This window comes from Schistocerca cancellata, chromosome 5, assembly GCF_023864275.1.
Source record: "Schistocerca cancellata isolate TAMUIC-IGC-003103 chromosome 5, iqSchCanc2.1, whole genome shotgun sequence".
NCBI lineage: Eukaryota > Metazoa > Arthropoda > Insecta > Orthoptera > Acrididae > Schistocerca > Schistocerca cancellata.
The window spans coordinates 333,544,659-333,616,747 of record NC_064630.1 but is presented as its reverse complement, the minus strand read 5'-3'; the positions used below and the strand labels follow the sequence as shown (position 1 = coordinate 333,616,747).

The following is a 72,089-nucleotide window of genomic DNA, read 5'->3' as shown; positions in this document are numbered from 1 at the left end:
TGTCAGTCGGGACGGAAGTACAGAGGCAAAGATGATGTTGAAAGACAGGTGAGGTATGAGCGGCGGCAGATTGAAATTAGGAATTAGCAGAGATTGAGGCCTGGCGGATAGCGAGAAGAGAGGATATGCTGAAGGGCAAGTTCCCATCTCCGGAGTTCTGACAGGTTGGTGTTAGTGGGAAGTATCCAGATAACCCGGACGGTGTAACACTGTGCCAAGATGTGCTGGCCGTGCACCAAGGCATGTTTAGCCACAGGGTGATCCTCATTACCAACAAACACTGTCTGCCTGTGTCCATTCATGCGAATGGACAGTTTGTTGCTGGTCATTCCCACATAGAACGCTTCACAGTGTAGGCAGGTCAGTTGGTAAATCACGTGGGTGCTTTCACACGTGGCTCTGCCTTTGATCGTGTACACCTTCCGGGTTACAGGACTGGAATAGGTGGTGGTGGGAGGGTGCATGGGACAGGTTTTACACCGGGGACGGTTACAGGGGTAGGAGCCAGAGGGTAGGGAAGGTGGTTTGGGGATTTCATAGGGATGAACTAAGAGGTTACGAAGGTTGGGTGGACGGCGGAAAGACACTCTTGGTGGAGTGGGGAGGATTTCATGAAGGATGGATCTCATTTCAGGGCAGGATTTGAGGAAGTCGTATCCCTGCTGGAGAGCCACATTCAGAATCTGATCCAGTCCCGGAAAGTATCCTGTCACAAGTGGGGCACTTTTGGGGTTCTTCTGTGGAGGGTTCCGGGTTTGAGGAGATGAGGAAGTGGCACTGGTTATTTGCTTCTGTACCAGGTCGGGAGGGTAGTTACGGGATGCAAAAGCTGTTTTCAGGTTTTTGGTGTAATGGTTCAAGGATTCCGGACTGGAGCAGATTCGTTTGCCACGAAGACCTAGGCTGTAGGGAAGGGACCGTTTGATGTGGAATGGGTGGCAGCTGTCATAATGGAGGTACTGTTGCTTGTTGGTGGGTTTGATGTGGACGGACGTGTGAAGCTGGCCATTGGACAGGTGGAGGTCAACGTCAAGGAAAGTGGCATGGGATTTAGAGTAGGACCAGGTGAATCCGATGGAACCAAAGGAGTTGAGGTTGGAGAGAAAATTCTGGAGTTCTTCTTCACTGTGAGACCAGATCATGAAAATGTCATCAATAAATCTGTACCAAACTTTGGGTTGGCAGGCCTGGGTAACCAAGAAGGCTTCCTCTAAGCGACCCATGAATAGGTTGGCGTACGAGGGGGCCATCCTGGTACCCATGGCTGTTCCCTTTAATTGTTGGTATGTCTGGCCTTCAAAAGTGAAGAAGTTGTGGGTCAGGATGAAGCTGGCTAAGGTAATGAGGAAAGAGGTTTTAGGTAGGGCGGCAGGTGATCGGCGTGAAAGGAAGTGCTCCATCGCAGCGAGGCCCTGGACATGCGGAATATTTGTGTATAAGGAAGTGGCATCAATGGTTACAAGGATGGTTTCCGGGGGTAACAGACTGGGTAGGGATTCCAGGCGTTCGAGAAAGTGGTTGGTGTCTTTGATGAAGGATGGGAGACTGCATGTAATGGGTTGAAGGTGTTGATCTACGTAGGCAGAGATGCGTTCTGTGGGGGCTTGGTAACCAGCTACAATGGGACGGCCGAGATGATTGGGTTTGTGAATTTTGGGAAGAAGGTAGAAGGTAGGGGTGCGGGGTGTTGGTGGGGTCAGGAGGTTGATGGAGTCAGGTGAAAGGTTTTGTAAGGGGCCTAAGGTTCTGAGGATTCCTTGAAGCTCCGCCTGGACATCAGGAATGGGATTACCATGGCAAACTTTGTAAGTGGTGTTGTCTGAAAGCTGATGCAGTCCCTCAGCCACATACTCCCGACGATCAAGTTCCACAGTCATGGAACCCTTGTCCGCCGGAAGAATGACGATGGATTGGTCAGCCTTCAGATCACGCATAGCTTGGGCTTCAGCAGTGGTGATGTTGGGAGTAGGATTAAGGTTTTTTAAGAAGGATTGAGAGGCAAGGCTGGAAGTCAGAAATTCCTGGATCAGATTCTGAATGTGGCTCTCCAGCAGGGATACGACTTCCTCAAATCCTGCCCTGAAATGAGATCCTTCCTTCATGAAATCCTCCCCACTCCACCAAGAGTGTCTTTCCGCCGTCCACCCAACCTTCGTAACCTCTTAGTTCATCCCTATGAAATCCCCAAACCACCTTCCCTACCCTCTGGCTCCTACCCCTGTAACCGTCCCCGGTGTAAAACCTGTCCCATGCACCCTCCCACCACCACCTATTCCAGTCCTGTAACCCGGAAGGTGTACATGATCAAAGGCAGAGCCACGTGTGAAAGCACCCACGTGATTTACCAACTGACCTGCCTACACTGTGAAGCGTTCTATGTGGGAATGACCAGCAACAAACTGTCCATTCGCATGAATGGACACAGGCAGACAGTGTTTGTTGGTAATGAGGATCACTCTGTGGCTAAACATGCCTTGGTGCACGGCCAGCACATCTTGGCACAGTGTTACACCGTCCGGGTTATCTGGATACTTCCCACTAACACCAACCTGTCAGAACTCCGGAGATGGGAACTTGCCCTTCAGCATATCCTCTCTTCTCGCTATCCGCCAGGCCTCAATCTCCGCTAATTCCTAATTTCAATCTGCCGCCGCTCATACCTCACCTGTCTTTCAACATCATCTTTGCCTCTGTACTTCCGTCCCGACTGACATCTCTGCTCAAACTCTTTGCCTTTACAAATGTCTGCTTGTGTCTTGTATGTGTGGATGGATATGTGTGTGTGTGCGAGTGTATACCTGTCCTTTTTTCCCCCTAAGGTAAGTCTTTCCGCTCCCGGGATTGGAATGACTCCTTACCCTCTCCCTTAAAACCCATATCCTTTTGTCTTTCCTTCTCCTTCCCTCTTTCCTGACGAGGCAACCGTTGGTTGCGAAAGCTAGATTTTGTGTGTATGTTTGTGTTTGTTTGTGTGTCTATCGACCTGCTATATATATATATATATATATATATATATATATATATATATATATATATATATATATATATATATATATATATATATATATATATATAATTATAATAGAAGGAAACATTCCACGAAGGAAAAATATACCTAAAAACAAAGATGATGTGACTTACCAAATGAAAGTGCTGGCAGGTCGACAGACACACAAACAAACACAAACATACACACAAAATTCAAGCTTTCGCAACAAACTTTTGCCTCATCAGGAAAGAGGGAAGGAGAGGGAAAGACGAAAGGATGTGGGTTTTAAGGGAGAGGGTAAGGAGTCATTCCAGTCCCGGGAGCGGAAAGACTTATCTTAGGGGGAAAAAACGACGGGTATACACTCGCACACACACACATATCCATCCACACATATACAGACACAAGCAGACATATATATATATGGTTATAATAGCAGGAAACATTCCACGAAGGAAAAATATATCTAAAAACAAAGATGATGTGACTTACCAAATGAAAGTGCTGGCAGGTCGACAGACACACAAACGAACACAAACATACACACAAAATTCAAGCTTTCGCAACAAACTGTTGCCTCATCAGGAAAGAGGGAAGGAGAGGGAAAGACGAAAGGATGTGGGTTTTAAGGAAGAGGGTAAGGAGTCATTCCAGTCCCGGGAGCGGAAAGACCTTAGGGGGAAAAAAGGACGGGTACACACTCGCACACTCACACATATCCATCCACACATATACAGACACAAGCAGACCTTAAGTGCAGAGGCAAAGATGTTGTTGAATGACAGGTGAGGTATGAGTGGCGGCAACTTGAAATTAGTGGAGATTGAGGCCTGGTGGATAACGGGAAGAGAGGATATATTGAAGAGCAAGTTCCCATCTCTGGAGTTCGGATAGGTTGGTGTTAGTAGGAAGTATCCAGATAACACGGACGGTGTAACACTGCGCCAAGATGTGCTGGTCGTCACCAAGGCATGTTTAGCCACAGGGTGATCCTCATTACCAACAAACACTGTCTGCCTGTGTCCATTCATGCGAATGGACAGTTTGTTGCTGTTCATTCCCACATAGAATGCATCACAGTGTAGGCAGGTCAGTTGGTAGATCACGTGGGTGCTTTCACACGTGGCTCTGCATTTGATTGTATACACCTTCCGGGTTACAGGACTGGAGTAGGTGGTGGTGGGAGGGTGCATGGGACAGGTTTTACACCAGGGGCGGTTACAAGGGTAGGAGCCAGAGGGTAGGGAAGGTGGTTTGGGGATTTCATAGGGATGAACTAAGAGGTTACGAAGGTTAGGTGAACGGCGGAAAGACACTCTTGGTGGAGTGGGGAGGATTTCATGAAGGATGGATCTCATTTCAGGGCAGGATTTGAGGAAGTCATATCCCTGCTGGAGAGCCACATTCAGAATCTGATCCAGTCCCGGAAAGTATCCTGTCACAAGTGGGGCACTTTTGTGGTTCTTCTGTGGGAGGTTCTGGGTTTGAGAGGATGAGGAAGTGGCTCTGGTTATTTGCTTCTGTATCAGGTCGGGAGGGTAGTTGCGGGATGCGAAAGCTGTTGTCAGGTTGTTGGTGTAAAGCTTCAGGGATTCCGGACTGGAGCAGATTCGTTTGCCACGAAGACCTAGGCTGTAGGGAAGGGACCGTTTGATGTGGAATGGGTGGCAGCTGTCGTAATGGAGGTACTGTTGCTTGTTGGTGGGTTTGATGTGGACGGACGTGTGAAGCTGGCCATTGGACAGGTGAAGGTCAACATCAAGGAAAGTGGCATGGGATTTGGAGTAGGACCAGGTGAATCTGATGGAACCAAAGGAGTTGAGGTTGGAGAGGAAATTCTGGAGTTCTTCTTCACTGTGAGTCCAGATCATGAAGATGTCATCAATAAATCTGTACCAAACTTTGGGTTGGCAGGCCTGGGTAACCAAGAAGGCTTCCTCTAAGCGACCCATGAATAGGTTGGCATACGAGGGGGCCATCCTGGTACCCATGGCTGTTCCCTTTAATTGTTGGTATGTCTGGTTTTCAAAAGTGAAGAAGTTGTGGGTCAGGATGAAGCTGGCTAAGGTAATGAGGAAAGAGGTTTTAGGTAGGGTGGCAGGTGATCGGCGTGAAAGGAAGTGCTCCATCGCAGCGAGGCCCTGGACGTGCGGGATATTTGTGTATAAGGAAGTGGCATCAATGGTTACAAGGATGGTTTCTGGGGGTAACGGGTTGGGTAAGGATTCCAGGCGTTCGAGAAAGTGGTTGGTGTCTTTGATGAAGGATGGGAGACTGCATGTAATGGGTTGAAGGTGTTGATCCACGTAGGCAGAGATACGTTCTGTGAGGGCTTGGTAACCAGCTACAATGGGGCGGCCGAGATGATTGGGTTTGTGAATTTTAGGAAGAAGGTAGAAGGTAGGGGTGCGGGGTGTCTGTGGGGTCTGGAGGTTGATGGAGTCAGGTGAAAGGTTTTGTAGGGGGCCTAAGGTTCTGAGGGTTCCTTGAAGCTCCACCTGGACATCAGGAATGGGATTACCTTGGCAAACTTTGTATGTGGTGTTGTCTGAAAGCTGACACAGTCCCTCAGCCACATACTCCCGACGATCAAGTACCACGGTCGTGGAACCCTTGTCCGCCGGAAGAATGACGATGGACCGGTCAGCCTTCAGATCATGGATAGCCTGGGCTTCAGCAGTGGTGATGTTGGGAGTAGGATTAAGGTTTTTTAAGAAGGATTGAGAGGCAAGGCTGGAAGTCAGAAATTCCTGGAAGGTTTGGAGAGGGTGATTTTGAGGAAGAGGAGGTGGGTCCCGCTGTGACGGAGGACGGAACTGTTCCAGGCAGGGTTCGATTTGGATAGTGTCTTGGGGAGTTGGATCATTAGGGGTAGGATTAGGATCATTTTTCTTCGTGGCAAAGTGATACTTCCAGCAGAGAGTACGAGTGTAGGACAGTAAATCTTTGACGAGGGCTGTTTGGTTGAATCTGGGAGTAGGGCTGAAGGTGAGGCCTTTGGAAAGGACAGAGGTTTCGGATTGGGAGAGAGGTTTGGAGGAAAGGTTAACTACTGAATTAGGGTGTTGTGGTGCCAGATTGTGTTGATCGGAATTTTGAGGATTTGGAGGGAGTGGAGCTGGAAGTGGGAGATTGAGTAGATGGGAGAGACTGGGTTTGTGTGCAATGAGAGTTGGTTGAGGTTTGCTGGAAAGGTTGTGAAGGGTGAGTGAGTTGCCTTTCCGGAGGTGGGAAACCAGGAGATTGGATAGTTTTTTGAGGTGAAGGGTGGCATGCTGTTCTAATTGGCGGTTGGCCTGTAGGAGGATGCTCTGAATAGCCGGTGTGGATGTGGGAGAGGAAAGATTGAGGACTTTTATTAAGGATAGGAGTTGACGGGTGTGTTCATTGGCTGAGTTGATGTGTAGGTGAAGGATTAGGTGGGTGAGAGCAATGGATTGTTCAGTTTGGAACTGGTATAGGGACTGATGGAAAGAAGGATTGCAGCCAGAGACGGGAACTTTAAGTGTGAGGCCTTTGGGGGTGATGCCAAATGTCAGACAAGCCTGAGAAAATAAAATATGTGAGCGTAATCTGGCTAGGGTGAAGGCATGTTTGCGGAGGGAATGTAAATAAAACTTAATGGGGTCGTTGTGGGGGTGTTGTGAGGGTGACATGGTATTAGAAGGTGGAAAGTTTAACATGAGGTTGAAATGAAAAAGAAAGATAGAAATATATGGGGAGAGATAAAGGTGAACTAGAAAGCAATTGGAGATCTGGTATGAAAAAAGGCGAAAAAGTGTTGGTTAAGTTGATCTTGTATTGAACTTGGGTTGGTAGACAGCGATGTGCAAAAAGGTTAGGTGGTTGTGTTGCCGCTAAATCACGTTAAAGGACGGAGGAATTCGGGAAAATTTCGAGAAAATTTCGAAAAAACGTATTAAAGGAGTGGTGTTGTGGTGAAAGATTACGAAAATGGGGCTAACAATTGTAGAAAAAATGACGTTAAAACCTGTGGGGAGCGGCTAAAATGACGTTAAAGGACGGAGAAATTCGAGAAAATTTCGAAAAAACCTATTAAAGGAGTGGTGTTGTGGTGAAAGATTCCAAAAGTGGGGCTAACAATTGTAGAAAAAATGACGTTAAAACCTGTGGGGAGCGGCTAAAATGATCAGTGATGTGCGAAAAACGGAAGTGGAAATAAAGTTAAAGTTATTAGAACTAGCCGAAATGGTTGTTAAATACGTGAAAGCAGCTGTTATTGAACTAGAAACGGTGGATTTTATAGCAGCGGTAGTGTTGAAAGCGGAAAATAAAATCTTTTGGTTATGGTTGGGAAGTGGGTTACGTATTGTTGGTCTGCTTGTGTCTGTATATGTGTGGATGGATATGTGTGTGTGTGCGAGTGTGTACCCGTCCTTTTTTCCCCCTAAGGTCTTTCCGCTCCTGGGACTGGAATGACTCCTTACCCTCTCCCTTAAAACCCACATCCTTTCGTCTTTCCCTCTCCTTCCCTCTTTCCTGATGAGGCAACAGTTTGTTGCGAAAGCTTGAATTTTGTGTGTATGTTTGTGTTCGTTTGTGTGTTTGTCGACCTGCCAGCACTTTCATTTGGTAAGTCACATCATCTTTGTTTATATATATATATATATATATATATAGAGTTATAATAGAGGGAAACATTCCACGTAGGAAAAATATATCTAAAAACAAAGATGATGTGACTTACCAAATGAAAGTGCTGGCAGGTCGACAGACAAACAAACGAACACAAACATACACACAAAATTCAAGCTTTCGCAACAAACTGTTGCCTCATCAGGAAAGAGGGAAGGATAGGGAAAGACGAAAGGATGTGGGTTTTAAGGGAGAGTGTAAGGAGTCATTCCAGTCCCGGGAGCGGAAAGACTTACCTTAGGGGGAAAAAGGGATGGGTATACACTCGCACACACACACATATCCATCCACACATACACAGACACAAGCAGAAATATTTAAAGACAAAGAGTTTGGGCAGAGATGTCAGCCGAGGCAGAAGTGCAGAGGCAAAGATGTTGTTGAATGACAGGTGAGGTATGAGTGGCGGCAACTTGAAATTAGCGGAGATTGAGGCCTGGTGGATAACGGGAAGAGAGGATATATTGAAGAGCAAGTTCCCATCTCCGGAGTTCGGATAGGTTGGTGTTGGGGGGAAGTATCCAGATAACCCGGATGGTGTAACACTGCGCCAAGATGTGCTGGCCGTGCACCAAGGCATGTTTAGCCACAGGGTGATCCTCATTACCAACAAACACTGTCTGCCTGTGTCCATTCATGCGAATGGACAGTTTGTTGCTGGTCATTCCCACATAGGCAGGTCAGTTGGTAGATCACGTGGGTGCTTTCACACGTGGCTCTGCATTTGATTGTGTACACCTTCCGGGTTACATGACTGGAGTAGGTGGTGGTGGGAGGGTGCATGGGACAGGTTTTACACCGGGGGCAGTTACAAGGGTAGGAGCCAGAGGGTAGGGAAGGTGGTTTGGGGATTTCATAGGGATGAACTAAGAGGTTACGAAGGTTAGGTGGACGGCAGAAAGACACTCTTGGTGGAGTGGGGAGGATTTCATGAAGGATGAATCTCATTTCAGGGCAGGATTTGAGGAAGTCATATCCCTGCTGGAGAGCCACATTCAGAATCTGATCCAGTCCCAGAAAGTATCCTGTCACAAGTGGGGCACTTTTGTGGTTCTTCTGTGGGAGGTTCTGGGTTTGAGAGGATGAGGAAGTGGCTCTGGTTATTTGCTTCTGTACCAGGTTGGGAGGGTAGTTGCGAGATGCGAAAGCTGTTTTCAGGTTGTTGGTGTAATGCTTCAGGGATTCCAGACTGGAGCAGATTCGATTGCCACGAAGACCTGGGCTGTAGGGAAGGGACCGTTTGATGTGGAATGGGTGGCAGCTGTCGTAATGGAGGTACTGTTGCTTGTTGGTGGGTTTGATATGGACGGACGTGTGAAGCTGGCCATTGGACAGGTGAAGGTCAACATCAAGGAAAGTGGCATGGGATTTGGAGTAGGACCAGGTGAATCTGATGGAACCAAAGGAGTTGTGGTTGGAGAGGAAATTCTGGAGTTCTTCTTCACTGTGAGTCCAGATCATGAAGATGTCATCAATAAATCTGTACCAAACTTTGGGTTGGCAGGCCTGGGTAACCAAGAAGGCTTCCTCTAAGCGACCCATGAATAGGTTGGCGTACGAAGGGGCCATCCTGGTACCCATGGCTGTTCCCTTTAATTGTTGGTATGTCTGGTCTTCGAAAGTGAAGAAGTTGTGGGTCAGGAAGGTGTACACGATCAAAGGCAGAGCCACAAGTGAAAGCACCCACGTGATTTACCAACTGACCTGCCTACACTGTGAAGAGTTCTATGTGGGAATGACCAGCAACAAACTGTCCATTCGCATGAATGGACACAGGCAGACAGTGTCTGTTGGTAATGAGGATCACCCTGTGGCTAAACATGCCTTGGTGCACGGCCAGCACATCTTGGCACAGTGTTACACCGTCCCAGTTATCTGGATACTTCCTACTAACACCAACCTGTCAGAACTCTGGAGATGGGAACTCTCCCTTCAGCATATCTTCTCTTCTCGCTATCTGCCAGGCCTCAATCTCCGCTAATTTCTAATTTCAATTAGCTGCCCCTCATACCTCACCTGTCTTTCAACAACATCTTTGCCTCTGTACTTCCGCCTCGACTGACATCTCTGCCCAAACTCTTTGCCTTTACAAATGTCTGCTTGAGTCTGTGTATATGCGGATGGATATGTGTTAGTGTGTGCAAGTGTATACCTGTCCTTTTTTCCCCCTAGGGTAAGTCTTTCCGCTCCCGGGATTGGAATGACTCCTTACCCTCTCCCTTAGAACCCAAATCCTTTGGTGTTTCCCTCTCCTTCCCTCTTTCCTGATGAGGCAACCGTTGGTTGCGAAAGCTTGAATTTTGTGTGTATGTTTGTGTTTGTTTGTGTGTCTATCGACCTGCAAGAGCTTTTGTTTGGTAAGTCTCATCATCTTTCTTTTTAGATATATTTTTCCCACGTGGAATGTTTCCCTCTATTATATTCATATCATTAATTTGAAACCAACAATTACGTTTGTTATTGTCACTGTTACATTTCGTAATCTTTTCTGTCGTCTTATTTTCTCCTTCTGTCTTTGCCAGTAGTTTCACTTTGTATTCACCTTCTCCTTTTTTACCGTAATCCAGTATACAATTTTATCCCGCCGATATATACTCAATAATACGTAATAATACGTAACCCACTTCCAAACCATAACCAAAAAATTTTTTTCCGCTTTCAACACTTCCGCTGCTATAAAATCCTCCGTTTCTAGTTCACAAACAGTTCCTTTCAGCTATTAAATAATCATTTTGGCTAGTTTTAATAACTTTTGCTTTATTTCCATTTCCGTTTTTCTCACAACACCGATCATTTTTAGCCGCTTCCCACAGGTTTTAACGTCATTATTTCTTCATCAGACAATTGTTAGCCTCATTTCCATAATCTGCCACCACCAAACCACTCCTTTTAATACATCCTCACGTAGTTTTTTCGAAATTTTCCCGAATTTCTCCACCCTTTAAAGTGTTTTGGCGGCAACACAACCACCTAACCTTTATGCACATCATTATCTACCTACACAAGTTCACCACAGGATCAACATAGCCCAGCTCTAACCAACCCTTTTTCGCCTTTTTTCACACCAGATCTCCATTTGCTTTCTAGTTCACCTTTATCTCTCCCCATATATTTTTATATTTATTTTCATTTTCATTTCAGCCTCATGTTACACTTTCCACCTTCTAGTACCATGTCACCCTCACAACACCTCCACAACGACCCCATTAAGTTTTATTTACATTCCCTCCGCAAATATGCCTTCGCCCTAGCCAGATTACACTCCCATATTTTATTTTCTCAGGCTTGTCTGACATTCGGCATCACCCCCAAAGGCCTCACACTTAAAGTTCCCATCTCTGGCTGCAACCCTTCTTTCCATCAGTCCCTATACCAGTTCCAAACTGAACAATCCATTGCCCTCACCCACCTAATCCTTCACCTACACATCCACTCAGCCAATCAACACACCCATCAACTCCTATCCTTAATAAAAGTCCTCAATCTTTCCTCTCCCACATCCACACCGGCTGTTCAGAGCATCCTCCTACAGGCCAACCGCCAATTAGAACAGCATGCCACCCTCCACCTTAAAAAACTATCCAATCTCCTAGTTTCCCACCTCCGGAAAGGCAACTCACTCACCCTTCACAACCTTTCAGCGAACCTCAACCTCCTCTCATTGCACACAAACCCAGACTCTCCCATCTACTCAATCTCCCACTTCCAGCTCCACTCCCTCCAAAACCTCAAAATTCCAATCAACACAATCTGGAACCACAACACCCCAATTCAGTAGTTAACCTTTCCTGCAAACCTCTCTCCCAATCCGAAACCTCTGTCCTATCCAAAATCCTCACCTTCAGCCCCACTCCCAGATTCAACCAAACAGCCCTCATCAAAGATTTACTATCCTACACCCGTACTCTCTGCTGGAAATATCACTTTGCCATGAAGAAAAATGATCCTAATCCTACTCCTAATGATCCAACTCCCCATGACACTATCCAAATTGAACCATGCCTGGAACAGTTCCATCCTCCGTCACAACGGGACCCACCTCCTCTTCCTCAAAATCACCCTCTCCTAACCTTCCAGGAATTTCTGACTTCCAGCCTTGCCTCTCAATCCTTCTTAAAAAACCTTAATCCTACTCCCAACATCACCACTGCTGAAGCCCAGGCTATCCATGATCTGAAGGCTGACCAATCCATCGTCATTCTTCCGGCGGACAAGGGTTCCACGACTGTGGTATTTGATCATCGGGAGTATGTGGCTGAGGGACTGCATCAGCTTTCAGACAACACTACAAAACCTTTCACCTGACTCCATCAACCTCCTGACCCCACCAACACCCCGCACCCCTACCTTCTACCTTCTTCCTAAAATTCACAAACCCAATCATCCCGGCCGTCCCATTGTAGCTGGTTACCAAGCCCCCACAGGTATATTTTTCCTACGTGGAATGTTTCCTTCTATTATAACCATATATATATATATATATATAAACATAGATGATGTGACTTACCAAACGAAAGTGCTGGTAGGTCGATAGAAACACAAACATACACACAAAATTCAAGCTTTCGCAACCAGCGGTTGCTTCATCAGGAAAGAGGGAAGGAGAGGGAAAGACGAAAGGATGTGGGTTTTAAGGGAGAGGGTAAGGAGTCATTCCAATTCCGGGAGCAGAAAGACTTACCTTAGGAGGAAAAAAGGACAGGTATACACTCACACACACACCCATATCCAACCACACATACACAGACACATTAGGGAGAAAAAGGGACAGGTATACACTCGCACACACACACACACACACACACACACACACACACACACACACACACACACACACACACACACACACATATCCATCCGCACATAACAGACACAAGCAGGTGTAAAACCTGTCCCATGCACCCTCCCACCACCACCTACTCCAGTCCTGTAACCCGACTTAACATCTGAGGTTATCAGTCCCCTAGAAGTTAGAACTACTTAAACCTAACTAACCTAAGGACATCACACACATCCATGCCCGAGGCAGGATTCGAACCTGCGACCGCAGCGGTCACGCGGTTCCAGACTGTAGTGCCTTTAACCGCTTGGCCACCCCGGCCGGCTGCCAGCGCTTTCTTTTGGTATATAAGATGCTGTAACTTACCCAATGAAAAGCGTTGCAATGTTGATAGAGACAATAAAAAACACACACACACACGAATTTCAAGCTTTCACAACCCAAAGTTGCTTCATCAGGAAAGAAGGAAGGAGAGGGAAAGATGAAAGGATGTGGGTTTTAAGGGAGATGGTAAGGAGTCATTCCAATCCCGGGACTGTCAAGACTTATGTTACATGGAATGTTTCCTTACATATATATAATAGAAAGTAACATTCCACGTGGGAAAGAAACATTCCACGTGGGGAAAATATATACAGGGTGTTACAAAAAGGTACGGCCAAACTTTCAGGAAACATTCCTCACACACAAAGAAAGAAAATATGTTATGTGGACATGTGTCCGGAAATGCTTAATTTCCATGTTAGTGCTCATTTTATTACTTCTCTTCAAATCACATTAATCATGGAATGGAAACACACAGCAACAGAACGTACCAGCGCGACTTCAAACGCTTTGTTACAGGAAATCTTCAAAATGTCCTCCATTAGCGAAGATACATGCATCCTAATGGATGCACTGATGCAGCCCTGGAGAATGGCGTATTGTATCTCAGCTGTCCACAATACAAGCACGAAGAGTCTCTGCATTTGGTACTGGGGTTGTGTAGGCAAGAGCTTTCAAATGCCCCCGTAAATGAAAGTCAAGAGGGTTGAGGTCAGGAGAGCATGGAGGCCATGGAATTGGTCCGCCTCTACCAATCCATCGGTCACCGAATCTGTTGTTGAGAAGCGTATGAACACTTCGAGTGAAATGTGCAGAAGCTCCATCGTGCATGAACCACATGTGGTGTCGTACTTGTAAAGACGCATGTTCTAGCAGCACAGGTACAGTATCCCGTATGAAATCATGATAACGTGCTCCATTGAGTGTAGGTGGAAGAACATGGGGCCCAATCAAGACATCACCAACAATGCCTGCCCAAACGTTCACAGAAAATCTGTGTTGATGACGTGATTGCACAATTGCGTGCAGATTCTCGTCAGCCCACACATGATGATTGTGAAAATTTACAATTTGATCACGTTGGAATGAAGCCTCATCCGTAAAGAGAACATTTGCATTGAGATGAGGATTGACACATTGTTGGATAAACCATTTGCAGAAGTATACTCAAGGAGGCCAATCATCTGCTGATAGTGCCTGCACACGCTGTACATGGTACAGAAACAACTGGTTCACCAGTAGCACTCTCCATACAGTGACGTGGTCAACGTTACCTTGTACAGCAGCAACTTCTCTCATGCTGACATTAGGGTTATCGTCAACTGCACGAAGAATTGCCTCATCCATTGCAGGTGTCCTCGTCATTCTAGGTCTTCTCCAGTCGCAAGTAATAGGCTGGAATGTTCCGTGCTCCTTAAGACACCAATCAATTGCTTCGAACGTCTTCCTGTCGGGACACCTTCGTTCTGGTAATCTGTCTCAATACAAACGTACCGCGCCACGGCTATTGCTCCGTGCTAATCCATACATCAAATGGGCATCTGCCAACTCTGCATTTGTAAACATTGCACTAACTGCAAACCCACGTTCGTGATGAGCACTAACCTGTTGATGCTACGTACTGATGTGCTTGATGCTAGTACTGTAGAGCAATGAGCCACATGTCAACACAAGCACTGAAGTCAACATTACCTTCTTACAATTGGGCCAACTGGCGGTTAATCGAGGAAGTACAGTACATACTGACGAAACTAAAATGAGCTCCAACATGGAAATTAAGTGTTTCCAGACACATGTCCACATAACATCTTTTTTTTTTTTTATTTGTGTGTGAGGAATGTTTCCTGAAAGTTTGGTTGTACCTTTTTGTAACACCCTGTATATAAGTTTTATTTACATTCCCTCTGCAAACATGCCTTTGCCCTAACCAGATTACGCTCCCATATTTTATTTACTAAGCTTTGTCTGACATTTGGCATCACCCCCAAAGGCCTCACACTTAAAGTTCCCATCTCTGGCTGTAACCCTTCTTTCCATCAGTCCCTATACCAGTTCCACACCGAACAATCCATTGCCCTCACCCACCTAATTCTTCACCTTGTAATGGTCGCCTAGTCGTAGATATTCCTAATTGCTATAATCGCACTATTTCACTCCCATTTACAGAGCTTGTTAGCACTTGATGTTAGGTTGGCACCATTAAAATGCATTGTGGTAATCGCTGCTGCTTGCTGGATCACTGCTGTGTCTCAATGCTGATGCTGGCTCTAAATCTGGTTGTCTAGGGTTAAAAACATGAGGTCCCATGTTTTTTATGTGCTTTTGATGATAAAGAACGAGCGAAACCAACAAATATGTATACTTCAAATATTTATTACTTTGGTGGCCATCTTTATTCCACTGTCCACCAAAGACCATGACACAACACAAAGTAGTACTTCCTTAACATGTTCTTTGCATTGTTTATCCACCTCAAACAATAACACACAAACACACTTTACCAAAGTGACATTCCGACTGCACCCCGACCCTTCTTGCTGCTGGTATTTATAACATTGTCAAAGAACTACTAAAAAGAGATATTGTTTATAAGTCACATGTACATCTGTTATCATAATTTGTGCAGAAAAGTTATTAATTTGCAACGAGTGACATAATTTAACATGTTATTAAAATGACAGACAGATTTGTTGACTTGACAGAATAATTCTTTGTTACAAAAAGGCCGTTTTTTAGAAGTTTGTCAACTGACTTCTCTGATTTGAATAAATAAGTAAATAACAAGAATTATTAAGAATTACATTGGTTTTCATCTAATATAGGATTGATTACATTAATACTGAGTGAAAACGCTCCTAGTGAACAAATAGGTTTCACTGAGTGATTTTTATTTAAGGAGATCCAAAATACCTAAGTTGGCCACTATTTTTCGAACTTCATATTAATTATTTAAGATGAACTTAGTGTTTTTACATGATGACATTTGCTGTATCAGTGATCAAGTGATATTAACTTTTGTGTGGGTCAGTTATTCAGTATAATTTAATGGGTTGAATGTTTATGGAGACATGTTATGCAATTATTGCTAACATACACAATAACTTTTCTATAATCATAAATACTCGTTAAACTGGTTGAATTTGGAGGGTATCGCATACTTCGGTAAAGTAAAGCCTTTAATATGTACCGTTACAACCTACACATTAACTCAGCCAAAGAACACACCCAAAAACTCCTATCCTTAATAAAAGTCCTCAATCTTACCTCTTCCACATCCACACTGGCTGTTCAGAGCATCCTCCTACAGGCCAACCACAAATTAGAACAGCATGCCACCCTCCACCTCAAAAAACTATCCAATCTCCTGGTTTCCCACCTCAGGAAAGGCAACTCACTCATCCTCCACAACCCTCCAACAAACCTCAACCTCCTCCTATTGCACACAGACCCAGTCCCTCCCATCTACTCAATCTCCCACTTCCAGCTCCACTCCCCCCAAAACCCCAAAATTCCAATCAACATAATCTGGAACCACAACACCCCAATTCCATAGTTAACCTTTCCTCTAAACCTCTCTCCCAGTCAGTAACCTCTGTCCTATCCAAAGGCCTCACCTTCAGCCCTACTCCCAGATTCAACCAAACAGCCCTCATCAAAGATTTACTGTCCTACACTCATAGTCTCTGCTGAAAATATCACTTTGCCACGAAGAAAAATAATCCTAATCCTACTCCTAATGATCCAACTCCCCAAGACACTACCCAAATTGAACCCTGCCTGGAAAGGTTACGTCCTCCATCACAGTGGGACACACCTCCTCTTCCTCAAAATCACCCTCTCCAAACCTTCCAGGAATTTCTCACTTCCAGCCTTGCCTCTCAGACTTTCTTGAAAAACCTTAATACTACTCCCAACATCACCACAGCTGAAGCCTAGGCTATCCGTGATCTGAAGGCTGACCGATCCATCATTATTCTTCCGACTGACAAGCGTGTACATGATCGTTGGGAGTATGTGGCTGAGGGACTGTGTCATCTTTCAGACAACACTACATACAAAGTTTAACAAGGTAATCCCATTTCTGACGTCCAGGCGGAGCTTCAAGGAATCCTCAGAATCTTAGGCCCCCTACAAAACCTCTTACCTGACTCCATCAACCTCCTGACCCCACCGACACCCCGCACCGCTACCTTCTACTTACTTCCTAAAATTCACAAATCCAAACATCCCAGCTTCCCAATTGTAGCTGGTTACCAAGCCCCCACAGAACGTATCTCTGCCTACATAGATCAACACCTTCAAAACCATCACATGCAGTCTTCCATCCTTCATCAAAGACACCAACCACTTACTCGAATGCCTGGAATCCTTACCCAATATGTTACCCCCAGAAACCATCCTTGTAACCATTGATGCCAATTCCTTATACACAAATATCCTACACATCCAAGGCCTCGCTGCTATGGAGCACTTCCTTGCGTGCTGATCACCTGCCACCCTACCTAAAACCTCTTTCCTCATTACCTTAGCCAGCTTCATCCTAACTCACAACTTCTTCACTTTTGAAGGCCAGGCATACCAACAATTAAAGGGAACAGCCATGGGTACCAGGATGGCCCCCTCGTATGCCAACCTATTCATGGGTCGCTTAGAGGAAGCCTTCTTGGTTACCCAGGCCTGCCAACCCAAAGTTTGGTACAGATTTATTGATGACATTTTCATGATCTGGACTCACAGTGAAGAAGAACTCCAGAATTTCCTCTCCAACCTCAACTCCTTTGGTTCCGTCAGATTCACCTGGTCCTGCTCCAAATCCAATGCCACTTTCCTCAACATCGACCTCCATCTGTCCAGTGGCCAGCTAAACACGTCTGTCCACATCAAACCCCCCAACAAGCAACAGTACCTCCATTATGACAGCTGCCACCCATTCCATATCAAACGGTCCCTTCCCTACAGCTTAGGTCTTCGTGGCAAACGGATCTGCTCCACTCCTGAATCCCTGAACCATTACACCAACAACCTGAAAACAGCTTTCGCATTCCGCAACTACCCTCCCGACCTGGTACACAAGCAAATAACCAGAGCCACTTCCTCATCTCCTCGAACCCAAAAACCCCCACAGAAGAACCCCAAAAGTGCCCCACTTGTGACAGGATACTTTCCGGGACTGGATCAGACTCTGAATGTGGCTCTCCAGCATGGATACGACATCCTCAAATCCTGCCCTGAAATGAGATCCATCCTTCATTAAATCCTCCCCACTCCACCAAGAGTGTCTTTCCGCCGTCTACCTAACCTTCGTAACCTCTTAGTTCATCCCTATGAAATCCCCAAACCACCTTCCCTACCCTCTGGCTCCTACCCTTGTAACTGCCCCAGGTGTAAAACCTGTCCCATGCACCCTCCCACCACAACCGACTCCACTCCTGTAACCCGGAAGGTGTATACGATCAAAGGCAGAGCCACGTGTGAAAGCACCCACATGATTTACCAACTGACCTGCCTACACTGTGAAGATTTCTATGTGGGAATGACCAGCAACAAACTGTCCATTCACATGAATGGACACAGGCAGACAGTGTTTGTTGGTAATGAGTATCACCCTGTGGCTAAACATGCCTTGGTGCACGGCCAGCACATCTTGGCACAGTGTTATACTGTCCGGGTTATCTTGATACTTCCCACTGACACAAACCTATCAGAACTCCAGAGATGGGAACTTGCCCTTCAGTAAATTCTTTCTTCCTGTTACCCACCAGGCCTCAACCTCCACTAATTTCAAGTTGCTGCACCTCATACATCACTTGTCATTCAACAACATCTTTGCCTCTGTACTTCCGTCTTAACTGACATCTCTGCCCAACCTCTTTGCCTTTACATATGTCTGCCTGTGTCTGTTTATGTGCGGATGGATATGTGTGTGTGTGTGTGTGTGTATGTGTGTGTGTGTGTGTGTGTGTGTGTGTGTGTGCGCGCGTGCGAGTGTATGTATACCTGTCCTTTTTTCCCCCTAAGGTAAGTCTTTCCACTCCCAGGATTGGAATGACTCCATACCCTCTCCCTTAAAACCCACATCCTTTCGTCTTTCCCTCTCCTTCCCTCTTTCCTGATGAAGCAATCTTGGGTTGCAAAAGCTTGAAATTTGTGTGTGTGTTTGTGTGTTTTTTATTGTGTGTTTCACAATTATCTAATCTCATAAATACTTATGTTGTTACGAGTTTATCAACATTGATATAAAATGTGTCGCTCTGTGTAATTCACACATGGGGATATTGACCTCTATGTGACAAACAATCCTGCTGGAGGAACATCCACAACTCAGCCTTATAACAGAGACTGAAAAAAACATTTCAGATTTGAGATTCTTTTATTTTTCAATGCTTACACTATAACAGGTTTCAGGCTATTATCTGCCCATCATCAAGTGCAGTACTGAAAATAAAAAAGAGACTGAAGCTGATAATAATTTTTATATACACTAGTGCACACAAGAAAACAAAAAAGAAGTACCATATAACATTTTAGAAAACAGCAATCAGGCTAGGTGTGGTAAAACATAAGCCAATGCAAAGCTACACCAGACAAACAATGGACTACTGCCTGAGTAAAGAAGTTTGAAATGAACATCAGAATACATACATTTTGTGCTGTGGTCCCAAGCACTGCCATGGTGAGTATACCGTATTTACTCGAATATAAGCCGCACTTGAATCTTAGCCACACCCAAAAAATGAGACTCGAAATCAAGGAAAAAAAATTTTCCCGAATTTAAGCCGCACCTGAACTTTAAGACTCGAAATTCAAGGGAGAGAAAAGTTTTAGGCCGCACCTCCAAATCGAAACAAAGTTGGTCCATTGTAATGTGAGACACAATTTAGGTCGAATGAAAGATGATACAGCTACAGTAGTTTGGTTCAAGTTGTAACCTTAGCAGTTAAGCTTTACCAGGTAGCCATTGCTATGCATCTTGCGCTCCTTCCGTATTTATAAGGTACCCTTCCTTTTTCATATGCTTTGTCTGGTTTGAATTTATTGCTTGTTTTTCTTTGATATGATAAGTGCCATTCTCAGTATTATAGGTGTTTATGCCACTCTAAGTTAAAAAAACATTACTGTACTGTGTCATGCATTGTTTGTCGCATTCTGTGTTTACGGGCTGTCGCCGCTCACGGCATGTCTTGCTTTAGTGCATGCTACCACCGCTTACAGTTAAAAAAAAAAAGAGAGGAATCATCTCATTAGCAAAACAATGGCAAGAGACTGCTATTTGTTGTTACTTACACTGCTGCTGTCTTTGATAATGATCAACAAGAACCAAATAATAGAATGCATATGATAGAAGATGTTCTGAACGAGAGTTTAGCAAAAATTTTTCTCCGTGTGAAAATCTTTGCGGACGCCTCTTTAGTACATTACATTCTGCACAGAAATTAGAGTCATCTTAGATTTAAAAATCTAGTCAAGTTTCGTGCTTCATTTCTGACTGTATCACTATTGGGCATAAGAAGAGTACGAAAATAAACATGACATGATATGTATATTCTTCCACGTTTGCTGTTGACTCACTCTAGTTTCGTAATTTATTAGGCAGACAGGATTTAAATGAGATAGCAGCAAACATGAAAGAAAACATGGCAAAATGTTTATATTCGTATTATTCTTATGGTGAAGAGAATACTACATGTGATTCACAATTCATAAACGTTCCTATTAGCAACCATCGCTTCTCACAGGTAGGAAAAAATTCAGAACATAGAGTTGACCATATTGAAAAACATCCCAAACAGTCTTGCCAGTCCTTTGTGTATAAGGAAGTGGCATCAATGGTTACAAGGATGATTTCTGGGGGTAACAGACTGGGTAAGGATTCCAGGCATTCGAGAAAGTGGTTGGTGTCTTTGATGAAGGATGGGAGACTGCATGTAATGGCTTGAAGGTGTTGATCCACGTAGGCAGAGATAAATTCTGTGGGGATTTGGTTACCAGCTACAATGGGGCGGCCGGGATGTTTGGGTTTGTGAATTTTAGGAAGTAGGTAGAAGGTAGGGGTGCGAGGTGTCAGTGGGGTCAGGAGGTTGATGGAGTCAGGTGAAAGGCTTTGTCGGGGGGCTAAGGTTCTGAGGACTCCTTGAAGCTCCACCTGGACATCAGGAATGGGATTACCTTGGCAAACTTTGTATGTAGTGTTGTCTGAAAGCTGACACAGTCCCTCAGCCACATACTCTCGACAATCGAGTACCACGGTCATGGAACCCTTGTCCGCCGGAAGAATGACGATGGATCGGTCAGCCTTCAGATCACGGATAGCCTGGGCTTCAGCTGTAGTGATGTTGGGAGTAGGATTAAGATTTTTCAAAAAAGATTGAGAGGCAGGGCTGGAAGTGAGAAATTCCTGGAAGGTTTGGAGAGGGTGATTTTGAGGAAGAGGAGGTGAGTCCCACTGTGATGGAGGATGGAACAATTCCAGGCAGGGTTCAATTTGGATAATGTCTTGGGGAGTTGGATCATTAGGAGTAGGTTTAGGATTATTTTTCTTTGTGGCAAAGTGGTATTTCCAGCAGAGACTACGAGTATAGGACAGTAAATCTTTGATGAGGGCTGTTTGGTTGAATCTGGGAGTAGGGCTGAAGGTGAGGCCTTTGGATAGGAAAGAGGATTCGGAATGGGAGAGAGGTTTGGAGGAAAGGTTAACTACGGAACTGGGGTGTTGTGGTTCCAAATTGTGTTGACTAGAATTCTGAGGTTTTGGGGGGAGTGGAGCTGGAAGTGGGAGATTGAGAAATGGTAGAAACTGGATCTGTGTGCAATGAGATGAGGTTGAGGTATATTGGAAAGGTTGTGGAGGATGAGTGAATTGCCTTTCCGGAGGTGGGAAACCAGGAGATTGGATAGTTTTTTGAGGTGGAGGGTGGCATGCTGTTCTAATTTGTGGTTGGCCTGTAGGAGGATGCTCTGAACAGCAGGTGTGGATTGTTTGGTTTGGAGGTGGTATAGGGACTGATGGAAAGAAGGGTTACAGCCAGAGATGGGAACTTTAAGTGGGAGGCCTTTGGGGGTGATGCCAAATGTCAGACAAGCCTGAGTAAATAAAATATGGGAGCTAAATCTGGTTAGCGCAAAGGCATGTTTGCAGAGGGAATGTAAATGTTATATATATTTTTTCCCCATGTGGAATGTTTCTTTCCCACATGGAATGTTACTTTCTATATAGGGAAACATTCCATGTAATGTACGTCTTTCCGCTCCTGGGATTGGAATGACTCCTTATCCTCTGCCTTATAACCCAAATCCTTTTGTCTTTCCCTCTCCTAACCTCTTTCCTGATGAAGCAACTGTGGGTTGTGAAAGCTTGATATTTGTGAGTGTGTAAGTTTTTGCAACTGACGGTTGCTTCATCAGGAAAGAGGGAAGGAGAAGGAAAGACGAAAGGATGTGGGTTTTAAGGGAGAGGGTAAGGAGTCATTCCAATCCTGGGAGCAGAAAGACTTAACTTAGGGGGAAAAAAAGACAGGTATACACTCGCACACACACATATATCCATCCGCATATACACAGACACAAACAGACATTTGTAAGGGCAAAGAGTTTGGGCAGAGATGTCAGTCGAGGCGGAAGTGCAAAGACAAAGATGTTGTTGAAAGGCAGGGGAGGTACGAGCGGCAGCAAATTGAAATTAGAAATTAGCGGAGATTGAGGCCTCGCGGATAACGAGAAGAGAGGATATGCTGAAGGGCAAGTTCCCATCTCCGGAGTTCTGACAGGTTGGTGTTAGTGGGAAGTATCCAGATAACCCGGACGGTGTAACACTGTGCCAAGATGTGCTGGCTGTGCACCAAGGCATGTTTAGCCACAGGGTGATCCTCATTACCAACAAACACTGTCTGCCTGTGTCCATTCATGGACTGGACAGTTTTTTGCTGGTCATTCCCACATAGAAAGCTTCACAGTGTAGGCAGGTCAGTTGGTAAATCATGTGGGTGCTTTCACACGTGGCTCTGCCTTTGATTGTGTACACCTTCCGGGTTACAGGACTGGAGTCGGTGGTGGTGGGAGGGTGCATGGGACAGGTTTTACACCGGGGGCAGTTACAAGGGTAGGAGCCAGAGGGTAGGGAAGGTGGTTTGGGGATTTCATAGGGATGAACTAAGAGGTTACGAAGGTTAGGTGGACAGCGGAAGGACACTCTTGGTGGAGTGGGGAGGATTTAATGAAGGATGGATCTCATTTCAGGGCAGGATTTGAGGAAGTCGTATCCCTGCTGGAGAGCCACATTCAGAGTCTGATCCAGTCTCAGGAAGTATCCTGTCACAAGTGGGGCACTTTTGCGGTTCTTCTGTGGGAGGTTCTGGGTTTGAGGAGATGAGGAAGTGGCTCTGGTTATTTGCTTGTGTACCAGGTCGGGAGGGTAGTTGCGGGATGTGAAAGCTGTTTTCAGGTTGTTGGTGTAATGGTTCAGGGATTCCAGACTGGAGCAGATTCGTTTGCCACAAAGACCTAGGCTGTAGGGAAGGGACCGTTTGATGTGGAATTGGTGGCAGCTGTCATAATGGAGGTACTGTTGCTTGTTGGTGGGTTTGATGTGGACGGACGTGTGAGCTGGCCATTGGACAGGTGGAGGTCAATGTCAAGGAGAGTGGGATGGGTTTTGGAGTAGGACCAGGTGAATCTGATGGAACCAAAGGAGTTGATGTTGGAGAGGAAATTCTGGAGTTCTCCTTCACTGTGAGTCCAGATCATGAAGATGTCATCAATAAATCTGTACCAAACTTCGGGTTGGCAGGACTGGGTAACCAAGAAGGCTTCCTCTAAGCAACCCATGAATAGGTTGGCATACGAGTGGGCCATCCTAGCAACCATGGCTGTTCCCTTTAATTGTTGTATGTCTGGCCTTCAAAAGTGAAGAAGTTGTGGGTCAGGATGAAGCTGGCTAAGGTAATGAGGAAAGAGGATTTTGGTAGGGTGGCAGGTGATCGGCGTGAAAGGAAGTGCTCCATCGCAGCGAGCCCCTAGACGTGCGGAATATTTGTGTATAAGGAAATGGCATCAATGGTAACAGGGATGGTTTTCGGGGGTAACAGATTGGGTAAGGATTCCAGGCGTTCGAGAAAGTGGTTGGTGTCTTTGATGAAGGATGGTAGACTGCATGTAATGGGTTGAAGGTGTTGATCTACATAGGCAGAGATACGTTCTGTGGGGGCTTGGTAACCAGCTACAATGGGGCGGCCGGGATGATTGGGTTTGTGAATTTTAGGAAGTAGGTAGAAGGTAGGGGTGCGGTGTGTCGGTGGGGTTAGGAGGGTGATGGAGTCAGGTGAAAGGTTTTGTAGGGGGCCCAAGGATCTGAGGATTCCTTGAAGCTCCACCTGGTCATCAGGAATGGGATTACCTTGGCAAACTTTGTATGTGGTGTTGTGTGAAAGCAGACGCAGTCCCTCAGCCACATTCTCCCGACGATCAAGTACCACGGTCGTGGAACCGTTGTCCGCCGGAAGAATGGCGATGGATCGGTCAAACTTCAGATCATGGATAGCTTGGGCTTCAGCAGTGGTGATGTTGGGAATAGGATTAAGGTTTTTTAAGAAGGATTGAGAGGCAAGGATGGAAGTCAGAAATTCCTGGAAGGTTTGGAGAGGGTGTTTTTGAGGAAGAGGAGGTGGGTCCCGCTGTGACGGAGGACGGAACTGTTGCAGGCAGGGTTCAATTTGGATAGTGTCTTGGGGAGCTGGATCATTAGGAGTAGGATTAGGATCATTTTTCTTCATGGCAAAGTGATATTTTCAGCAGAGACTATGAGTGTAGGACAGTAAATCTTTGATGAGGGCTGTTTGGTTGAATCTGGGAGTGGGGCTGAAGGCAAAGCCTTTGGATAGGACAGAGGTTTCGGATTGGGAGAGAGGTTTGGAGGAAAGGTTAACTACTGAATTAGGGTGTTGTGGTTCCAGATTGTGTTGATTGGAAGTTTGAGGTTTTGGAAGGAGTGGAGCCTGAAGTGGGAGATTGAGTAGATGGGAGAGACTGGGTTTGTGTGCAATGAGAGGAGGTTGAGGTTTGCTGGAAAGGTTGTGAAGGGTGAGTGAGTTGCCTTTCCAGAGGTGGGAAACCAGGAGATTGGATAGTTTTTTGAGGTGGAGGGTGGCATGCTGTTCTAATTTGCAGTTGGCCTGTAGGAGGATGCTCTGAACAGCCGGTGTGGATGTGGGAGAGGAAAAACTGAGGACTTTTATTAAGGATAGGAGTTGACGGGTGTGTTCATTGGCTGAGTTGATGTGTAGGTGAAGGATTAGGTGGTCGAGGGCAATGGATTGTTCAGTTTGGAACTGGTATAGGGACTGATGGAAAGAAGGGTTGCAGTCAGAGATGGAAACTTTAAGTGTGAGGCCTTTGGGGGTAATACCAAATGTCAGACAAGCCTGAGAAAATAAAATATGGGAGCGTAATCTGGCTAGGGCGAAGGCATGTTTGCGGAGGGAATATAAATAAAACTTAATGGGGTCGTTGTGGAGGTGTTGTGAGGGTGACATGGTATTAGAAGTTGGAAAGTGTAACATGAGGCTGAAATGAAAATGAAAATAAAAATATATGGGGAGAGATAAAGGTGAACTAGACAGCAACTGGGGATCTGGTGTGAAAAAAGCATATATATATATATATATATATAACAGAGATGATGAGACTTACCAAACAAAAGCGCTGGCAGGTCGATAGACACACAAACATGCACACAAAATTCAAGCTATGGCAACAAACGGATGCTTCGTCAGGAAAGAGAAGCAACCGTTTGCCATAGCTTGAATTTTGTGTGTATGTTTGTGTTTGTTTGTGTGTCTATTGACCTGCCAGCGCTCTTGCTTGGTAAGTCTCATCATCTTTGTTTTTAGATATATTCATATCATTAATTTGAACCCAACAATTACGTTTGTTATTGTCACTGTTACATTTCGAAGTCTTTTCTGTCGTCTTATTTCCTCCTTCTGTTTTTGCCAGTAGTTTCACACTGTATTCACCTCCTCCTTTTTACCGTAATTTACTATACAATTTTATCCCGCCGATAGGTCTTTCCCTCTCCTTCCCTCTTTCCTGACGAAGCAACCGTTTGTTGCGAAAGCTTGAATTTTGTGTGTATGTTTGTGTTTGTTTGTGTGTCTATTGACCTGCCAGCGCTTTTGTTTGGTAAGTCTCATCATCTTTGTTTTTGGATATATTTTTCCCACGCTGAATGTTTCCCTCTATTATATTCATATCATTAATTTGAACCCAACAATTACGTTTGTTATTGTCACTGTTGCATTTCGAAGTCTTTTCTGTCGTCTTATTTCCTCCTTCTGTTTTTGCCAGTAGTTTCACACTGTATTCACCTCCTCCTTTTTACCGTAATCTTCTATACAATTTTATCCCGCCGATAGGTCTTTCCCTCTCCTTCCCTCTTTCCTGACGAAGCAACCGTTTGTTGCGAAAGCTTGAACTTTGTGTGTATGTTTGTGTTTGTTTGTGTGTCTATCGACCTGCCAGTGCTTTTGTTTGGTAAGTCTCATCATCTTTGGTTTTAGATATATTTTTCCCACGTGGAATGTTTCCCTCTATTATATTCATTACATTAATTTGAACTCAACAATTACGTTTGTTATTGTCACTGTTACATTTCGAAGTCTTTTCTGTCTTCTTATTTCCTCCTTCTGTTTTTGCCAGTAGTTTCACACTGTATTCACCTTCTCCTTTTTACCGTAATCTACTATACAATTTTATCCTGCCGATAGGTCTTTCCCTCTCCTTCCCTCTTTCCTGACGAAGCAACCGTTTGTTGCGAAAGCTTGAATTTTGTGTGTATGTTTGTGTTTGTTTGTGTGTCTATCGACCTGCCAGTGCTTTTGTTTGGTAAGTCTCATGATCTTTGTTTTATATATATATATATATATATATATATATATATATATATATATATATATATATATATATATATAAAACGTGGAATGTTTCCCTCTACTATATATATATATATATATATATATATATATATAATAGAAGGAAACATTCCACGTAGGAAAAATATACCTAAAAACAAAGATGATGTGACTTACCAAATGAAAGTGCTGGCAGGTCGACTGACACACAAACCAACACAAACATACACACAAAATTCAAGCTTTCGCAACAAACTGTTGCCTCATCAGGAAAGAGGGAAGGAGAGGGAAAGACGAAAGGATGTGGGTTTTAAGGGAGAGGGTAAGGAGTCATTCTAGTCCCGGGAGCGGAAAGACTTACCTTAGGGGGAAAAAGGGACGGGTATACGCTCGCACACACACACATATCCATCCACACATATACAGACACAAGCAGACATATATGTTTGAGGTAAGAAATCTAGAACAAGCATTGAGGCGCAAGTGGGAGTGTTATTGTAATGCAATTTTGAGTGGTTTTGCCAAACTAGCGGCGAATTATTACGCAGTCAAAATTTGGATACCACTATTCAAACACCAGATCAGCAAGGAAAATCTACGAGATCACAACATACTCCCATTGCATCATATTCGTCATTGGAGAGTCACGTTTCTTCTGTGAGTACAGCTTCAAGCAGCAAGATCTCAACATCTCTGAGAAGATCGTCAAGAAAAACAAAAAAAAGTGTCAGCTAATAACGTAGATTTTTTATGGTCAAGTCACATTTTTCGCAAGAGGACACAGCAGACATAAATCTTCCTCATATAGAACAACGTGACAACCTTAACATATACTGTCACAATGTACAAAGATTGAGAAATAAAGTAAGTGAACTTGAAATTCTTGCAAGTGATACTAATCTTTTGTCAGACGTGCACTTACTGTGTATTAGTGAACATTGGCTAAAAGAGTCAGAATTACCTTATCAGTGTATTCCGAACTTCAGATTAGTCCACCACTATTCTAGGAAAAATTACAAAGGTGGTGGAACTTGTATATACATAAGAAATAGCATTAGCTGTGAACCTTTCCATCCCTGTGAAGTGTATTCCTTAGAAAAAGACATTGAAATAGCTGGGGTAGTACTTGCCGACCTAAATATGTATGTGTGTATATAGATCACCTAGTGGTAACTTTTCAGTCTTCCTCAGAAACTTTGCACTATTGCTAGAATCTTGTCACAACAATTCAAAAAATATAATAATATGTGGTGATCTCAACATTGATTTCCTTGAAGAATCTGCTCGAAAATCCCAATTAGTAAGTTTAATGATGTCATTCAACTTAAATATGAAAGTTATATGTCCTATGAGATTAAACAGCTCTCTTGATCAGGTTGCTACTAACACTGATTGCACTGTAAAAATTATAGATGTTGGTTTTTCAGATCACAGTGCACTAACAATATATTTTAAACCACCACTCAATGTACTCCCAACAGGAGAAGCAGTTATTAAATGTAGAAGATATAGTGATAGCAACATAAACAACTTTGTACTTAGCTTAGAGAAAGAAAACTGTCAAAGTGTATTTACTTCCTCAACAACAAATGAAAAATATGACAATTTTCTTCAGATATTTGAATATTACTTTAATTGTCATTTCCCAGAGAAAACAAAGACAATCACTAACAGAAAACAGAATGCTTGGGTCACAAAAGGTATTAAAACTTCATCAGAAAAGATGAGGCTGCTGCACAGACTTAGCAAACTGGACAGTGGCAAATCCAGAGAGTTCAGGATATACTATAAAAATTACAAATACACATACAGGAGAGTTATCAAATGGGCTAAAAAAGCTCATAATGATAAAACAATTAGGTGCTCTTCCAACAAATATAAGACCATCTGGGGTGTAGTAAATGAACAGACTGGTAGAAAGTTAAGGATAGAGGATAAAATCACACTAAATATAGAAGGACAAAAGACTGAAAATGCACATAAAATTGCCAATAAATTCAACAGCTATTTTTCAGAAATTTCCACAAATCTCCTAACCAACTATTCAAATGCTGTTCACTCTCCTCCCACAAATCTCCTGACTGACTCTCCAAACACTGCACACTCTTGTCTCAAAAATAATACTCCTCTGAACTCCTTTTTTTTATCTCCCACAACACCATATGAAATTGAAGATATTATTTAAAGAAGAGTCAAAAGATTTATTCTGCAGGGCATGATATGATACCCTGCTTCTTACTTCATAAGTGTTCAAATTACATCAGTGGACCCCTTTCAAACATCATAAATACCTCATTTCTAGAGGGAACATTTCCAAACCAGCTAAAACTTGCTAAAATTATACCTCTCTACAAGAAGGGAGAGAAAACGGACATGAGAAACTATAGGCCAATTGCTATACTATCTGCCTTCTCAAAAATATTTGAATACTGTATGTTAACTAGATTAGAAATGCGTTTAAATTCTAACAACATAATCACATCTTCCCAATATGAATTTCGGAAAAATAGGTCCCCCACACATGCGCTGTATGCATTTCTAGAAAAGTGCTGAAGTTTTGTTGACCATAAACAACCTGCTGTCCGTATATTTCTTGATCAATCCTAGGCCTTTGACATGGCCGACCACAAGCTGCTGCTTATGAAACTCCATAAGTATGGGATTAGAGGTGTAGCCCACAATTGGTTTCACAGCTACCTTAGTCAAATAATGCAATATGTAGAAATAAGAAAATCAGAGACATTCAGGCACTGGAGGTCAGATATACTACATACAAGAAATAGAGTCCCTCAGGGATCTGTCCTTGGCCCTGTTCTTTTCATATTGTTCATAAATGATCTCCCAGAACACATACTAAATGCCAGCTCCTTTCTGTATGCGGGCGACACAAATATCCTGATAAACAGTAGAGGTGACACATTGCAAGATGCTGTTAATGAAACTGCTCGTCATTTACAATCATGGTTTGAAGCAAATAGACTACTCATAAATACTAAAAAAACTGTAAGTATGAACTTCCATACTAGACAAAATCTAACCCCTTTCAATGCAGTTATTGTTATCGGCAAAGATGACATTATGTACAGGCAGGACACCAAATTTCTTGGACTTACCATCAGTAACACACTAAATTGGAAACCACATATTGAGGCATTGTCACAAAAGCTTAGTAAAACCTGCTATCTATTACGATCACTAAAAGACACAGCTTGCGTAGATACCTTGAAGCTGGTGTGCCATGCCCTGTTTGAGTCTGTCTTGAGCTATGGCCTAATCTTCTGGGGAAAGAGCTCCGATTTTCCCACAATTTTCAAGTTACAAAAACAATTAATAAGAATAATCAAATGTAAAAAAAGAACTGAACACTGTAAACCCCTATTTCAACACATTCCTGCCACTGCCATGCCTCTATATATTGGAACTAGCTTGTTTTACAGTACAGCACTTGGACACCCTCGACAGAAATGCAGACCGCCACGCACATGACACCAGAAACAAAACACAGTTGCAAATTATAGCCCACAACACAAAATTATATGCGAATGGGGTTAAATGTATGGGCATTAAAATATACAACCACCTCCCAACAGACATAAAAACAAGCAAATCCCCAAAAATAATGAGAACTAAATTAAAGGAATTGCTACTAAATCACTGTTTCTATTCCGTACATGAATTTCTTGAAACAAAATTTTAATTACTTGCAATAAGGTGTTTATTCAGTTGTAGATGTTTCAACTTAGTAAGATAATTTAATTATTGTTCCTTATCTATATTCTGTCTGTATCTCATATAGGCCTATGTATTCTGCTATGTGAACTATGTACCACAATATTTTAATTACTTGTAATAAGCTGTATATTCACTTGTGGATATTTCTACTTAGTAAGATAATTTAGTTATTGTTTGTTACTCATATTCTGTCTGTATCTCATATATGTATTCTGCTATGTGAACTATGTACCACAATATTTTAATTACTTCTAATAAGCTGTATATTCACTTGTGGATATTTCTACTTAGTAAGATAATTGAATTATTGTTTGTTACTCATATTCTGTCTGTATCTCTTATATGTATTCTCCTTTGTGCAGTATGTACCACTGTCGTCTCTCATGATACACCACCTTTTTTATATTTTGTATTTATTCTGATATGTGAGTTATGTACCACTACTGTCATCTCTCATCTTATACCATCTTAACATAATTTTTCAAATTGACTTGTTCTCTATCATGATGTGCTTTGCTGTACAAATTGTATGATCTACGGGACCAATAATAAAGCAAATCAAATCAAGCATATGTTCAATCAGGTGCTGGAAGGTTTCTTGGGGAATGGCAGCCCATTTTTCATGGAGTGCTGCTCTGAGGAGAGATATGAATGTCGGTCGGTGAAACGTGACACAAAGTCAGCATTTCAAAACATCCCACAGGTATTCTATGGGATTCAGGTCAGGATTCTGCACAGGCCAGTCCATTACAGGGACGTTATTGTCATGCAACCACTCCGCCACAGGCCGTGCATTATGAACAGATGCTTGATTGTGTTGAAAGATGCAATTGCCATCCCTGAATTGCTCCTCAACAGTGGGAAGCAAGAAGGTGCTTAAAGCATCAATGTAGGCCTGTGCTGTGACAGGGCCACGCAAAACAACAAGGGGTGCAAGTCCCCTCTATGAAAAATATGACCACATCATAACATTACGCCCTCCAAATTTTGCTGTTGGCACTATACACGCTGGCAGATGACGTTCACTGGGCATTCGCCATGCCCACACCCTGCCATCGGATCAACACATTGTGTACCGTGATTTGTCACTCCACACAACATTTTTCCACTGTTCAATCGTCCAATGTTTATGGTCCTTACACTAAGCAAGACATCATTTGACATTTACCGGCGTGCCGCTCGACCATGAAATCCAAGTTTTCTTACATCCCACCTAACTGTCATAGTACTTGCAGTGGATCTTGATGCAGTTTGGAATTCCTGAGTGACAGTCTGGATAGAGTCTACCTAATACACATTACGATCCTCTTCGACTGTCAGCGGTCTCTGTAAGCCAACAGATTAGGTTGGCCTGTACGCTTTTGTGCTGTATGAGTACCTTCAAGTTTTCACTTCACTATCACCCTGGAAACAGTGGGTCTAGGGATGTTTGGAAGTGTGGAAATCTCGCGTACAGACGTATGACACAAGTGACACCCAATCACCTGACCATGTTCGAAGTCCTTGAGTTGCACGGAGCGCCCCACTCTGCTCTCTCACGATGTCTAATAACTACTGAGGCCATTGATATGGAGTACTTGGCAGTAGGTGGCAGCACAACGTACCTAATATGAAAAATGTATGTTTTTGGGGGTGTCTGGATACTTTTGATCACATAGTGTAAAATACAGTTTATATATTGCTGAAGTGGAATTTAGAAGTGTAGCATAAGACATATGAACTGCCTGGAATAATAATCAGTTGGTTGAAAGCAGAGTGTTAGTGGCATGAACTTTCGAATCCTAAAATGACCTAGTACATAAGTAAGGTGTTTGGTACAGATTATGGTTTTCTATTGATGTATTTGTACAATGTGGTACTGCACTCCATTCCTAACTCATATTCCGAAGTGTAAACTCTAAAACAATATGTCGATATCAATGAGAATAAAATGACATAATGTGACATTTATGACAGTTTCCAGTTCTCATTCAATATCCTATCGTTATCATGCATTCATGGAAGCATTTGGTCAGCAAAATTTGAACATTATTACGTACTCTAACCACATTTTTTGGTACTGTGAAGAATAGCATGCCTGTATTGGCTGCTAGCCACTTTGGGTTTGTGCCACTGTGGCGCTGCATTGCGCTTGCGCAGATCTGAGGCAGATTGCTTTTGGTTGGTTGGCACGAGGAGAAATCTTAACAGTGTTTTCGTTCGCTAGAACCATTCAGTATTGCTTCCAAAATGCTTACAGAATAATGTCAGGCAACCTTGTCACAGTTCATGTGGCTTCCCTTGTCAGAGGTTCGAGTCCTCCCTCATGCATGGGTGTGTGTTGTCCTTAGCGTAAGGTAGTTTAAGTTAGATTAAGTAGTGTGTATGCTTAGGGACCAATGACCTCAGTAGTTTGGTCCCACAGAACATACCACAAATTTCCAAAAAATTTCTTATCGTCAAAATCGCGAAAAGATATAGGGCCCCTGGTCAATGTTACCCTGTGATTCCATTTCATCTGTTCGTTCTATCTGTGTTGTGCAAATCTTGCTAAACATAAGCCATGGAACTGACAGCAATCCTGGTAATTCTAGTGGTGCTGTAGCGAGGTGCAGGTAAGATAGTGCCTGAGTGAAATGTTCTGTGCAGAGAGAGAGGGAGAATGCATGCAATGTCAAAAAAAAAAAAAAAAAAAAAAAAATGGCTCAGAGCACTATGGGACTTAACTGCTCTGGTCATCAGTCCTCTAGAACTTAGAACTACTTACCTAACTAACCTAAGGACATCACACACGTCCATGCCCGAGGCAGGATTCGAACCTGCGACCGTAGCGGTCGTGCGGTTCCAGACTGTAGCGCCTAGAACCACTCGGCCACTCCAGCCGGCCATGCAATGTCGCCAGTTTGTCATTTCAGTGATGTCAGCACTACATGATCAGGTGTCTGCTGAGTGGGCTGCTAAGTAGCTACACACCTAGCAATATTGTTATTCATAACAATTTCGCCATTCCGACAGATATGGTACGTATCTAGAAGAAAATATTCTAGCTATACTTTAATTTCACATTTCAGTCATATTTTCTGAATAGTTTGTCTTGCTATTTTCGTGGATTCCAACCTGTTTTTGGTCTACCTATTTTGATACAGTCTATACTGTTACAAAGATAATGCGTTTTTCGTCCTTACCCATGTTTCTTTTAATTGAGACGAAACGTCAGTGGTGACGCTTAAGCGAAGAAAGCACTATCTTCAACTTGTGGTGGAGAACAACTGGTAATATTTGACATGGTATGATTTAATTTCTCATTTATATTGCCATTAACACGCAATTGTTGCACAGATTAATGTATATAGCAAGCAATATCGTAGCCATGTAAATGAACAATATGCTAATGATTTTGTAGACAATGCAATTTTCCAAATGACCACAGGCAGAAACAAAGTGGATACGCATTGAAATTATTTTTAACTGTGGAAGTGAAAATATTGCGCTCACGCAAACATGGCAGCAATTAGAATTAATTTTCATTGCAACCTGACTCTACAAAAATTACAAATGACACATTTAAGGAAAGTATATCTGGACCTGCCAAGGTAGGCAGTGATGCAAAGAACATATGTGGAACAGAATAAGAGAAGTCCCATTGAACAGTGTGTAATAACATTGAAATATGTCTGAGTGAAAATATAAACAATGTGTTATTCAGCTATTGTCGCTCAACAGTGATATTACTGTTTTTTTATTGGCTTCTAGCATACAAACTTTTTAGCCATCAGAAATAGATGTACTGACACATATAACAAAGTGACGTTACTGTAATATATTGCAAAGTAAAGTAATGCCAACTGTTGACCATAAACTTGTGCTTTATATATCCAGGTCAACCTCGTAATACCCAGTTTATCAAATCATAACACGATAAAAAAAAGTGACCGATTTTGTGAAATGTGAGAAATTATTTCCAATTGCATAACCATTGTTTCAAAGATCGCTTCGTAACTACTAATGGCATGTAATGCAACCACAGATCCAAATGCCGCACAGATAAGGCGTTGTTGAAATCAGTACACACTAGCTTCAAGCCAATGAATCGATGGCATCTTCTCGCTGTCAGACTGTGATGAATCTGATTCACGGAAGTTTATTACGGAACGGTCTATAATGCAGTCCCTACTAATTTCTTGTTGATAGTTCTCAGTGTGTAATTTTTCTGCATGCTTTACGCAGTCTGCCCATGCAGAAATCGTGATGCTCTCGATCGTTGCATATGTAAGACTCTCAACAACTGTAATTTTAAAGGCACTGTTCTTTCTTGCAACATAAGCTTTCAACTGCGCCCAAATCATCTCGATGGGATTTAATGATGGTGGCATGGTAGTAATCTAATTACTTAATGCCCATGTTGTTTAACGATCTCATCTATCTCATATGTATGGTATGCTAGATTATTTGTGTTGGCAAGCAGCATCAGTTCTGCTCTGGTTTGTGACGGATTATGAGGTATATTATTACTCGACAACTAATTGATAATATCTGATTTCCTGGTATGGGAAGTATGGACTTGGTTGAGTTGCACTGGGTAAATACGGTACAGGAGTTGTCCACCACAGTAATTGAATTTGGGTGGATGTATGGCAATGATTATTTTGTAAACTATTGTTTAAATACACTGTGTGTCATCTCGCTTTGGAAATCCTCAGAGCTGTTTGATTTTGAAGCCTTAAGTATTAGTTTACTCCCAGGAATTACCCTATGTCCGCTGACTCTGCATGTGCGATAATAAGTAGACCACTTGTACATATTGGAACTTTATGACTACCAAACCTATAGCACATTTTCCGACACATTTGTCTTGAATAGTTTTGGTTCACATATGTTTCCTCAATATGATAAACCCAATATGTTGCACTGTCTCGAATCTCCTGCAGTCTTCTTAAAAATACAGTCCTTGCAGCTACAATATCATTTCTCTCCATAAGGAATTTTCTTCCATCATTCATATTTTGATATCGAAAGCCAGCGTCCTTTAATATTCGTAGCACTGTCCATTGACTGCCGTTAAAAATCCAAGTTCTCTCTCATTTGTGAAATTAAATTGTCTGCAGTCGAGTACTCACCTCTAGAGTACACATAAAATATTTTCTGATGTAAAATGTTCTTGGAGAAATGTCAAGATCGCCTACTTCGTTCTTAATATTGCGTCACATCCCTGGCGATTTAAATGATGCTGATCCATTTACTTTAATAGATGCATTCAGTTTGTTGGAGATACGCAGTTTGCAGTCCCACACCGAACATCTCAGCTATTCTCACCTGGATGTTGGCAACACTGGGGTGAGCATCATATGGTGGTGAGTCATCTCCTTCTCTTTTGAAGTAGTTGTACACTTTGAACACTATAGCTCTTTCTTGCTTGTGCAGCACTGGCGCTTTTCTGATCTATCACCCATAACGAACACTACATAGACAATATAATCGTCCAGCCATGTACACTAATCCAACTATGTGCACTAGAGGAACACTCACCATTACACGTTCAAAGCACACTCAGCAACATGGGAAACAGACTGAAGAGGTGGAATGACACTCTTGGCTGGGGCGTCATGTGGTACACTGTCCCTTGCTGCTGCACATCACCCCACCACCTGCAGTCTTAGTTGCACACAGCTATAGTAACAGGTGAAAAAAAGTACTTCCAGCACAATGATTAACGTCAGTATAATGGACATTCCTGCAGTTGTAATCCCGAAATGACAGAGAAGGGAATGGAAAAAGGATAGAAAAGGAGACGTGCATGAGAAAGTAGCATGTCTTCAGATGCTGAATCCATTAGCAGATAATATTTTGTGTATGAATAGCTCAGACTGTGACTACACCTGGGATATCACTACAGATGAGCATTATGTGAAAGAATTGGAGATGAATCATAAAAGGGATCACCATTTTTCTGAACATAATTAAACAGTGCTGATGCCAATGACAGGGTGGAACTAAGGAAGACAACCATTAACCAAAGACAAATGCTCAATTGTAATTGTTAATGAGCCTAAAACTAAGAAAAACAATATCAGTCATATATTGTTCAATCAAGTATAACATATAATGTCACATATCTCCGGAAACAAGGAATGAAGTTGGACACAAGTGCCAGAAACTGATTAGATAAATGAAGAATATACAACCTTAGTTTTAACTGCATTGGATGTTTTGGAATGTTTAAAAGAGGTGAAATGGAAACTTTCATGCTGAACTAAATTTGGAGCTATGTGTGTGGTACTCCATCCTAATACCTTTCATTATATTTATAATTTTGATGGTGGGCCATATTGTTTGATATGTGTACTGTAAAAGGTTTTGTTTCTTTAATGAGGCTTAATAAAGCACTCTAGGAAAATGTAGATCAATGTATTTATTTCTGGGTGGTCAAAGTTGCATTGTGTTGTTGAATTGAATGGTTCTTAATAGTTGTGGTGGAAATATACGCTGACCAGTATAACCCTATGTTCATGCTAACTTTGACCACCTACAATTTTTCCAGTGCTTCCTCTGTATTTTACAAAATGTGTTGTATTAGTTAATATGTAACCACTTTGTACAAGCCTCAATGTTCACTAACATAAATGTCGCATAAGTAAAAAAAAATCCTATAATATTCAAATGGTAGCAAAAAGGTAGCATTCTAATGACTGTTCACCTATGTGGTTTTGCCACCTCATAGATTTTGTACATGGGGAGCAGTGGTTGTGGAAAGATATTAGTTCCACAAGCTCCACCATTTCAAAATTACAACTTCAACATTGTGATGATGATGCAAGAAATCAATCATCTCTACCTTTCATTTTTCCATGGTAGGCTTCTTGCCAAAAGAAACAGTACAGTCAGGAGCATTATCAAGAACAACAATTTATGGTTACTGTAATATTTATTTGTTTCAGTCTTTTGTGACCCTTACCTATACAGGTTTCGTTTGTATGGTATTCTAAACATCTTCAGATCTGTTGAGGTTGTGTATCCTGGGTAAATTTGTAACAAATGTTGTTTATTATGTTTAAAATTTGCAGCATATCATGTCAAATACCATTATTATACACGATCAATGGGTAAACTAAACAAACAAAACATTTTGGTATAAGAATATACAGCCTACAGTTGCAGGTTAACATTATCATTTACCTAGGTTTCAACATTATTAATAACGTCTTCTTCAGAACCTGCAACAAGTTAATATTATAATGCGCTAGCAAATTATATTAGATATGATCATCCTACAGGATGCAACGTATAGTACTTACATAAATTATTATTTAAATGTTTGCCTAAAACAGGCCATGACCTAAGTCAACTTCATAAAACTTGATGCATAACCATAAGGTTTTACAGATAAAAGCAATTTACTGAACGATCAACTGTATCTAAAAAATAGGGCATACTTCGAAGGATTCCAACCTATACTAGGTTTACAATAATTCATAATGCATGTGACTTCACAGTTTCTGTAATAATAGATCCTTTCTTACAGATGGTCATGCGAGATTGTTGGTCAGTTTAGAAAGCTCTGTAATAGAATGTAAAACGTAGTCATAATTAATTTACAATAGTAAAATATAAAATTAATTCATAGCAAAAAGGTTATCTGACACGTGTTTGACTCTATACGTCTCACGCATGCGCGCCGCCCTCTGTGAGGCAGACCGCAAAGCCCTCGCGGTCCGCAGTCTCTAGTCACTCGACGAGGCGCATACAATGGGCTTAAAGTGAATTTTTACAGTTGGTTTAATAGAAGTGACAAAACCTTATGGTTATGCATCAAGTTTTATGAAGCTGACTTAGGACATGGTCTGTTTTAGGCAAACATTTAAATAATAATTTATGTAAGTACTATACGTTGCATCCTGTAAGATGACCATATCTAATATAATTTGCTAGCGCATTATAATATTAACTTGTTGCAGGTTCTGAAGAAGACGTTATTAATAATGTTGAAACCTAGGTAAACGATAAAGTTAACCTGCAACTGTAGGCTGTATATTCTTATATAAACAATTTCAGTTGCTGTCGCTGCAAAAAAATGTTAAAAATTACAAAACATTTAGTATTTTATCCATCCTCAGCAGCTGTAGTTCTACATCTACATCTACATTTATACTCCGCAAGCCACCCAACGGTGTGTGGCAGAGGGCACTTTATGTGCCACTGTCATTACCTCCCTTTTCTGTTCCAGTCGCGTATGGTTCGCGGGAAGAACGACTGTCTGAAAGCCTCCGCAAGTGCTCGAATCTTTCTAATTTTACATTCGTAACCTCCTCGGGGGGTATAAGTAGGGGGAAGCAATATATTCGATACCTCATCCAGAAACGCACCTTCTCGAAACCTGGACAGCAAGCTACACCGCGATGCAGAGCGCCTCTCTTGCATAGTCTGCCTCTTGAGTTTGCCAAACATCTCCGTAACGCTATCACGGTTACCAAATAACCCTGTGACGAAACGCGCCACTCTTCTTTGGATCTTCTCTATCTCCTCCGTCAACCCGATCTGGTACAGATCCCACACTGATGAGCAATACTCAAGTATAGGTTGAACGAGTGTTTTGTAAGCCACCTCCTTTGTTGATGGTCTACATTTTCTAAAGACTCTCCCAATGAATCTCAACCTGGTACCTGCCTTACCAACAATTAATTTTATATGATCATTCCACTTCAAATCGTTCCACACGCATACCCCCAGATATTTTACAGAAGTAACTGCTACCAGTGTTTGTTCCGCTATCATATAATCATACAATAAAGTATCCTTCTTTCTATGTATTCGCAAAACATTACATTTGTCTATGTTAAGGGTCAGTTGCCACTCCCTGCACCAAGTGCCTATCCGCTGCAGATATTCCTGCATTACGCTACAATTTTCTAATGCTGCAACTTCTCTGTATACTACAGCATCATCCACGAAAAGCTGCATGGAACTTCCGACACTATCTACTAGGTCATTTATATATATTGTGAAAAGCAATGGTCCCATAACACTCCCCTGTGGCACGCCAGAAATTACTTTAACGTTTGTAGACGTCTCTCCATTGATAACAACATGCTGCGTTCTGTTTGCTAAAAACTCTTCAATCCAGCCACACAGCTGGTCTGTTATTCCGTAGTCTCTTACTTTGTTTATCAGGCGACAGTGTGGAACTGTATCGAATGCCTTCCGGAAGTCAAGGAAAATAGCATCTACCTGGGAGCCTGTATCTAATATTTTCTGGGTCTCATGAACAAATAAAGTGAGTTTGGTCTCACACGATCGCTGTTTCCGGAATCCATGTTGATTCCTACAGAGTAGATTCTGGGTTTCCAAAAACGCCATGCTACTCGAGCAAAAAACATGTTCTAAAATTCTACAACAGATTGACGTCAGAGATACAGGTCTATAGTTTTGCGCATCTCGATGACCCTTCTTGAAGACTGGGACTACCTGTGCTCTTTTCCAATCATTTGGAACCTTCCGTTCCTCTAGAGACTTGCGGTACACGGCTGTTAGAAGGGGGGCAAGTTCTTTCGCGTACTCTGTGTAGAATCGAATTGGTATCCCGTCAGGTCCAGTGGACTTTCCTCTGTTGAGTGATTCCAGTTGCTTTTCTATCCTTGGACACTTATTTCGATGTCAGCCATTTTTTTGTTTGTGCGAGGATTTAGAGAAGGAACTGCAGTGCGGTATTCCTGTGTGAAACAGCTTTGGAAAAAGGTGTTTAGTATTTCAGATTTTCGTGTGTCATCCTCTGTTTCAATGCCATCATCATTCCGGAGTGTCTGGATATGCTGTTTCGAGCCACTTACTGATTTAACGTAAGACCAGAACTTCCTAGAATTTTCTGTCAAGTCGGTACATAGAATTTTACTTTCGAATTCACTGAACGCTTCACGCATAGCCCTCCTTAAGCTAACTTTGACATCGTTTAGCTTCTGTTTGTCTGAGAGGTTTTGGCTGCGTTTAAACTTGGAGTGAAGCTCTCGTTGCTTTCGCAGTACTTTCCTAACTTTGTTGTTGAACCACGGTGGGTTTTTCCCGTCCCTCACAGTTTTACTCGGCGCGTACCTGTCTAAAACGCATTTTACGATTGCCTTAAACTTTTTCAATAAACACTCAACATTGTCAGTGTCAGAACAGAAATTTTCGTTTTGATCTGTTAGGTAGTCTGAAATCTGCCTTCTATTACTCTTGCTAAACTGATAAACTTTCCTCCCTTTTTTTATATTCCTATTAACATCCATATTCAGGGATGCTGCAACGGCCTTATGATCACTGATTCCCTGTTCTGCACTTACAGAGTCGAAAAGTTCACGTCTGTTTGTTATCAATAGGTCCAAGATGTTATCTCCACGAGTCAGTTTAATTGATCGAGGTAATTTTCGGATAGTGCACCCAGTATAATGTCACTCGATGCTCTGTCCCTAGCACCCATCCTAAACATCTGAGTGTTCCAGTCTATATCTGGTAAATTGAAATCTCCACCTAAGACTATAACATGTTGAGAAAATTTATGTGAAATGTATTCCAAATTTTCTCTCAGTTGTTTTACCACTAATGCTGCTGAGTCGGGAGGTCGGTAAAAGGAGCCAATTATTAACCTAGCTCGGTTGTTGAGTGTAACCTCCACCCATAATAATTCACAGGAACTATCCACTTCTACTTCTCTACAGGCTAAACTACTACTAACAGCGACAAACACGCCACCACCGGTTGCATGCAATCTATCCTTTCTAAACACCATCTGTGCCTTTGTAAAAATTTCGGCAGAATTTATCTCTGGCTTCGGCTAGCTTTCTGTACCTATAACGATTTCAGCTTCGGTGCTTTCTATCAGTGCTTGAAGTTCCGGTACTTTACCAATGCAGCTTCCACTGTTTACAATTACAATACCGATTGCTGCTTGGTCCCAGCATGTCCTGACTTTGCCTCGCACCCTTTGAGGCTGCTGCCCTTTCTGTACTTGCCCGAGGCCATCTAACCTAAGAAACCGCCCAGTGCACACCACACAACCCCTGCTACCCGCGTAGCCGCTTGCTGCGTGTAGTGGACTCCTGACCTATCCAGCGGAACCCGAAGCCCCAGCACCCTATCGCGTAAGTCGAGGAATCTGCAGCCCACACAGTCACAGAACCGTCTCAGCCTCTGATTCAGACCCTCCACTCGGCTCTGTACCAAAGGTCCGCAGTCAGTCCTGTTGACGATGCTGCAGATGGTGAGCTCTGCTTTCATCCCGCTAGTGAGACTGGCAGTCTTCACCAAATCAGATAGCCGCCGGAAGCCAGAGAGGATTTCCTCCGATCCATAGCGACACACATCATTGGTGCTGACATTAGCGACCACCTGCAGATGGGTGCACCCTGTACCCTTCATGGCATCTGAAAGGACCCTTTCCACAACTGGAATGACTCCCCCCGGTACACACACATAGTGCACATTGGTTTTCTTCCCCTCTCTTGCTGCCATTTCCCTAAGGGACCCCATTATGCACCTTACGTTGGAGCTCCAAACTACCAGTAAGCCCACCCTCTGCAACCGCCCGGATCTTGCAGACTGAGGGGCAAGCAGCCATGTCCGGCCGAAGATCAGTATCAGCCTGAGACAGAGCCTGAAACCGGTTCGTCAGACAAACTGGAGAGGCCTTCCGTTCAGCCCTCCAGAATGTCTTTCGCCCCCTGCCATACCTCGAGATGATCTCCCACTCTACCACAGGCCTTTTGGCAACAGCCTCAAGCAGTGTGACCGAAGCCAACACGGCCTGAAGCTGGGAGCGAAGGGATGCCAACTCATCCTGCATCTGAACACAGCAGTTGCAGTCCCTATCCATGCTAAAAACTGTTGTGCGGCGACGGAAGGAGACTACGCGATTTTACACTATTCAGGTACTAAAACGCGATGCTACAACTCTCAAATACTATAATACGCCCGAAATTTATGAATTAAACAATGCAAGTACCAAAAACACGCAAAGAAATTAAGAATTAAACTATGTAACAAATGAGTGAGCTAGGAGTATACGACTTTCTGCTGGCAGCTGCTTATCCAACGGCGGCAGGGAGCGAAATAACATGTAACCAGTTGCATAAACTAAATTTAATTTCTTTACCAATTTCGGTCAGTTAGTGCCCTTCTGCAGAAGTTTATACCTATCGCATAACTTACATGTGTCCACAATAAGATGCCTACAGCAAAATGCTGAGGTCATGTGGTTCATAGAGTCGGTAAAAAACTAGTATAAACAAACGAAACTACAAGTGCACTTCCTGTTGCTTTTGCACATTTACCCTACACGCTCTCAAGCACGCTTCGGCAAGACCACCTTTGGACTTGGCTTGGGCAAGCACACTAGCGCCAGAGTGCTTGTCAAGGACGCAGTTATGTGTAAGAAAAAATGAAATTAAACGATCGTGTGACGTTGGGCGGGAGGCCCCATCTGGGGAAGTTCGGCAGCCGGGTTGCAAGACTTTTTTCAGGTGGCGCCATATTGGGTGATTTGCGTGTCGGCGATGATGAGGACAACACAACACCTAGTCTGCTAGTGGAGTAAATCTGCAAGTGGGCCGGGAATCGAACCCTGGTCCGCTGCACGGCAGGCAAACACATTACCACTCAGCTAAGCTGGTGGAGACGCCTTAAGTTGCACCACTAAAAACTCGGAGTTCACATATGCAACTACACTATGTCAGTAGCTGTGGCGAAACTTTTGTTGCGTATGTGAAACCGGGTATATCCACAATACAATAGAAAGACCTGTTCTGATTATTCAGTAAATAAAGACAGAAAAATGTTTCGGTAAACATTTTATTTTCTTGGAGCATAAATTAGTATTTTATTGAGACTTGCTTAATAATTTCTACGTATACGGAGAGAAGTTTGGTTGTTTTTTATTGTTTCAAATGAAAAAGGAATACATTTATAGTGAGATTTCGCTACAGTACTTTAGAATCGATACAGTACGTAATTGATCCTCTAGTCGGTCGATTCGTCACGCGCAAAGGCTATAGGGAAAAGTCGTCGGCTGTTCTCCTCCATCTTTCTGCAAGGGCAGAACAGTCGAAATGGCTCTACTCTCCATCCGTTTAGCCGCTGCTGTGGCGAAACATTTGCCTGCGGCTACGCCTCAGGTATTTAAGAACATGAACAGCGGACTTTACGACTATTAAAACTTATTGTTCATGTTTTTTGCTGTTTTCTGATGTTCCTAATTATAAAACGAAATACCGGATTACGTACTAAAAAGTTACTGTGGTTTCTGAAGAAAGAAGGTTGGCTGTTAAATGTACAGTAACTATAGTGAATAATTTGGAAAAAGAGGAACTTGGTTAAATGAAGGATATAGGATTAAATGTCGGTGCTAGTTGGAAGGGCCGGTTGGTGGGCGCAATGGAAGGCTAGTGTGGTTATACTAGCGTAATTGCTGTTAAATTTGTTATCCAAATAGCAGTTCAGAGTTAAGTGTATGAAGAAATGAATTATGCTGTAAATCGGCCAGATTTAACGATATTATGAAGACTATCCGAAACAGTGAATTTCGCAATTTAATGCGAAAGTGTGTGTGTGTGTGTGTGTGTGTGTGTGTGTGTGTGTGTGTGTGTGTGTTTTAGACATTTAATCATATGCAGTTAGCAACAAATGGAACTACGGTTAGTTTACGTTAGGGAGTGTCACTGTATTTATATTTCGAGAAAATGGGGTTTCTTTAGATGTAACTATTTTGGATAGTTTTATCTGAAAAGTAGAGTTAAAGTTAAAGGCAGTACCATGTTTAGACGAGACACGACCTTCCAGGCCATTTTGGGCTCTTAATAGGTGATATTTAGTAGACTGACTGCACTCTTATGCAGTATGAGGTTGGAGCCCGTACAGAATCCAATCTTTGGTTAGTCACAGACAATCTCTACTAAAAGTTCATATTTGTTGCCAGATGACGTTAGAAAAAGCCATCTTTCTTTGGTGTGAACGCGGTTTAAGAAGTTATTGTTAGACAGTATATTCTGTGAGAAGAGCAGTGGTGAAAATTCCATTTTTGTACATACTGATTTAATCAATATTCTTTAGATATTACTTGTCAGAACTTTCTTTCAAAGAACTGTAAACTGGGTCAATCATAGGAATATACTTAGCAACTCACTTGATAACGTGCACAAGACCTTACAAATCATGATTAGAGAAACTTAATTTGCTTTCCATGAAACAAAAAACTGATATAATCAGTGCATTTGCTTGTACTGTTTTCACAATTACCTGACAGCTTAAGTGCTGCCAGAAGAGAAGAGAATAATGTAGGTGAAAGATAAACTTTTGTCAGTGCTGCCAACATTAAGCTTCCACTTGATGCCAGTATTACTGTGCACGTTGCTAGGGGTAAGTGGCAGAGCTGAGGCAAGCAGCTGACACTGCCTTTTCAGTGCCCCTCAGCCCTTGGCAGTCATAATGTGGAGGCCAGACACGCCTCCTGCCAATTCCCAACAGCCACTGCATGAATTGTCAACTTGTGGATCAACAGTATATGGTAGAGGCTAAAATTAAGTTAGAAATGTGCAACAGATTGTAGTGTCACCTGGAATTTGTTGTTGGTACTTACACAAATTTACATGGACTAAGATTTTGATAAACATTTTCATAATCCCTTTACGTGCCACTTGGGCAACAGCCTTGCCGCAGTGGATACACCCGTTCCCGTGATATCACTGAAGTTAAGCTTTGTCGGGTGTGGTCAGCACTTGGATGGGTGACCATCCAGGCCGCCATGTGCTGTTGCCATTTTTTGGGGTGCACTCGGCCTCGTGACGCCAATTTAGGTGCTACTTGACCGAATAGTAGCGGCTTCGGTCAAGAATACCATCATAACGACTGGCAGAGCGGTGTGCGGACCCCACGCCCTTCCTATCCGCCTCTGAGGATGGCACGGTGGTTGGATGGTAGTGGTAGGCCGCTCGTGGCCTGATGGAGTGCTTTAAGTGCCACCTAAAGTGACTTTTGGTAATTGACATTTGTCTCAACATTGGAAGGGATTCATAGGTGCTACTTAGGAGTTGTCAACTCAGCTGGACACATGAGTCTAGCTAGGTCTAATTACATTAAACGTGCAGTTTGTGGGAAAAGTGTTATAGGCTGATTTCTCATTGAAGAAAAACTTGAAATTGGCTCTGTTGATGAATTTGAGGTGTTATTTTGCTAGAGTTGTTTGTGCTAAGTGGGTCTTTGTGCTGGACTGTAAAATTAATAAGGCTGGAGTCTTACATATCTTCTCAAAGTCTAGAAATGTGGATGTTTAAATTACTACTATGATTTCTGTGGAATCATCTTGGCTTAAAAATGTTTTCAAGCCTAAAGTTTTTAACAGGCATGTTTCTTTTCTGAAAGAATATTATGTTAGTTTTGAACACTGTTTATATAGCAGATAGGAATAAGGCTAGTAGTAAAGTCATATGTTGCATAAGGTTTTAGTATTTGAGGTAGTGGAAAAGGTGTGTATGGGAGGGGGGGAGAATCTTCCTAAAAATTGTTGTTTTGATTTTAATTGGAGTTTAGGGCTAGTTTTAGGAACTAATACTATTGGTAACATCTCTCTGTAAGTCTCTTTTCTAGTCTAGTACTTGCTTTACATGCCCTCTGTGCAGAAAATTTTAACATTAAAATAATTAGTCTGTAGAAATGGGGACTTTTCTTTGGTCCCAGTAACTTGTGCTTGAACTGGAAAAGTACTAAAAGCCAATCTTGGAAGATGAGCCTATATTGCTGATGGTCTTTTCTTCAATTGGTACTCTTATGCAATAATACTTACACCATTTACATTTCATTTGTTTCAATAAACACTTAAGTGTATGAAATAGACCTGTTTGATTTATAAATCAAAAGTTTCGTAGTCAGCTCCCCTCACTTTTTCTCCTGCTGTGCCTATTGTCACATTAGTTCAAACTTAGGCAAAGAAAATTTTCAGATACTGTGCACTTGAGAAATGTTATGCATATGCCATTGTATTTGTTTTGGTTGTTAGAATACATGTATGGGGAACATCTGTTGTGGCCATTATAACAGATCAACAGAAAGCTATCCATTCTAAGAAATTCAGTGGTGAAAACAAATTTATAGGTAGGTGCATAAATTGCTATATTTGTTTTTGGGCTTTTCATTGATCGAATTGTGATAAGAAAAATTTTTCAACTTAGTGTACACAGTAATAAGATGTTGGAAAGGGGTGGGGAGGGGATAGAAGATACAAAATTAGCATTCAGAGAAGCATTAAAGTGCACTCCTTTTTTACATCACTAGCATAGTGTTCTGTTGGAAATTTTTAACTTTGTGACTTCATGAAGCTCCCCCTGCCACTGCCTAAAAGCTCCACCAGATGAAACTACTTATCCTTCTATTCACTGACAGCTCATCTTGTTTCTGCAGAGCTGTTTAAAAGGTATTTTGCTTCCAGTATGATTCTTTTGCTTCAATGTGAATATCACAGTGAAGTGGAAATAGAATTATTTGTACATTCAGAGATTTAAACTACTCTTGGTGTAAAATAAAATTCTGTGTAAGCACAAGTGTTACTGGCTGTCTTTGAATACTGACTAATTCTGCTTAGTAGCACAAAGTTTGGTTGTAAAATTAAATGCAGGACAGGTTGGTACCTCTCAGAACCCTGATTAAATCTAAGAATAAAAACGGTCTTTCTAATGTTATCAGGCAATTGTAAATAGCAAATATTTCACACAAAACTTAGAAATTTTACTTTCAGTAACACAGTGAAGATAATACACCTAGTTGTCAGATAACTCTACATGATCTGACATGAGTTCCTGTATGCATGTAGCTGACACTCTTGTATAGAGGAAAAATATGGTCCTAATGAAACTCAAAATTTCTCTCTTTGAGATTCAATCTCAGTAATCTCCTGCTTGACCACAATGTCAGCACAAATTACTTCATTTGTGCCATTTTGAAAACAGCCAGGAAATGTTCAGATTGCTTATGGGGGAAACACTAACTGCCCTCTGAACATGGTGAGGGATGAAAGTGTAATCTTCGTGTCTTTGGGAACATGGCTTCATTTTTAGTATATGCTGTTGTTCAAATGCAGTTTACACACAGTGCTCAGGTACGGTGAAATTTGCTTTCTCTAACAACAAATGTAATACAAATGACTTTCGTCATGTTTTATTTGCTCTTTATAACAAACTTTAAATTAGTGTAATCTGTTTCAGATAAGTGGTTTAACATGGCCTGCAGCACAGATAACAAACCGCAACATCCATGTTTCATGCAGTCAGCGTGCTGCGGAAATATCCTCAATTTTGGAGGAGAGGATACTTGGTGCTGCTCCGAAGGTGAGTGCAGCATTTAGTGGCTGTTAGTATAATGGAGTGAATAGTGTTGAAAAACTGATTTAAACAGTATTTTATCACTGTTGGCACTGTATTTTATGAATTAGTGGATACTCTGTCACGAATGCTGGAGAAGCTACTTGAAAGTCATTTTAATAGTTGCTGGTTTAAACAGAAACTAAATTTAGAAATTGTTTGGTCATGAAAGTTCACAGTACTGGATGCAGTCTTATAGTTATACCGACACATTCACAGTAAACTAACGTACTGCCATCTAATAAGTAGTTGCTTTGTATTGTGCAGGTAGTTGTTACTTGTAATTGACTTGCTACAATACTAACTACTGCACAGTTGTAGCCATCGTGTGCAAACTCGAAAGCATTAGCACGTGGGATTATAGTCGCTTGAGGCAGCAAAATCTGCCATGTAGAATGTAGCTGTAATGACAGGGCAGCTACGTAGGAATGTAAAGATTGAATGTACCAGTTAGTTCCACAAGAACCTTTTCTTATTAAAATTGAAGCTTATTTACCCACAAAACTTTTTTGTTCTAGGCTGATTTAGAAGAAACGGGGAGAGTCTTGAGTATTGGAGATGGTATTGCTCGAGTCTATGGTCTGAAAAATATACAGGCTGACGAGATGGTGGAATTCTCTTCGGGTTTGAAGGTCAGGTTAAAAAAATATTCGTGTTATATAAATACAGTACTTTGTCATTTATGGCTTACTGATTTGAAATCCATTTTTTCTTTTTTGCAGGGTATGGCCCTGAACTTGGAACCAGACAATGTTGGTGTTGTAGTATTTGGTAATGACAGGCTTATAAAGGAAGGAGACATTGTTAAACGAACGGGTGCCATTGTAGATGTACCTGTTGGAGAGGAACTATTAGGACGTGTTGTGGATGCTTTGGGAAATCCCATTGATGGCAAAGGGCCATTGAAGGCCTCAAAGAGGTCACTCTTGTTTCATTGTTATTAGTCTTATTAGATGCAAATTAGAATTACTTTATTAAAACTGAAATGTTTGCTCAAATGTTGCCTTTTTCTTAACAGGTTGAGAGTTGGAATCAAGGCTCCAGGAATCATTCCTCGTATCTCTGTGAGGGAACCTATGCAGACAGGAATTAAAGCTGTAGATTCTCTGGTGCCTATTGGGAGGGGTCAGCGAGAACTGATTATTGGAGACAGGCAGACTGGGTAGGTAATTGTAAGATAACTACTTCTGAGAATTCAGAAGAGGTAAAAGTATAAACTGATATAGCTATCTTTGGAATTAGATGCAATTTTGTTGATTGTGATCATTATTTAAAGCCAGAAACACGCTGTTCTTTTGGTTGCTTGAATCACATATAAGTGCTCACTGTGCTTGTTGTGATGGAAGACCACTGGTGTTCAGGTTTCTCACAAGAAAGTACTTCCATTGGCAATCTCTGCAGATGCCAGAAACTTCGAATGTATCAGAAACAATACCAGGGTGTATATTTTGACTGGTAAGAACTGATACTCTGACAAAGAATTTTACTGTATCCCACCACTGTAGAACAATACTGTGGCCATAAAATATAAATGAGGAAAAAAAATCAAAACTAAACTTAAGTTGCAAAGAAAATGTGCAATTTACAATGAAACACAGTGCACTCACAAGTGTCTGCCAACAGTGAAACATGTCTAAGGCTTTAGGACGAACACTGTAATCCTTCATAACAAGCTGCTTCCAAAGACTGATGCCACAACTGTTCAAATCTGGTTCGTTTGAAGAGTTGCTAGTGGGCTCTTCTGCATGCGCTGTTTTCACATTTGAGCAGTACCTTCTACCTGTTCTGGCTACTTGTAGTGTGACTGTTAGGAGTATTAGCTGCATCAACAGTGGCAACAAGCAGACAGATGCTACCTGGAAAAGTTTTATAATGTGCTGACTGTGATTGGCACGTGTGCAGAGCAGTCTGAGGTGTAGTGGGGAGGGGAATAGTCTCCACTTTTAGCGATTTTGTTGTTTACTCTTTATTTACAGCTCTCTCATTAAATGAAAACAATAATTGTGGCCAGGAGCTATCAAATGAATTTAAAAATACACAATTACGAAAGGCTAAAATATGTTATTAGTTTCAGTTTTCTGATTTTGTTATTTCTGCATTCATTGCCTTGCAGAGTAATGAAGTTATTTTTGTCGATCTGCTAAAGGAATTTGCCTTTTATAGTATTTTTTGCAGAGGCAGTAAATTTATTCGAAACAGTTTCATTCCATACCATTGGCTAGCTTCAACTGTTTCCTGAATTTCATATGCATGTTTTAATCTTCTGGCATGTATGGCATTATGGCATAATAAAGAACCAAATATGCGATATACAGTACCGTACTTGCAAGAAAATTTGCATCCCGAAAAGCTTAATATTAGGTTGGAGCCTACATCTTTATAAATTTGGACACAATGTTCACTTTAAGCCAAATTATACATTATAGTATTTGCGAAATTCAGATGTTCTCGGAGCATTGTCTGATGTCCTGTTTCGTTTATGGTGTAATGTAAGATCTTTTAATGCGATTCAAGATCTGTAAATGCTATATACGTAAAAATATACAGGTTTCCTGTCATTGTAGTTGTGCATGGGCAGTAACACCCATTTTCTGGTGGTGTCTGATAATTGCTGAAACAAATTATACAAAGTTGTGGGAAGCTATTGAAAAGTGTTAATTTCCAAGTAAATTCAATTTTATGCGAGGTGAACTATGTTAAGTACAAGAATGTCCTTCGAATTTCTTTAAATAAGTGTTTGAACCTTGTTCAAAGCTTAATGTTTTGAAGACCTAACATTTGTCATTGCTTAAAATTTTACTGGCACATATGTGTGATGTATCTTAAAGTGTAACACATGCAAACAACACAGATATTATAGATGAAAGCTTAGCTTTTCTTGTAGCTACACTATGTACATTAATTTAAAACATTAATTATCCTATTTGTGTTCATGCATCTTAAGTGATGTTGCTATTTGGCTGACTACATCACGTACTGTATGCTCTGAAGATCTGTTGTCATCAGCTGGCGAGATCATGTGACACAAGTTATGACTGGCTTACATAATCATAATCTTGATTTCACTAACATGCTGTGATTGGTGGAACTCGAATATATGCTTTTGTAATATGAAAATAGGTGGTTGTCAGTTTACTATGCTGCTGTATAAAATGTAAACCATTCAAAGGATTGATAAGTTTTATAGTTCCAAGGGAAAGTTTACTGTCGTATACACAGGCAAAATTTGTTTTCACCCAGGAGAAAGTGTACTCTTAACTGGGAAATGTGGGGAAAATGTGGAGATTTTTCAATACCCATCCCCATTTTACAAGGGCAGAAGGGCTGGCTAATGCTATCATTCAGGGGATGAAATTACTGGTACTGCCAATAAAAAAAATTAATAGCTTTCAAAATGTGATTATTCTTTCTCAAGGAGGATACAAGGGTTACTTGGGTAATATAGGAAAGAGGGTCGGGGAATTCCCTCTAAACCTCATTGAGTCTGTTTTCACTTCAGATGACAAAAGGGGCAGAGTGATAAGTGAAGATTTGTTAAAGATAAGATAAAGTATAATGACCAATTCAGGTAGGAAATAAGAATGAGAGAAAGAATGGGAATTGGTGGTGGTGGTTGTTGTTGTTGTTGTTGTTGTTGTGGTCTTCAGTCCAAAGATTGGTTTGATGCAACTCCCCATGCTACTCTATCCTGTGCAAGCTCCATCTCCCAGTACCTACTGCAACCTACATCCTTCTGAATCTGTTTAGTGTATTCATCTCTTGGTCTCCCTCTAAGATTTTTACCATCTGCGCTGCCCTCCAATACTAAATTGTGACTCCTTGATGCCTCAGAATACGTTCTACCAATAGATCCCTTCAAGTTGTGCCACAAATTTCTCTTCTTCCCAATTCTATTCAGTACCTCTTCATTAGTTATGTGATCTACTCATTTAATCTTCAGCATCTTTCTGTAGCACCACATTTAGAAAGCTTCTGTTCTTTTTGTCTAAACTATTTATTGTCCACGTTTCAGCTACACTCCATACAAATACTTTCAGAAACGACTTCCTGACACTTAAATCTATACTCGATGTTAACACATTTCTCTTCTTCAGAAACACTTTCCTTGCTATTGCCAGTCTGTTTTATAACTTCTCTACTTCAACCATCAGTTATTTTGCTCCCCAAATAGTAAAACTCCTTTACTGCTTTGTCTCATTTCCTAATCTAATTCCCTCAGCATCACCCGACTTAATTTGACTACATTCCATTATCCTAGTTTTGCTTTTGTTGATGTTCATCTTACATCCTCCTTTCAAGACACTGTCTGTTCTGTTCAATTGCTCTTCCAGGTTCTTTGCTGTCTGTGACAGAATAACAATGTCATCGGCAAACCTGGCAGTTTTAATTTCTTCTCCATGGATTTTAATTCACTCTGAATTTTTTTGTTTTCTTAACTGCTTACTCAATATAGATTGAATAACATTGGGGAGAGGCTACAGCCCTGTCTCACTCCCTTCCCAACCACTACTTCCCTTTCATGCCCCCTCAACTCTAACTGCCATCTGGTTTCTGTACAAATTGTAAATGGCCTTTCGCTCCCTGTATTTTACCCCTGCCGCCTTCAGAATTTGAGAGTATTCCAGCCACCATTGTCAAAGGCTTTCTCAAAGTCTACAAATGCTAGAAACATCGGTTTGCCTTTCCTTAATTTAAGTCATAGGGTCAGTATTGCCTCGCGTGTTCCAACATTTCTACGGAATCCAAACTGATCTTCCCCGAGATTGGCTTCTATCAGTTTTTCCATTTGTCTGTAAAGAATTAGTGGTAGTATTTTGCAGCTGTGGCTTATTAAACTGATAGTGTGGTAATTTTCACATCTGTCAACACCTGCTTTCTTTGGGATTTGAATTATTGTATTGTTCTTGAAGTCTGAGGGTATTTCACCTGTCTCATACATCTTGCTCTCAGCAATTGGTAAAAGACAAAATAAAAATAAATAAAAGCTAAGATTTCTAGAAATGTAGCCTCCTTAGGTCTTCACTGGACAGCATTTTACTTGTAATTTTGACAAGTTTCCTGTGTTGGATTTTCAGTACCAGGTACTCACTATTTTTCTTATTCATGATGCCAGTGTGTAGATTTTGTTAACTGTATAAAGACTTTTAGACTGGTAATTGTGAAGAGAAGTTGAAATTAAATTTCATTTTCTACCAAAGGGCAACAGCTGAGCCAGGGCAGGGAGAAATCTATGCAGTGTTCACAACAGATGGTATGACATAATTGCTGTCACAGTTGGCCCAGGTTCTGATGGGGTGGGATAGTCCTGTGACAGCACTGGAGTAGGAAGTGCTGTGCAAGTGAATTGGGCAAGTCTGCACCTAAGTCTTCTTCTGAGATACGATCCCTGTGGCAAGAGATCAGGAGTGGAATAGGGATGGCCTAGGATGTGATGTTGTGTAGGTTGGGTGGGTGATGGAACACTGAATTAGGATGAATGGGAAGGGTCTTCAGTAGGATGTACTTCATTTCAGGGCATGATGATAGATATAACCCTTTTGAAAGATGGGTTTCAGTTGCTTCAGTCAAGGGATATTGAGTGATGGAGTGGTCCTTTGTAGCTGGTAGTCGAAGACCTTTGAGACATTCAGTGTATTGTGCAAGAGTGTTCTTGTCACTTTAGATACATTGTCCATGAGAGAGACTTTGTTATGGAATCTGTCAAAATGCAGGTATTGTTAATTGGTTAGTATTTGGTCAATCCAGATCATGTGTATCACAGTGAAATTGAACCAGATTAGGGGTTTTGAGTCATCGAAGGCTAGGAAGGTTTCTTTTAGAAGGCCCTTTTTTGTGTGTGCCTTAAAGCTCAATGCTTCTGCTTTTGAGTGCTTGTCTCCTTCACTCCTGAAGGATTTAAATTTTGGGGAGTGGCAGGAACAGCTGTCAGCTAGTTAACATTTAGAAATGTCTACTGAACTCCAACTTGCAGACATGAACATTTGAGTTTCATTTGAGCAATTGGCAGTGTGTGCCAGAAAACAGTTGCTGCTGTACATGTGCAGCTACTGTGATGTAGGAAGCATGTGCTTGGTGTTTGATCTGCTGACATGATTTGTCACATTTGTACTTGGAATTTTGTGCGTTGGGTTTCATGTGACCATGTGCAGCAATTGCGTTTGTTAGAGGGCAACGGAGTTACGGTATTTCTGGTAATTGTTTCATCAGTAACAGATAAGGAATGCAAAATAAGGCTCCAGTTCCTGGCATAATATTCATTTCTAAAGTAGACTGCAACTCAAGGTACCCTAATGTTTTGCTATATTGTGATAACATAATTCCTTATACACACCCTGCAATACTGTTATGTAGCATTTCCAATCAAGTTTAAAACTACACAGCACTGCAAAAAGTTGATAAGAATTAATATAAATTTTCTGCAAAAATAAAAAAAAGTTGCTTGTATAAACCAGAACTAAGGAAGTAAGTTACTTCGTGATTTCAGACTGTATGACAAATTTACTAGGTTATCTGTGAAACCAAGAAACTGTACAATGAGTTCATATTCTACTCCAGGAATAAAGACATGTGGGGAGTTAAAATGATAAAACATGAGTGGCCAGTCTTATTTGTCAAAGAATGACATTCTATAAATTTAAGATGCAAGCAACACAAATTAAAAAAATGTCAAATGTTGAGGGGGGGGGGGGGGGAGGGGACCAGAAAAGTGTTCTGTGATTGATACTACTGATCAAATTTGTGTACTTGTTCCTCTACAAATGAACCTTTATTTATGTTTTATGTTTATTGTTAGATCTGAACATTGTCATAAAAGAAACAGGACATTAGATAATACTCAAAAAGCATGGGAAGTTGGTAAACCATACTGAAACGTGTAGTTCAGCTTAAAGTAGAAATTTGTATGTCCAGATTCATGCTGAAGTACCTGGTATTAAGCTTTTCAGTGTGATTTTTGAGAATGCCAATTTTGTTGGATTAGCTGTACTGAATTCTAATGTTGGGTTCTTTATTATGGCATTATTCCACATGTGCCACAAAATGAAAATATGCATGTAAAATAGAGCAAACGGTTGAAACTAGTAAAGAATGGGAAATGAAACAATAAATTGACTCCCTGTGGAAGAAGATTAATAAAAGCCAAATGTCTTCAGTAGACTGACAGAACTTCAATGTTCTGCAAGACTATTGCTTGATTGAATGCTAATAATATTGAAAGAAAATAAAATCCCAAAAGTGCTGGCAGGTCGATACACACAAACATACACAAGAAATTCTAGCTTTTGCAACCAATGGCTGCTTCGTCAGGAAAGAGGGAAAGACGAAAGGATTTGCCAGCATCATATTTAAAGTACCAGGGAAGCAGGTTGCTAGCCTTACTTGCCCTGAGTCCCATTGGGTTTTACCCCTAACGGTTAAGAGCTAGATCAGAAATGTAAGGATTATGGTATGAAGATTAGCATCTCCAAAACGAAAGTAATGTCAGTGGGAAAGAAATATAAACGGATTGAGTGCCAAATAGGAGGAACAAAGTTAGAACAGGTGGACAGTTTCAAGTACTTAGGATGCATATTCTCACAGGATGGTAACATAGTGAAAGCACTGGAAGTGAGGTGTAGCAAAGCTAATGCAGTGAGTGATCAGCTACGATCTACTCTCTTCTGCAAGAAGGAAGTCAGTACCAAGACTAAGTTATCTGTGCACCGTTCAATCTTTCGACAAACTTTGTTGTATGGGAGCGAAAGCTGGGTGGATTCAGGTTACCTTATCAACAAGGTTGAGGTTACGGATATGAAAGTAGCTAGGATGATTGCTGGTACTAGTAGATGGGAACAATGGCAGGAGGGTGTCCACAATGAGGAAATCAAAGGAAAACTGGGAATGAACTCTATAGATGTAGCAGTCAGGGCGAACAGGCTTAGATGGTGGGGTCATGTTACACGCATGGGAGAAGCAAGGTTACCCAAGAGACTCGTGTTCAGTAGTAGAGGGTAGGAGGAGTTGGGGCAGACCAAGGAGCAGGTACCTGGATTCAGTTAAGAATGATTTGAAGTAATAGGTTTAACATCAGAAGAGGCACCAATTTAGCACTGAATAGGGGATCATGGAGGAATTTTATAAGGGGCTGTGCTCCACACTGAATGCTGAAAGGCATAATCAGTCTTAGATGATGATGATGATGATGATGATGATGATGATGATGATGATGATGATGATGATGATGATGAAAGTGTCCAATGAACTGTAGAATTTGGAAGTCAGTTCAGACATCTGTACAGTTGTCATTTATGCCCATTTTGTTAAATTTGTACAGTGTTAAATTAACTAAAATTATTAGATTTACATATTTTCTGTAATGCAACAATTTTGGAGACTTTAATTTGAACATTTTTAATAAAAGCCTTTGGTTTTCTAAAGTAACTGCAAATTTCAGATGATTTTCTTATGCCTTTATTTATATTCCTGATCTGCTATGTCTAAAAGTTTGTACTTATGTACCATATCTTTGGTTGATGAATACTTTGCCTGCAACTTGATGCTAAAGAGATTTTGTGGTCTTCTCTGGGGAAGATGTGCATAGCTTATTTAACTTCTTTGAAACTGCATTTTTTTGATTAAAAGGAAATACATTAAATTGGAATTCTGTTACAGCAAAACAGCCTTGGCTATTGACACAATTATAAACCAGAAACGATTCAATGACGGCGAAGATGAGAAAAAGAAATTGTACTGTATTTATGTGGCTATTGGTCAGAAAAGATCAACTGTCGCTCAGATTGTGAAGAGGCTGACAGATTCAGGTACTGCAGCATTACCTGGACATATTTGGTATTTATATTTGAGTGATTGTATTGTAATGTAGAGCTTTTGTGGACGATGTTAATAAGTCTTACTTTATTTATCACAGGTGCTATTGGTTATTCAGTCATTGTATCTGCTACTGCATCTGATGCTGCACCTCTGCAGTATTTGGCACCCTATTCAGGATGTGCTATGGGAGAATTCTTCCGTGACAATGGAAAGCATGCATTGATCATCTATGATGATCTGTCAAAGCAGGCTGTAGCCTACAGACAGGTAATACTTACCACAGAGTTGTCATTTATTATACCGTATGTTTACTTTGAATGTATACAATCATACAAAAGGGAAATTTGAAATAATGCTCTTACTTCAGATGTCTTTGCTGCTGCGGCGACCACCTGGCCGTGAAGCCTATCCTGGTGATGTGTTCTACCTACATTCGAGGTTATTGGAGAGAGCTGCCAAAATGAATGATGCGCATGGTGGAGGCTCACTTACTGCTTTGCCTGTCATTGAGACACAGGTAATACAGACTATTCTAAGACTCCAAGCAATGCCAATTGAGTGTCTTTTTGGGTGACAGCTGTTTTGCTGTGAATGCTATTTAAAGATACAAAAATGTTAACATTTTTAAGTTAAAAGCTTTTGTAAAAGCTTGGAGTTAGCTGTTTGCTGTGATCTGCCACTTCATAAACATAACACTTTGAAAAAAATCTAATAATAATAATAATCTTATCTGTTTACTTAAATTGAGAGCTTATTAATTATACAGTAATATACAATGTTCTGCTAACTGTTGAATTGTTTCAGGCAGGAGACGTGTCTGCATACATTCCAACAAATGTGATTTCCATAACAGATGGTCAGATATTCTTGGAAACTGAGTTGTTTTACAAGGGTATCCGGCCAGCAATCAATGTAGGGTTGTCTGTGTCTCGTGTAGGCTCAGCTGCTCAGACAAGAGCAATGAAACAGGCAAGTATTTGTCAGCAGAAATTTATCTTGATGTACCAGTGAATGTGGCAAACTGATACCTAGGAGTTATTAAGATGTTGAAATTTTCATTAAACGAAATGCTTTTCTGAATTGCTGATTAGATGTTGATATGGAGCAGATATGGTTTGTAAAACCTTCACATGACCTGTATTGTATTTTAAAACAGGTTTTGGCTTGACTGCTGTCAGTTTGGGTGAAGGTATGAAAATTGAGTGTACAGGTTAGTATTCTATTACAGGTTGCTGGTTCCATGAAGCTGGAATTGGCTCAGTACCGAGAGGTCGCAGCTTTTGCCCAGTTCGGTTCAGATCTGGATGCTGCAACTCAGCAACTGCTGAACAGGGGTGTGAGGTTAACGGAGCTTCTGAAACAGGGACAATATGGTATGTATGGCAGTGTGTGTTGTCATCTGGGAATGTCTGACTAGCTTATTGTAGTGATGTGGGAAGAGAATGTTGGACAATATGGAAACTAAATGCCTCAATTTTTCTTTACTGTCTTAATACAGAACAGGATCCTCTAATGAAAATCTTATGTCTGGTTCTGATTGTTTCCTGAAATTGAGTTGTGCATGGGTAAAATTAACTATTAGTTGATAGCCTGAGTATTTTCCCCAACAGTGGTGACATTATTTACATGTGGTACTGATTTAACGTCTAATGATGCAAGGGACAAATGCCATATGAAGTAAAATAGGTACATAATTTATAAAAGTGTTGTTAGTGTACTGTATCTGTTATCGAGTTCGTTGTTCTATTGCAGTTCCAATGGCAATTGAGGAACAAGTTGCAGTTATTTACTGTGGAGTGAGAGGTCACCTTGACAAACTGGACCCCTCAAAAATCACTGCCTTTGAAAAAGAGTTCTTGCAACACATAAAGTAAGTATTGTTTCACTCTATGGAAAATTCAGCATGGAATAATGACAATATGTGGTCATCTGAGGTAGAGATCTTGAAACTGTTTGAAAATAAATGAAGTGAAATTGGCCTGACAGTGCCAAAAATGTGACCTTTCCAATGTCACTTTACTTCTTTGGGAAATGTCAAAGTTGTTGCTTTGAGGATGCAGCTGGTCATTTATGTGGATGAGTGACGAGAGAGAGGGGGGGTAGCTTTTATTGTGTTCGGCCTCTCGAGGGGCAGAAGTTGTCTGTAATGCCTTTCTGCATCAAACCATTATTGTGGCTCATGCTAGTACTCACCACATAAAAAATTACTCAGTGCTGTGTCCAATAAAGGGTCATTCTGTGGTTATGGATGTAACATTTATGCAATTTACATTGAAGTATTAACATGAAAATTAAAAAAAAAACTGGCGTGACTATTATATACAGTAAAATTTTAAAGATGCATATTGTGCTGATTTGCCACCAAACAAAAGAACAGTAAGTGTTAGATGTAACAAAACCTTTACTTTTCATAGAATAACCATAAAGCAAATAGCACCTAAGTATCTTCCAGTGGTTTTCCTGTTCCCATGCAGACCATCAAAGTGTAATATACTTTAATTGCTTCTGCAGTTGAAAATGATGGAAAAGTATAAACATTACTGCAGCATGTAATGTATGGCAAATAATTAAAATCTCAACTTGAGCCAATTTTTAATGTAAAGTGAGTATAGCCAGTGTAGAATGAATTGACAATTTTTCTGTAGGACATTTCTTGTTGTATTAGCAACTTTTGTTTAGATCTCTTCTGCTAATTTGCACAAAGCATGAATTATGGAGGGCTAAGAATTAGGCAACAACTTCTAGGTCTGATGCTGTGTAAAAATGTTGCTCAAAGTGAGTTCAGCGTGTGGGCTTCTAGTGTCCATTCACTTAAATTATTTCATAAAGCCCATAAGAATTCTTGTTTGATATTTAATAAGTGATGTTAAATAATTTCTTTTCCAGGGCAACGGAATCTGCACTGTTGGCCAACATTGCAAAGGAAGGAAAGATCACTGATGAGATTGATGTAAAACTGAAGAAAATTGTGACAGATTTTGTTGCAAACTTTCAGGGTTGAAACCCTGTAAGACTGTAGGCAAAAACATTATTTAAAAATCTTGTGCAGCATTTAGGTGTGAGCAACTGTGAGAAAGTGCCAGCTTTATATGTTTAAACTGATTTTTTTCAGTTGGAGTATTGTGTACCTGTGGAATTAGAATACTGCCACTGTAAAGTAATTGTTTCATTGTTAATAAAATTTACTTCCCCTAAAGAGCTTAAATTTAGTGATAACACAATGAACTTTTGGGAGAGAAGATACAGGTGACACTTCTAGTAGTCTTCAGCAAAATACTGTCATTACACTGGTCAAACTCTGTTTTTAATAACTTGTATATAGTAGTCCTACACATTCACAGAGAATAAATGGTCTGGAAAACTGTTTAAATTTAGTCTGTGTTTAGTATAACCTGTGACATGTATAATCACAAATTTTGATAAATTAAACAATGGAAAATAGAGGATGGAATAATTACAATATTAGGAGCTCAAATGCAGTTCTTGCACATCTGACCAGTCTAGATGCTGAGGGGTGTGGGAGGGGGGGGGGGGGGGGAAGAGATTGTCTGTTTCTGATATAGGCCTTGTTAGCTATGTAAATTGTATCATGTAGATGATTCATTTAAGCCATCTGACTAGTGTAATGTGCCAACAAGGTTTTTGTTGATTACTAGTACAGTCAGTTAATATATAAGGTGCTGCTTTGTGATAGATAGTGTCAAAACAATAAAACTTCAGTGTATTCCTTGGGAAGCTTCACACTTGATGTAAAAGTGCTTCTGAGGATATGATTTGCATTTCTAATACCCTGAAGGCAACAGAAGGCTGAAACTCTTGTGGGATTAATCTCCACAAATGTAGGTAAAACATTGTATTTACAGTGAACAGCATGTTTGATCAGGTAGGTCTAAAACACACATGTGAGGAAAATGTGATTACATTTCAGCTGTATGATTTGCTTAGAATTTAAAAAAAATCTGTACCAAATGCAATACTTGCAGGTGTGGATGGCAATGAAGAGAAAGTTGTGGGCCTGAAAATAGTGTCCCAGAATATGAAGTGCAAAGTCATATTTATTCAAAACAGAATTTTGATAGCCAAGATAAGACAGGCATGCTTAATCATTTTAAGAACCATGAATCATATCAAAGCAGTTGGGCAACTACGTATTTTTTCTGTGCAGGTTTCTGGTGTAGGTTTGACGAATGACAGTCGTTAATCATTTTCTGGGAAGAGGTTTTTAATATCTATAACAGAATAAACCTTTAGAGTTTTGCCATAATATGTATTAGATTGGTTTTTCTTGTAGCTTTACAGGACTTCATTGCTTGCTAATATTTTCACATAATGGAAAATGTATTTGGACACATATTTCATCTTCTGGATATTCGAATTAAATAGCTGTGTTAACCAAAATGTGTGCTGCAAGTTGTAGATGATGCAGTATTGGTTTTACATAGGAAGTATGCAACACAACTGAAAATAAAATGTCGCATACTATAAAATTGTGTAGTCATCAATTTTATATTTGCAACAAGTATTGGAACACTTCAGGGGTTTCATTCAGTCACTAGTTTCGGAGATAGAATTCTTGTCCTTTTCCCTTTAAGACAGTTTCCATTGAAGGTTTGGTGATGAAATGTTAAAATATCAACATACAAAGAAGGTTAAAAATTTGGAATTGTCACTTGTTTACAAAAGTAGCAACAGAAAGCTTAAATGGAAAATACATCATAAACATACCTTGTTTCTAGATCAGCACTGCTGGTATTTTGCTACCAGGTGGCCTAAAAACATTATTTGAGGCACTGAGAGCACAAGCGGACTAACCCCGGAGAAGTCAATATGGAGGAAACAGGTCTCATAATACGGGCCCACAAATGTATGTTTGTGATACATTGCAGCCTTGTAACATGCATATGATGTAACTGTGGTTTTATTGAACAATATTTTGACATAGATAAATTACAAAAGTACTATATAGTAGAATATTAGCAGTTTTGTTGTGGCTTAGTCCATTTTCGCTCCAAGTAGTTGAACATTCTCAATGACAGGTCCGTTAGTACGCTGATGCATGTGACAATAGTATTCATTACTAGTATACATTGTACACATTACATGTACCATTTTACATTGGTTTCTGTAATGTTACGCATTGTTACATTTCAAAATCATCCACAGGCAATGTTTCTACAGCATTTGATGACGTTTGTAAAGTTTTGTAGAAATCATGATGAAGTGGAGGTACATGCGGAAGCAAACTTAGCAGATCCTTCTTTTTTGCCTCTGTAATTACATTTCCATTAGGATAAAGCAGTTCGAGATTGCTGATGCATGTGGATGTTCGTTTGGCCACATCAATTTCCTGAAATGGCTCTTGGTTTTGGTTCGAGTATTTATACAATATTTTGAATCTGTTGGTTGCTTCATACCGCAGCCACTGTATGTTCAACCATTGTACTTTACAATTGCCAGAAGACATTTTTCGATTCGTGATGTTTCTTTCGAGTTGTTTTGTTGAAAAGAAACATTCCGCATTCATATTAATTACCATGAATGGATTCCTTTTTCTGGCACTCACTACCACATCATTCCAGTGTTTAGGATGGTAAATATTAGGAAAATACTTTTTTCGTTTCTGAACTAAGCCAAAATCCTGATCACAGGGCAGGTACGAGTGTCCGCTAACTAAAAATTTATGGTCTATTTCCTTCACAGAGAACTCTGAGCTGTTGACAATGTATTGGCACAGTACAGCAACCTTTATGTTTCTATTCTGGCCTCCGCACTGATCAGAGTACATAATTAGTTTTTCAGTCCTGACAAAATTGCGTATGAAGTACAGCAAACAAGAACCAATTTCTTGTGGCCCTCTCGACGCAATGGATTCATGCCACAGAAACATGTATACATCATCATTGTGCATATTGTGGATGCCAAAGCAATATGTCCACAACTGACGTTTGTAATAGCAAACTCCAGTTGAGATGATCGGTGTAGGCAAAGTTTTCATCAAATCAAATGTTATCACTGTAACGTTACCATCTGATTTGCTAAGCAATGTATCACTATGTAAACCTGCCCGTGCATACTCAGCTTTTTGCTGATGGAATTCACGTTCTGCAATTAACTCCGTCCTCTCCTTATCATTATCGGCAGCTGTTATTTTTACCTGCAAAGCATCACATGTTCGACAAGTCGGACACTGGTGGATGAAATGACAAATTGAAGTTTTCGTAAAAAATTTTGCGGAAAATAAAATGAGAAACGGGCATTTGCTCCTCTGCACAGTACAGTGAATACATGACTGATAAATTTAAATCTGGTCCTAAATACTTTCTACCGTTATTTTTATGATACGCATAATGGCTTTCATACGCCGGGAATTTTTCTATGAAACGTTTTACTACATCAACTTTGTGGCGAGGTGTTTTATTACCAGGTTCACCTTTACCTCTACCATCACGAGGAGGGGTGGCTTTTTCCCCTTTATTCTTGAGTACCCTATCGATTCTTCCAGCAGATACGGCTAAAGTATTCTGAAAGAATCTTTTGCACACCCTCGTTTCAGACCCATTTGAATTGAGCAAGTAATACAATCTCGTCTTCTCCCTACGTGAATGTTGCTGACCTACGTAAGACCGTGCTTTATCAACGACTTTAATCATGGTAAACAGGAAAGCCGACTGCAGATCGTGGCTGCCTAAATTATAAAACTCATTGAACACTTGTTCCTGCTGTTCTTCGTTGATGTGTTTGTGGCACTCATACCGGCACGTACACTCGCTGATTTTCCGCAATTCCTTTCGAGGTACAAGGTTACCCTTACGGTTTACATACTCTTGACCTAGAGCTCTCCGTTCTTTCCTAACGTTACGAAGCCATTTATCTTCGTTTCTAAGGCGCTTCTTTCCTCGGCTCCGTACCACGGCATCGTCGTTCGTCTCTGGCACGTCCTCTGGAACAGTTGTTGCTGCAGCCGTGCTCGCTCTCGCGTCTCCCGGCACGTCCCCATCGGACGCAAACATCTCTGTAATAACAATATCCATCCCTCAATGTAATATTAACTACACTACAGTAATGGTCAACGTGTGCATTGGTATCCACAGGCGAAGCAATTGCTCAACACAACTCGGCGGGCGGTAAAACATTGTTGTACACATAACATTACAAGTGATCGTTACTTGATTACACAAAATAGCAATACATAACGTATTGTTTGTATGTCATTCTGTTTTCATATGGAAAACAACCTGCATTTTCTGAACAAAGTCACCATTCGAGATACGGTACATCTAGACGTGTTTGCATATGAACGCGTTAGTGTACAATTGACAATGTTATCCGCAAAAAAGGAATGGAACACAATACAAACTAACCTTCCAACTGCTCCTCCACGCTTTTCGCAGGGGCTGCCATGCTGATCAACTGAAATACACGTCCACGTGGTCACTGGTCCAATACGTTGTTCCACACTAAATACACAAGTCTTTCGTTCGCCGGCGTCACGCGCAATGGCAGTGGACGGAGAGCATAGAGCACAAATGGACTATGATGCATAGTCCACCCGTGCTCTCAACGGTATCTATCGGCGGTTGAGTGCAACAGCAATGTTTACGTTGCTACATTAGACAAACCTTCAGATAAACAAACAGATCAACATGCATTGCATAATACTCGTATACTGTTATCACAACACGTCAATACCTCAAATTCACAAAAAGTGTGGGTTAGTCCGCTTGTGCTCTCAGTGCCTCATTTGCAGTTGGATTGCTCTTAATGCAGGATTAAAGTTCTTCAAATTTTCAACATACGTAAATCAAGAAATTGGAGTTTGAGATAGTTACGAATTATACTGAAACAACATAAGAGTAGTTCCAGCGGTATGGGTAGTTACCACTGTACTGTTGAAATAATTGTTCACTCCACACATCACCCTAGTGTGGTAGATAGTTTATGTATGTCTCCAGTCTGAATTTAGTTGCCTCATGCAGACTGCCTTCAGTGAAATACTGGTTTGATTACTATGCGCCACCAAACAAGTACCAACTAATCTCCATACTTTATGGTTTGAATTGTTATTTGTTTGAGCTGCAGTTTCATATGTTCAGAGTTCAAAATATAGGTTAATTAACAATTTAGATCTCTGATATGGAAAAACTGTTTTTCATTTAGAGCTGAATAAATTACTGGTTATTTATTTGGCATTTCAGATAAAGTAGCAAAATCTGTTCACCATAGCATTTAAGCACAAATTATTGGCTAAATCCATGGAAGAGCAAGTGCTTTAAGTGGAAGCCAATAAAGTGCATTGTCTTGCTACCATGCAAATTGGCTTTAGTTCAATGGTTTTCATTTTTGTAAAGGTAGTGTGCCCAGATTAATGTAAGAACTCAAGTTTTAGTAGGTCAAAGTTGTGGCGATTCAAAGTACACATCTGTACAGGCTGCCAACGGCCTTGCCGCAGTGATAACATGGGTTCCCGTCAGATTGTCGAAGTTAAGTGCTGTCGGGTGGGGCTAGAACTTGGATGGGTGACTGTCCAGTCTGCTGAGTGCTGTTGGCAAGTGGGGTGCACTCAGTCCTTGTGAGGCAAACTGAGGAGCTACTTGAGTGAGATGTAGTGGCTCCGGTCTCGGAAACTGACATACGGCCGGAAGAGCGGTGTGCTGCTCACATGCCCCTCCATATCTGCATCCAGTGACACCTATGGGCTGAGGATGACACGGTGGCTGCTCGGTACCATTGGGCTTTCATGGCCTGTTCAGGAGTAGTTATCTATACAGGGTATCGCCTCTAATTTGTTACCGACTGCAGCTGATTGGTATGTAGCTTTAGGCTTAAAACAAGTTGAAATCCTAAAAAGTAATTTTCACACTTGCAAATAATTGAGAGGGCAACACAATTTAGTATTTCTCGATTTAGGAGATCCTTCAGAATTTTTTTGATGAATTCCGATCCCTGTTTGAAAAGATTCTTTCCGTTCTTGACCCTAGCTCATATCTGAAGCAGAAAGCAGCAGAAATGGAAAATTCCTACTGGGATTCAGTATTACTTTAATGATAGAAAATCCAGATCACAAACTAACAAACCATAATTCAGTGGATAAACCATCAGACCTATGAAGAGATGTGAATCTTCTCATGAAACTGCTAACAAAGTTTAAGGAATCAGTATTAATATCTTGATTGCTGTGCAGTTGATGGCAGTAATAGCAGTACTACTTACCTGTTGAACTATCACTTTGTCATGGTTGCAAAATACTGACATGGCTTACTTACAGGATGGAAAAACTGGCAGAGGCTGACCTTAGGGAAAATGCTTTCAGGTTCTGAAGAAATTTAGAAACATTTGAGGCATTGCTGACCGTAAGGCTCATCTTAGATGTGTGAAAGGCAAAACTAAGTTTATAGATGTAAAGATAGCTTTTGACATTGGCTGTATAACATTGAGGGTAGGGATAATTAAATACAGGGGTGAACGGTTATTTACAACTTCTACAGAAACCTGGCCACTATTGTGAATCAAGACATGAAAGGGAAGCAGTATTTGAGGGAATGATCCAGGATTGTAGCCTATTCGAAATGTTCAGTAAGCCAACTGTACGGAATGGGTAAGTCTTAGCTGTTAAGATGGATGTACCATAGCACCAACAGTCGGGGGTAGCATCTTTGACTAGCAGCAACATCCCAGCTCTGATCACAGCTATTGCTTAAATTTTGAATAAAAAATCACCAGCAATGGCAGCCTAAGACATCTGTGCAAGGAGTAACTATTCTGCTGGCTTTGTCGAAGAGGTAGGAGCAGCGGACAGTTAAGAGGGCAATTTATACCCTTGCAATGGAAATTGCCCCTAAAATGTGGAAAAATGAGCACTGATGCCAAAGGCTTTGGAAGCAACTGCATTAAGAGTTACGTATACACAGGAAATGGGGCCTGTTATTGAATGTGTCTTGATGCTGTCTCCATTGGCAAACACTTCTGGGTTAGTCCCCCATTCAGACCTCTGGGAGGTGACTGTCAAAGGAGAGGTTGAATGTGGTATCAAAAGTTTGAACATATTAAGGTGGCTCAGACTTCTAAAGTTATAGAACCCAGTACATTATCCTGGATGCCAAATGTTCATCAGACAAGGGTATTGTAAGGAGTGCCTTGGGACTGTAGACGGGGAAAAGTGTCATCATATACTTGCTCAGAGGGTACAGAATGACTGGAATTTCTATTTGTGACTTACTGTAAATGTGGAAAAATTTTAGTGCATATGAGTTGGAAATAGTCCCGTAATGTTTGTGTGCACTTCACTGGTGTTCTGCTTGACATACCACATTAACTAGGTGGAATGTTGCGCATGCAAGTGAAATGGAATGAGGAAGTAGTGTCAGTTGTAGGGGAGGTGAGTGGTTGACATTGGTTTTTGAGAAATTTCTGGGGAAGTGTAGCTCTTCTGTGAAAGAGACTGGGTATGGAAAACTTGTAAAATGTGTTGTTCAATATTGCTCATGTTCAGAATCCCCACCAGATCAAAGCAAAAAATGGTTCAAATGGCTCTGATCACTATGGGATTCAACTTCGGAGGTCACTAATCCCCTAGAACTTAGAACTACTTAAACCTAACTAATCTAAGGACATCACAAACATCCATGCCTGAGGCAGGATTTGAACCTGCGACTGTAGCCGTCGCGCGGTTCCAGACTGTAGCGCCGAGAACCACTCGGCCACCAGGTCAAAGCAGTTTTGAGGTGTGCTAATTGATCTGTTACCAGTAGGTTCAACCAACACCAGTATTTTGGAATTGCTTTGCGAACTCAAATAGGAATCTCTGGAGGGAAGATATTCGTATTGCGAATTACTATTTACAAGATTTAGAGAACTGGCATTTGTGGCTGACTAACAGAAAGATTCTTTGCAGCATCTTTTCCCTGCTGTGCTGCATATCTATCCTCTTGCTATTCTTTCTCTCCTCCCTTGGGGAACATGTTTGATATGTTACTGGAAATGTGTTTAGCATATTCAGTCCCTGATATCAGAACAGTCTCTGCACTGTGTTTTGTTCCTTCTTTCTATTGTTAGTTCCCCTTCTCCTATCCTTCCTCCACTTCAGCATTTGAGGGTCCTCTATTACTTCCTCCCTGTGTGCTTCTGAAGGCCAGCCCAAGTCTGATGTGTAACAGGTGACTGTAATTCAGAGTCCCAGGTTGACAGGAAGGGTTTGCCTGTAATCCTTGGTAAAGGCCAGGCCCAGGGAGGGGTGACTGCTTGAGCTGTTACCTTTCTAAACTGCTGATTGGTCCCTTTGTCAGGTGTTTAGGAGGTGTGAACAATCACTTAAGGTGGGGGGGGGGGGGGTGGCGGGTGCCCCCTTCTGAGGGCGAGGGGGGGGTGGCAGTTGGAAGGAGTGCATCATTGGAGATGCTGGCAATTATGGGGTATTTTCTCGCAATGAGTCTATCATCTTTTTCACTGTCAGCATCCACTAAACATAAATGGAATGACGCTATAGATTCGGAGGCTATGGTTCCACATGGTTTCACGCACTGAAGGCGGTCAGTTCCTTGCTGCAGTAAATCTGTTTATTATTCAGAAAGGTGTTGATGAAAATTGTTAGCCCTGTGAAATCCTGGTCTCATTTACGAAATGGCACTTTGCTTATGGAGACTACTTTTGATTCTCAAGAACAACTGCTTGTAGTTTCGCTTCTCCACAGCTATCATGCTCGTGTCAAGGCCCAGGAAATGCTGAATTCTACCTGTGTGTTTTAGGCTGCTTGATTGTGAGACTGAGGCAGAAATCCAAACATACCTCTCTGATCTAGTGCCCATACACACTCTTCTCACCTTTGATAGAGTGGTGCTTCCATTAAAGATCAAAGCAGGCTATCAAGTTACCACAGTAGGATCATACATTCTGAACCCAATGCACTACTACTTGTCGTTGTTACAACCACACTAGAGTCCTGTTGATACCCGACCAAATGTGTAACCTGTGGTAGGGATGCTCACAAGGGCGATTGTCTGCTTCCTTCCTGCTGTATCAACTGCAGTGGCGACCATGCCACCCCCTTCTGAGATTGTCCTGTGTATCTTGATCAGCTGGCTGTTCAGGAAATACGGCTGAAGGAAAACCTGCCTTACCTGGTCGCTCGCAAGTGGTTGGCTAGTTGGAAACCACGCATTCTACCATTTGGCACCTACAATACTGTTCTCACTATATCTCGCTCCACAAAGTATGTGGCCACGCAGACATGCAACCTCAAATTTAGCACCCCAGTTGTGAAAGTGCCCAGTGTCATTGTAGCATCCCTGCCGCCTCCTCCTTCAGCTGTGCAACAACCCACCGAACTTCCACGACACTGGGTGAAGTCACCTGCTACACAACCAATAGGCCAGAAAGGACGGAAGGCATATTAGAGGAAAGACTTTCTGCATCCCTCCAGCCAACGAACATCTGAGTCTTCCTCTGCCAGGTGGAAAGGCTCCAAGAAGTCAAAGGGAAACAGTCTTCTCCTTGCTGACTTGGAAATCCTCTTCAACAGTGTCTCTACATGATACCCTCACCTGGCTGCTGTGTCGCTGTTGCGCACCACCAACTGTTTTTCTGACGTAGACTCTGCAGACTGACAGGAGAATGACGCCGCCTCTGTAGACCACATGGAGCAGGATCCTCCTGACTCTATGCCCTGTAGCAGACTGTCTTCGAAGGCTGGCCCTTTGCAGCTGCCAAGGTGACACCCTTCATTTCTTCCTATTCATGACTGTCCTCCAATGGACCATTAACGGCCTTAAATCCAACAGAGAGTACTTCCGGTACTCTTAGAATCTCAGCGTCCACTTGTACTCTGCCTCCAAGAAACAAAATTGCGTCCTCATGACTGCTTTGAGCTCTCATGTTTCTTCCTAGTGCACTTTGACCTTCCCCCGATGAGTGATTCCATCTCATGGGCATTCCATCTCATGGCGGAGTCATGCTGCCCAACGAGGATGATGATCATAGTCAACCCATCTCTCTGACTACCCGGCTCCAAGCTGTTGCAGTCCACATTTTCCTTCCTCACTTGACCTTTCCCATTTGTACCACTTACATCCCACTGCATTCGGTGTCACAAGGGCAGAGTTCCTTCAGTTTACTGGGCAACTCCCTCGCCCCTTTCTGCTGCTTGGTGTATTTAATGCACACCATCCCCTTTGTGGCTCACCCAGAATGTGTCAGAGAGGTGCCCTCTTGGCAGACCTTTTCAGGCACTTTAACCTCATCTGCCTTAACATGGGAGCACCCATGTTCCTTTCGGATTACAATCACACCTATTCCCATTTGAACTTTTCCTTCTGCACTGCCCAGCTGGCCCATCATCTCGAGTGGTCCATTCTCTCTGACATGTACTTGAGTGACAATTTCCTGTGCCCCCCCCCCCCCCCCCCCCCTGCGGGTTTGGGGTAAGAATAGACCCGAGGTATTCCTGCCTGTCGTAAGAGGCGACTAAAAGGAGTTTCAACCATTTCGGCCTTCAATGTGATGGTCCCCATTGGGGTTTGACCTCCATTTTTCAAAATTCTACAGAAGTGCGAGCCTTTTGGGGAAGGACGTGGTGTATCCCCGGTCCTCAGTGCACTAAGACCTTGGCACTCATCATCGTAACTACACCCACTGTTCATCAATTTGGGCCTAAACACCTGATGGGTTGCACAAGTTACACCCATAGTGCGTCCCCATCTGCACCTACAATCATGATGGACTTTCCATGGCACCCAAAATCCAGCATGGTAGCCAGCCCATTGTGGTGGGGTCGTCATGTACCCTCTAGATTGTAGCCCCCTGACAACACAGGGATTGTACTGCCGATACCTGAGCTGCACCCTCCCCACCTCAGCCCAGGAGTAGATGCCCGTCTACCTGGGGCATCAGGAGTCCCGGCAATGGTCATCCTGCCAGGTGACCCTTGCTGAGGCTGGGTGGCGCCCCTGGGGAGAGCCCCTGGTCGGAGTGGGTGGTATCGGGGTGGATGTTTCGCAGATGAAACGTCAACATTCGTCAGGTCGCTCTGCGGCCGCATCTTCTAAGAGGAAAGGTTCTGTCTCTGGTTATGGTACTTCTGCCTTTGCCCCCTTGACCACTCCCTGGGAGGAAGGACAAGCCCGCTGGCTTGGGGCGAAATACTTCCCCTGCTATTTAGTCTGTTCTCGGACCAATGGGGGGACGTTCGCCACCTCCAAGCCCATGTTCTTCGTACAGCATATCGAGGATATCTTCGGAGAAATCGAGGCTCTTAGTAAAATGCGTTCGGGGTCCATTCTCATAAAGACCACCTCCGCTACAGTCGGCGGCGCTCCAGCTATGTGACCGACTAGGGGACATCCCAGTGTCCATTGTCCCACATCTGGCACTCAATAGGACATGGGATTATTTTCCATCGGGACCTCCTGCTGCAATCTGATGAGGAGCTCAGGGCCAACCTGGAGCGCTGTGGTGTGCATTTCGTCCAGCGAGTCAAGTGCAACTCCAAAGACTGTCGCGTTGACACTGGGGCCTTTATCCTTGCCTTCGAGGGGGGATGTTCTCCCGGAGAAGGTAAAGGTGATGTGCTATCGGTGCAACATGCGACCTTACGTCCCACCTCCTATGCGATGCTTTCAATGTTTGCACTTCGAGCACGTCATCACAGTGTGAAGCTGAGCCCCTTTGTGGCGATTGTGGACGTCCTCTTTGTGAGGGACATACATGCACCCCACCACCTCGGTGCGGCAATTGTCCTTGCCTCCACTCGCCTAGATCTTTCGACTGCCCCACATATCAGAAGGAGAAGAAGATACAAGAATTGAAAACCTTGGACCGTCTGTCTTATTCTGAGGCCAGGAAGAAATATGACCGCCTTCATCCCGTGATGTTGACAACGTCATTTGCTTCTGTCGTATCCACTCCTTCCGCAATATCCTCATCCCTATCCTGTCCCCCCTCCACCTCCTCACCTCATCCAGGTCTATGCCTCCGCCTCCCAAATCGCTCCCTTCCAAATCCTCCTCCCTCGCAGCCCCTGCCCCCTGCCCCCTCTGCCCCAGGGGCCATCCTCCTCCTCCGCCGCCACCTGAGAAGCGATCCTCTTCTCAGGCGTCCATCGGGGAAACGTTACGGACCCTGACTTCCGAGGTCCGGCGTTCCAAAAAGGACCCCAAGCGTGAGGAATTCCTTCGGGTCCAGCCCCCACAGCCCACCATCCCTGTGACTCATTGGTCTTCCAAGAAGGCCTCAAAGAAGTAGTCTTTATACCCCTCTCCACCCCAGCGCGTTTCGTCTGATGCTCCATCCGACAGTCGCTGCTCCCGGCCGTCCTCAGTTTCGCTGGGACGCTCTGCTGGCCTGTTGTCGGCAGACGATGTTGCCCCTCCTGCTCAACCCAGGAATGTGGCCGCAGCTGGCAACGACTCGATGGAACAGGATCCGCCTCCCGACGGTTGTAGTGATGTTCCCTTGAAACCTGGCCCTCCGCGGCCGTCGAGGTGACCAGCTCCTCTCCTGTTTCTCCGGTTCGCAATGGCTCTGTTACATTGGAACATAAGAAGTATTCGATCTAATTGGGA

The 72,089-nt window shown here is 42.0% G+C and overlaps 1 protein-coding gene across 1 annotated transcript; it reads left to right on the top strand.

The window, feature by feature from the left end:
- The first annotated feature begins 43,340 nt into the window (after nt 1-43,340).
- LOC126187396 (ATP synthase subunit alpha, mitochondrial) lies at nt 43,341-59,912 on the top strand. The gene is made up of 12 exons (XM_049928453.1): nt 43,341-43,497; nt 47,575-47,697; nt 48,249-48,362; nt 48,453-48,649; nt 48,749-48,892; nt 56,380-56,528; nt 56,636-56,805; nt 56,906-57,055; nt 57,343-57,507; nt 57,767-57,911; nt 58,291-58,408; nt 59,425-59,912. The coding sequence occupies exons 1-12, from the start codon at nt 43,432-43,434 to the stop codon at nt 59,537-59,539; spliced, it is 1,656 nt and encodes a 551-aa protein (XP_049784410.1). The 5' UTR covers nt 43,341-43,431; the 3' UTR covers nt 59,540-59,912.
- The last annotated feature ends 12,177 nt before the right edge of the window (nt 59,913-72,089 follow it).

Coding starts and splice junctions, on each gene's coding strand:
- LOC126187396 (XM_049928453.1), top strand. CDS start 43,432: ATGGCTCTACTCTCCATCCGTTTAGCCGCTGCTGTGGCGAAACATTTG. Junction 48,893..56,379: donor ATTGGAGACAGGCAGACTGG/GTAGGTAATTGT, acceptor ATTCTGTTACAG/CAAAACAGCCTTGGCTATTG. Junction 57,912..58,290: donor TCTGAAACAGGGACAATATG/GTATGTATGGCA, acceptor GTTCTATTGCAG/TTCCAATGGCAATTGAGGAA.